This window comes from Ananas comosus, linkage group 10 (assembly GCF_001540865.1).
Source record: "Ananas comosus cultivar F153 linkage group 10, ASM154086v1, whole genome shotgun sequence".
NCBI lineage: Eukaryota > Viridiplantae > Streptophyta > Magnoliopsida > Poales > Bromeliaceae > Ananas > Ananas comosus.
Window position 1 is genome coordinate 9,367,623 of NC_033630.1, and position 63,094 is coordinate 9,430,716.

The following is a 63,094-nucleotide window of genomic DNA, read 5'->3' on the forward strand; positions in this document are numbered from 1 at the left end:
TGGCACTCAAATTCTTTCCCATCGTGTGGGTCTTACCAAATACTTCTTCTGGTTGACCTGTACAATGACAATAATGGCGCATTTGGTTCAAGAGGAGAAATCAAAATTAGAATTGAAATGAAAATGGGTCGAAATCGAAGACGGAATGATGAAAATAATAATTTGTTTGGTTCATAAGAGAAATCAGAATCATGTCCAAATTGAAATTCGGAATAAATTAAATTTTTATTAGAAATTTAAAATTTGTTACTCAATTTTTTAATCAAGTCAGAATATGAATTTGAACTTATTATTTGAACTTAAAATTTTAATTTACAATTCAAATTAAAGGTCAAAGTCAAAAGTCCAATTTAGAAGTATTAAATTAAAAGTGAAAAAATTAAAATTTGAATTGTAAATTTATATTTAAAATTTGAATTTGCAATTCAAATTAAAGGCCAAAGTCAAAATTTAAATTTAGAACTATTAAATTAAAATTAAAATTTTATATTTTATATTTTATATTCAAATTTGAAATTATGATTTAATTTAATGAATTTATATGATTGATATTTGNATTAAATTAAAAGTGAAAAAATTAAAATTTGAATTGTAAATTTATATTTAAAATTTGAATTTGCAATTCAAATTAAAGGCCAAAGTCAAAATTTAAATTTAGAACTATTAAATTAAAATTAAAATTTTATATTTTATATTTTATATTCAAATTTGAAATTATGATTTAATTTAATGAATTTATATGATTGATATTTGAATTCAAATAATTATTAGTAGAAAAATATATTTTTTCTCAATCACTCCGGAATCACAGTCGACTCCCATCATGGAGGTGGGAGTCACTTTTGAGGGATTCAAATCCCTTCGGAACCGGCATCGGATTGCCAATCTTTTAATCCAAACACTAACCATCAGAATAACTTAATTATTTCGACTCTTATTCCAAGTTAAAAGTTAAAAATACTTCAAACCAAATATGCCCTAAGGCCCCGTTTGGATACCCCTAAAAACGTAGTATAGTTAAACTATACTATGCTGGAAGGAAAATAATCCTATGAAGCGTTTGTGTCACGCCCCGGATTACTCGTTCCCCGGGAGCGCCGACAAATCCGACGTATACAAAGGAATTTCCCCTGTATACGAAGCGATAGCTGTACCTATAGATCATACAAAACTACAAACAGTAGTATAGAGCTGCTAGAAGAACCAGTAATAAAAACAAACCGAGTTCCATATACATACGCCAAAACCAAGATATAAAACTACTCGCACTGGCGAGTTAAATATATATATGTACATGAACTCCAACAAAACAACTACCTGCAGTAGGGGCACCTCTATCTCGGCTCGTTGGGTAGAGTTCTAACTCGCGACGCCCTTGCCTCGATCCTGATCAGCAACAGCAGCAGCCGAAGACGATGGCTCTGCAAAGAAAAACGGGGTAACAACAGGGCGTGAGAACTACTGTAAAACAAGTAGTCCTCAGTGGGTGCCGCCCTCAACAACATCGGTCCACCCACTAAGTCTACAGAAGGGAGCAAAGGTAGTAATAAATATTGGAATGAAATCTACAGCTACTATTTAATACACTATCATGCTCTAACTGACCTACTGTAGTAATGTCAATCCTGACCCAATCTCTTTAGGGACTGTAAACATACCCGTCCCAGGGACTGTGAACACATCCGTCCCGCCCAGTTGAGACTATCCAGCTACCTCCACACTATCCAGTCCGTGGAGAGTAAGTCTAACCGACATGAACGACACCAACGCGAAAGCACAACGCCCGTCTCCGGAGTGGCACTCGTGGGAGCTACCCAACCGAGTATACAGCGTATCTCTGTCGAGCTCAATCAGGCTCCAACTAGCCAAAGTCATGTAAACAGGGTCAAAACAGGTCTACAAACAAAACCCACGTGCCCTCGGCACAATCTGGAACCAAATAAGAATCTGGGTCCACCGCCAATCCGGACGGCACTCAACGACCCGAAACAACCTAGACTCTGTTGAAAAATAAGCTCGGCACCCCAGCACGAGCGTAAATGCCTTCTAAACTACCTTAGATATCCATCGCACTGATACTGCAACGATACAGTCGAACCACGGCTCCTAGAGCTAAATCTGGTAGTTCAAGCATATAACGGGTCAAAACGCAGGTTTTCTCCTAAGTGAAATTCCAAGTCCAACATGTATATTTATCATTTATTTAGCACGTTTAAATTCAGATTACAGCCACTGCTAATCAATGAATTTAATCTAATCATATTGTAGATCAAACAATAAGCATGCATGTCGACTATACATCTACTCATTTACTAAGGAGTAATCCGATGAAAACCCATCTCAAAGGCAATTTCTCTGGCAACAACACGGTTTCGGATCACAAGAACACAGCTGGGAAACACCTCCAAACCAGCAACAATCCCTTCAAAATCTGGACATTACAATTCACTCAAAATCCATTAAAATTCATCAATTTCAGCACCTAAGCTTAGGATTTATCCAATTCCAATATCAAAACTCACCTAACAATCTCCAAATCAGGTGAAGACGGTCCCAATTCTAGTACTGGTTGATAGGGGATGTGACTCAACTCCACAAAGCCCCTGCTTCCAAAGTTCACCCCAAGAAAACTCAAAAACTTGCAATTCTGTCCATAGCAACAGTAGCAGAGGAAAACCTGAGTTCGACTAAGCTAACCTTCACCAAATTCTGCAAATCAAGGCTTCATGGATTCCTCTAAAAGTCTAGAATCTAGCAAACCAAGTTTCGTCGAAATCTGATATCCCTACGTCGCGCACGAGCCAAAATACTGAAGGTCGTCACTGAAAAATTACAGAATCAGCACCTTGCAATTCTTGGAGATGTGAAATCTTGATGCAAATTGAAAAGATTGGAGGAAGTAAGGAGCAAAATCTAAGTTCTCTATGAAGAACAGGTAAAAAGAGCTCAAAGGGGACGTATACCAGATATTTATAGAGTGCTGGAGTAACAAAATAAGCCCCAAGAGAAACAGCTGAAATCTGGTGTCCCTGCAAAAACGGGTGTTTTTGGGCGCCCGAAACCATGTTCTGGGCGACCGAAACATCCGGGCTGCACAAATCATGCTCCTCGGACTCTCTGCTCGCGGTGTGCTGCGCCCGTAAACGGCTCCGGTGGAACTCACCTACCACCCTGCCACGCGTCGAAGCAAACGATATAAACGATGTAGAATTTCCGGACCACTTCTCGGCGCCTGGAACATAGGATCCGAATTGGCTTCCAGTTTCAGTTGAATTCAACACTCGGTTCTGGGCGACCTAAACCATGTTCTGGGCGCCCGAATCTGGCAAAACTCTAGTTTTGCTTATTTGAGTGCGCCGAGTCCAATTCTGCATCCAATTCGTGCAAAATTGACTCCGACTCAATCCGACACTCTTCAGAGATGTCGACCAGTCACTAATACTGAAGCCAATCCTATCCAAAGCTCAGGAACACTATATCCTCCCCCACTACAAAAAGTTTCGTCCACGAAACTAAAAACATACCTCAATCCAGAGCCTCAAATAGGTAGGGGTAGGACTCCTTCATCACCGTCTCCGGCTCCCAAGTTGCCTCCCGCTCCTCGTGATTACTCCACTGCAACTTTACAAAGGGTATGACCTAGTTGTGCAATTCCCTCGACTCACGAGCCATAATCGGCACCGGTCGCTCCTCATAACTCAGGTCCTCGCCAATCTCAAGCGGAGTGAAGTCAATCACGTGGGAGGGGTCGAACACATATTTTCTCAAAGCCGAGACGTGGAAGACATCGTGAATGCTGGCTAGTCGTGGTGGTAGAGCAATCCTATAAGCAACTGGCCCGACTCGCTCTAACACCTCAAAAGGGCCAACGAAACGTGGACTGAGCTTTCCACGTACTCCAAATCCGCGAATCCCTCTGGACGGCGAGACTTTAAGAAAAACATGATCTCCTACCTGGAACTCCAAGTCTCGTCTCCGGGTATCAGCATAGCTCCTCTGTCAACTCTGGGCTGCTAACATGTACCGTAGCGCCTCCTTTACCTTTTTATCAGCCTCAATCAGAATCTCAGACCCAAGCGTCCTCCTCTCACCCACATCACTCCAAAATAAAGGGGATCGACATCTGCGTCCATACAACGCCTCAAATGGAGCCATTTGGATGCTCGCTTGATAGCTGTTGTTGTACGTAAACTCAACCAGTCTCAAATGCCGATACCACCCTCCTCCAAAGTCCAGGACACATGCCCTCAGCATGTCCTCTAGAGTCTGAATGGTCCGCTCTGACTGACCATCTGTTTGTGGGTGAAACACTGTACTGAATTGCAACTGAGTGTGCAAGGCCGTCTGAAGACTCCTCCAAAAGTGTGATACGAACCTCGGGTCCCGGTCGGATACTATCGAAGTAGGCACGCCATGCAACCTCACTATCTCATCCAAGTACAACTGAGCGAGTCTCTCTCTGGACCAAGTGGTCTGCACTGGTAGGAAGTGAGCAGACTTGGTTAGTCTGTCCACTATCACCCAAATCGCATCAAAACCACCATGTGCTCTCGGCAATCCGACGACAAAGTCCATCGTGATCTGCTCCCATTTCCACTTGGGCACTGGCAGACTCTGAAGCTTGCCAGTATGTACCTGATGCTCGGCCTTTACCTATTGACAAGTCAGGCACTGGGCCACAAATCTGCCAATGTTCCTCTTCATTCCATTCCACCAAAACTGAGCCTTTAAATCCTTATACATCTTGGTTCCACCGGGGTGAACCTTATAAGGTGAACAGTGAGCATCTCTTAAAATGTCCTCTTCGATCTCTGAATCCATAGGTACACACAGTCGGTCCCTGTACCGCAGTACTTCCGAATTGTCCACAACAAAGCCCTCGGCCTGTCTCCTCTCAAGCTGCTCTCGAATCCTCGACAAGTGCGGGTCTCCACTCTGTTTCTCTCGAATCCTGTCCAACAGAGTGGGCTGCAAGATTATAGACATCAGTCTCGCAGTAAATCTAGGGAACACTACCTCGAGCCTCAGCCGCCGCAGCTCCTCGAGTAACGGTCTCTGCCGAGTGATCAACATGCTCAAGCTCTGCACTGCCTTCTTGCTCAACGCATCTGCCACCACATTCGCCTTGCCGGGATGATACTGAATATTAATATCATAGTCCTTCAACAACTCCAACCACCGGCGCTGCCTCAGATTCAATTCCTTTTGGGTGAACAGATACTTGAGACTTTTATGATCAGTAAAAACCTCGCAGTGCTCGCCGTACAGGTAATGCCGCCACAACTTCAAAGCAAAGACTATCGCGGCAAGCTCCAAGTCATGCGTAAGGTAATTCTTCTCATAATTCTTTAACTGCCGTGAAGCATAAGTAATTACCCTACCATGCTGCATCAGCACACAACCCAGTCCACTGTGCGATGCATCACTGTAGATCACGAATCCTTCCTCCATCACAGGAAGGGCAAGGATAGGAGCTGACATCAACCTCTGTCTCAACTCATCAAAGTTCCTCTGGCAATCCTCACTCCAGATGAATCTAATCCCCTTTCGCGTCAAACGAGTGAGGGGTGTGGAAAGCTTCGCAAAGCCTTCCACAAACCGACGGTAATGCCCTACTAGTCCAAGGAAACTCCTCACCTCTGTCACCGTCGTCGGTCTGGGCCAATCCCGAATAGCATCAATCTTCTTCGGGTCAACCGCTACTCCCTCTGCTGATATCACGTGGCCCAAGAAAGCAACCTCCGGCAATCAGAACTCGCACTTCTTTAACTTGGCTTACAACTTCTTCTCTCGCAGAAGCTGTAGCACAGTCCTCAAGTGCTCCTCATGCTCGGCATCGCTCCGGAAGTATATCAAGATATCATCAATGAAGACTACCACAAACCTGTCCAAGAACGGCTTGAACACTCTGTTCATCAAATCTATGAATGCGGCAGGGGCATTCGTCAATCCAAACGGCATCATCGTAAACTCATAATGCCCGTACCGAGTCCGAAAAACCGTCTTGGGAACATCCTCGGCCCTCACCCTCAACTGGTGGTAACCTGACTGGAGGTCAATCTTCGAGAAGACATAAGATCCTTGCAGCTGATCAAACAGATCATCAATGCGCGGCAAAAGATACTTATTCTTGATGGTCACCTTATTCAGCTCCCGGTAATCAACACACAACCTGAGCGAACCATCTTTTTTCTTTACAAACAGCACTAGCGCTCCCCAAGGTGACACACTGGGTCTCACATACCCCTTATCCATCAAATCCTGAAGCTGCGCCTTTAGCTCTCTCAGCTCTGCTGGTGCCATCCGATAAGGTGCCTTCGAGATTGGTGCAGTTTCAGGAACTACATCAATCACAAACTCTATCTCCCTCTCAGGCTGCATCGTGATCAACTAAGGGGGAAACACATCCGGAAACTCGCGGACTATAGGAATATCCTCGAGTCCCGGCGCCGCCGTAGGCACCTCTGTCACAGTCGCCAGAAAAGCAACGCATCCTCTACTCATCAGCTGTCGAGCCCTCGCCGAAGATATCCAGGTGGCAAACAAAGTACTCCTGCAGCCTTTGAAGGTGAACTCCTCCTGGCCTGGCTAGGGGAACGTCACAATCCTCGCTCCACAGTCGATAGTAGCATAGTACCGTGCCAGCCAATCCATACCGAGCACTACATCAAAGTCCTGCAGCTGCCCTAACACCAACAGGTCTGCGAGCATGATCCAAGAATCCAACTGCACCGGACATGACCAACAACGCTCTGTAACCTGTAAGACATGGTCAGGGATCTGCACCTCTCGTGTCTGTGACAATGACCCTAACTCTAGACCATGCAACAATGCAAATGCTCGGCTAACAAAAGAATGCGTGGCACTAGTATCAAAAGGAGCGCGAGTACGAATGCCTGAAATTAAAATGATACCTGCCACCACTCGGTCGGCTGCTACAGAATCCTCCACCTGAGCTGCGTAAACTCTGCCACTCGGAGCCTGCTGTCGTCGCTCGCCCTGACGCGGCATAGACGATCTATCCTCCTGGTGGAAACTCGGTGCTGCTCCAAAGGATGGCTGAGATGCCGGCTGCGCTGATGCAGTGGATGGCGCTGATGATGCTGCACCGGGACAAGCTGACCTCACATGCCCGGGCTGACCGCAAGAGTAGCAACAGCCCTCTCTCTGCTCGCACTGCCAGGGCCAGTGTGGTCCCCCACAGATCACACACTACGGTGTCCTCTGAGTCTGCCCCTATTGACGAGATCCCCTGGAACGCTGACGTCCCGAAGACCTACGACCCTGAGAGCGTGATCGTGGAGGCCTCGGCGGACGCCTGCTGTTCGACTGTCCAGCATCATCTGAAAAGGAGCGCTTCCTGTCCTGACTCTGCCCAACGGTCGGAGTCCTCTCCTGTAGCGACACCTCACCTCTCTCCACCCACAAGGCCTACTCTATGGACGCATCCAAAGTCCTCAATCTCTACGTCCGCGCCAACCTGAAGATGTCGGGTCTCAGCCCCTGCTCAAACAGATAGACCCTGTGAGCCTCATCCCTGGCCACAAATGGCACACAGTTCAGGAGTCGAGTAAACTCTCGAACATACTCTTGCACTGGACGGTCCCCCTGCTGGATCCTCTTCAAATCCTCCTCGAGCTTCTGTTTCACACTGTTCGAAAAGAATATCCCAAACAGCATTCCACAGAACCCATCCCATCTCAGCTGCAACGCTACCAGTCCCTGCTCTCTCCTCATTCTCCTCCACAAGGCGTGGGCATCACCTGCCAAGCAATGGACTCCAAAAGACACCTGCTCCCCTTCAGGAATGAACAGATCCTCAAATAGCTTCTCCATCGCACTGACCCATCCCTCAACAACCCATGCCTCAGTGCAACTGCCATCAAAAATCGGTGGATCAAAACGGCGAAAACGAGCCAACCTCTCTGTCCACCACTCCTGCTCGGCCTCTGTCAACTGTACTGGCCCCCCAGCAAGCGCAACTGGTGCTACTGGGACGGCTGCTGGCGGAGGGACTGCTGCAGCTGGTGCTGTCACTGGAGTACTCGGAGGTGGAACAGACGACTCTGGTGCCCTCGGTGCTGAACTCTGGGGGGAAGCTAACCTCTCGTACATTCTCTCCAACAACTCCCCCTGCCGCCTCGTCACCTCTGTCAGAGCGGCTAACTGTGCACTTAAATTCGGGGATGCACTCGCCTCCGGTCGGGCCCTTTGCTCTACAACTGGGGGTGCACTCACCTCAGGTGGTGCACTCGGCTCTGCCTGCTCAGGCATCTCGGGCGGGGCGGCATGATCTCTTAGCGACGGTCTACCTTGGCGACGATACATAGCTGTAAAGAACAAAACAGAAGTCAGATACAACAAAACACTCTCGACCCAATCAAACGAAAGTCTAGAAGGCGGCCCCTGTTTCTCCTCAAAATTATGTCGTCTACAGCCAACATAATTTTTCAGGACAAAACAGGAACTCCTCCAATCACTCACTCCACTCTAGGAGGAGTTAGAACAACAAATCATTGACTTTCACGAAATCATTGACTTTCACGATAAAGCACGCCTCTCACGTCTTGCCCTCCTAAGGTTTGCCAAACTTAGGGTTTCTAGGTCCTAACGACCTACAACTAAGCTCTGATACCAACTTAAACTGTCACGCCCCGGATTACTCGTTTTTCGGGCGCGCCGACAAATCCGCCGTATACAAAAAAAATTTTCCTGTATACAAAGCGATAGCTGTACCTGTAGATCATACAAAACTACAAACAGTAGTATAGAGCTGCTAGAAGAACCAGTAATAAAAACAAACCGAGTTCCATATACATACGCCAAAACCAAGATACAAAACTACTCGCACTGGCGAGTTAATTATATATATGTACATGAACTCCAACAAAACAACTACCTGCAGTAGGGGCACCTCTAGCTCCGCTCGTCGGGTAGAGCTCTGACTCGCGGCGCCCTTGCCTCGATCCTGATCAGCAACAGCAGCAGCCGAAGACGATGACTCTGCAAAGAAAAACGGGGTAACAACAGGGCGTGAGAACTACTGTAAAACAAGTAGTCCTCAGTGGATGCCGCCCTCAACAACATCGGTCTACCCACTAAGTCTACAGAAGGGAACAAAGATAGTAATAAATGTTGGAATGAAATCTACAGCTACTATTTATTACACTATCATGCTCTAACTGACCTACTATAGTAATGTCAATCCTGACCCAATCTCTTTAGGGACTGTAAACATATCCGTCCCAGGGACTGTGAACACACCCGTCCCGCCCAGTTGAGACTATCCAGCTACCTCCACACTATCCAGTTCGTGGAGAGCAAGTCTAACCGGCATGAACGATACCAATGCGAAAGCACAACGCCGGCCTCCAGAGTGGCACTCGTGGGAGCTACCCAACCGAGTATGCAACGTATCTCTGTCGAGCTCAATCAGGCTCCAACTAGCCAAAGTTATATAAACAGGGTCAAAACAGGTCTACAAACTAAACCCACGTGCCCTCGGCACAATCTGGAACCAAAACAAAAATCTGGGTCCACCGCCAACCCGGACGGCACCCAATGACCCGAAACAGCCTAGACTCTGCTGAAAATTAAGCTCAGCACCCCAGCACGAGCGTAAATGCCTTCTAAACTACCCCAGGTATCCATCGCACTGATACTGCAACGATACAGTCGAACCACGGTTCCTAGAGCTAAATCTGGTAGTTCAAGCATATGATGGGTCAAAACGCAGGTTTTTTCCTCAGTCAAATTCCAAGTCCAACATGTATATTTATCATTTATTTAGCATGTTTAAATTTAGATTACAGCCACTGCGAATCAATGAATTTAATCTAATCATATTGTAGATCAAATAATAAGCATACATGTCGATTATACATCTACTCATTTACTTAGGAGTAATCCGATGAAAACCCACCTCAAAGGCGATTTCTCTGGCAACAACACGGTCTCGGATCACAAGAACATAGCTGGGAAACACCTCCAAACCAGCAACAATCCCCTCAAAATCTGGACATTACAATTTACTCAAAATCCATTAAAATTCATCAATTTCAGCACCTAAGCTTAGGATTTATCCCATTTCAATATCGAAACTTACCTAACAATCTCCAAATCTGGTGAAGATGGTCTCAATTCCAGTACCGGTTGATAGGGGATGTGACTCAACTCCACAAAGCCCCTACTTCCAAAGTTCACCCCAAGAAAACTCAAAAACTTGCAATTCTGTCCATAACAACAGGAGCAGAGGAAAATCTGAGTTCGACTAAGCTAACCTTCACCAAATTCTGCAAATTAGGGCTTCGTGGATTCCTCTGGAAGTCAAGAATCCAGCAAACCAAGTTTCGTCGAAATCCGATATCCCTACGTCGCGTACGAGCCAAAACACTGAAGGTCATCGCTGAAAAATTACAGAATCAGCACCTTGCAACTCTTGGAGATGTGAAATCTTGATGCAAATTGGAAAGATTGAAGGAATTAAGGAGCAAAATCTAAGTTCTTTGTGAAGAACAAGTAAAAAGAGCTCAAATGGGATGTATACCAGGTATTTATATAGTGCTGGAGTGATAAAATAAGCCCCAAGAGAAACAGCTGCAATCTGGTGTCCCTGCAGAAACCGGCGTTTCTGGGCGCCCGGAACCATGTTCTGGGCGACCGAAACATCCAGGCTGCACAAATCATGCTCCTCGGACTCTCCGCTCGCGGTGTGCTGCGCCCGTAAACGGTTCCGGCGGAACTCACCTACCACCCCGCCACACGTCGAAGCAAACGATATTCACGATGTAGAATTTTCGGACCCACTTCTCGGCGCCCGGAATATAGGATCCGAATTGGCTTCCAGTTTTAGCTGAATTCAACACTCGGTTCTGGGCGACCTAAACCATGTTCTGGGCGCCCGAATCTGGCAAAACTCCAGTTTTGCTTATTTGAGTGCGCCAAGTCCAATTCTGCATCCAATTCGTGCAGAATTGACTCTGACTCAGTCCGACACTCTCCAGAGATGTCGACCAGTCACTAATACTGAAGTCAATCCTATCCAAAGCTCAGGAACACTACAGTTTGGAAGAAAAAAAATAACATAATTTTTGGAGTATAGTTATACTATACTCCAAAAAATGAAGTAAACTTACAATCCACTTTAACTAAAGGAAAAAAAATTCCACCATTTTGGGCTCCCAAAGATATATCAATTTCTAAATTTTAAATTTCAACATAAAATTTTAAATTTCAAAATTTTAAATTTTAAAATTCAATTTTAATTTTGATTTTAAATTTCAAATTTCAAATTTCAATTTCAAAAAGTTCAAATATCAAATTTCAAATTTCAAATTTCAAATTTCAAAAAGTTCTAATTTCAAATTTCAAACTTCAAATTTCAAATTTCAACTTTCAAATTTCAACTTTCAAATTTCAACTTTCAAATTTCAAATTTTAAAGTTCATTCAAATTTCAAATTCATTTCAATCATTTAACACCTCTGTCAATTTAATAACTTTCATTAATAAAGTTCAAATTTAAATCTTCAAATTTCAGACTTTCAAATTTCAAATTTAAAAGTTCAACATTCAACTTTCAAATTTCACTTTCAAATTTTGCAAATTTCAAAGTTCAATTTCAAATTTCAAATATTTCAAAAGTTCAATTTTAAAAAGTACATAATTTCAAATTCAAATTCAAAAAGTTCAAATTTTCAAACTTCAAATTTCAAATTTCAAATTTCAAATTTTTAATTTAATTTTATTTTTATTTTCAATTTAAATTAAATTAAAATTAAATTTTTAAATTTTTAAATTGATAAATATTAATTATATAAATTATTAAATTTAAAATTTTAAAATTTTAATTAATAGATTTTTAAATTTCAAATTTTACATTTTAATGGGTATACTTTAAATTTTTAAATTAAAAGTTTCAAATTTCAATATTTAAATTTCAATTCAATATTTCAAATTTCAAATTTAAAACATAAAATCTAATTTAATTTTTTAATTTTAAATTTTAAATTTTAATTTTATATTTTGAATTTTGAATTTTAATTTTTAAAATTTTATTTTTAAATTTTAAATTTTGAATTTTAAAATTTTAGAAATTTAATTGTTATAAATACTGTGGAATTGTATGATCTGTATCCAAACAGCTTAAAAATAAAGCTGTGGAATTTTTTTATAGTTACAGGATTCCGTATTTCATTTAGACCAAAGTATAGAATAAAAATTTCATGAAGTTTTTTAACTATGCATCCAAACAGGGCCTAAATGTAGTAGTTACTAGTTACCGTCAAACCACTCTTCCTAAAGCTTTTCAATTTTTCTATCATACTTTTTTCACCATATATAACGCAATCTCTCCGCAATTTCAAACATACCCAAGTAGACCTGCTTTCGAGTAGGGATGCTAATAGATCATATTTGGGGCAGATTTTCAAATGCACGTGCTCGAATCCAACAATCAAACTAAAATTCGAACCCAGACCCAAATCCGACGGGTTTTGAAAATCCATGTCCAAAACTGAACCCCTCCAAAAATCTGAAATCCGAACTCTAATCCGAAAACTTAAACTTGAAACAATCGTTTCTTTATATCATACTTCAAAATGTATTATATTAAAATTTAAATTCTAAAATACAAATTTAATATAACATCAAATATTTATAAATAAAAATAACATAAAATCTATTCGGATGCGGGTTCGGATCAGATACAGACCAAATCCATACCTAAACCCTAATCAAAATTGGTTAGTTTTTTACTTTTTTATACCCATGTTCGAAATAACATTTGTTTTAATATCAGGCAAACCCACTATGTTCGGATTTGGGTTGTGCAAAATTTAGAGTATCCAAATCCATTGGCAAAAATAATTTTCTGTGAAAAAATTTTTTGGTGGAAAATAGTTTTACGTTTTGTAGTATTTGGTTTGTAGGAAAAAAAATATTTTTTCATCATTATTTGTTTGATTGAAAGGAAAAAAAAAAAGAAGCAACATTTATTTGGTTCGGCGAAAAAAAAAAAACGAAAATAGTTTTACTTAGCTTGAGTTTTCATTTTCTGCTGAAAAATAGTGAAAAATAAAAACTTCGATTTTTTTCAAATTCGTAAAAATAATTTTTTATACCAAAAAGATTTTTTCTGTTCATTTTATGCGGAACAAAATGCCCCTTAAATTTTCGTGAAAAAAAGTTTTACGACTTAATTGTACTGTTTGATTATAGAAAAAAAAGTTTTTTTTCATTAATATTAGTTTGTTTGAAGGGAAAAAAAAAATTTTATTTAGTTCGGTGGAGTGGAAAAAAAATAAACGAAAATAGTTTTACTAAGCTAGTTTTCATTTTTCGCCAGAAAACATAAAAAAGTAAAAACTTTAATCTTTTTAAATCCGTAAAAATATTTTTTCATATCAAAAATAATTTTTTGGTTTATTTTTTTTCCATTTCTTAACACAACCGCGTTGTCGCTGGAGTGGAAAAAAAATAAACGAAAATAGTTTTACTAAGCTAGTTTTCATTTTTCGCCAGAAAACATAAAAAAGTAAAAACTTTAATCTTTTTAAATCNTTTCATTTTTCGCCAGAAAACATAAAAAAGTAAAAACTTTAATCTTTTTAAATCCGTAAAAATATTTTTTCATATCAAAAATAATTTTTTGGTTTATTTTACTAAGTTTTCTTAACACAACCGCGTTGTCGCTTTCATTGAATTTTCTAGAGTGTCTTGAAATGTTAACACCATCTCTTAAACTCTCTTTTATGAAAATATACTTAGTGTGATGTCATTTGAGAAAATGTCTCCTAATTAATGCAACCATTTGAATATGTCAGAGAATGTTACCTGGTCGGCTTCAGAGTAGTTTTTGTAAAAACCAAATTTGAAGTCAAATAAAAAAAAAAATCCAAAATTGGAAACAGTAAGTTTTCCTATAAAAAATTCAAAATTCGAAATCGTACCTGAATATATAGAGAAAAGCTAGAATACTTTTAATAGTAAAGAAATGATATTTATTATTTAATTGAGCTAGAATACATTTAGAAGCACCAACCTCTTGGTGTTTCTAAGTTTCTAGCTCTTGAATCTACTCCTTGATTACTAATAGCCCTTGGATCAAATACTATTCGGCCACCTGCCACCACCTATCACCATCATCTCAACCTCACATCATCTCTCCATCCAATGACTAAAATTCAAAAGCACGACCTTTATGGTGCTTTTGAGAGTATTCTAGCTCAACTCTTTATTATTTACTTTGTAGTCTTTAAATGTCTAGAATTTAGTGGTGGTACGAGAAATAGTACTGAGCCAGGGGCTAAAAAGTCGATAGTAAACATTGTTTATTTACTATCAATAGTATTTCAGATGAACTCTATACATATATATGAATAGTATTTAATATCAGCTTTTTAGTACTTAAATTTATATTGTTCCACCTACCACCACAAAACTCTATGCATCTACGGGATAAAAAAACTAGTAGCTAACGCTATTACTTTACTAGCATAGGCTAGAATACTATCAGTAGGGCAATATTTATGCTAGTATATTTTCGATGATCAATTTTGTTAGACATGATCTATATCGTTAGAAGTATTTTGAAGAATACTATCGGTAGCACAATCTCCGTGCTATCAAATGTTTTTTCTATGATGAGACAATGGAATCGACGATTGGCTTCGTTTAGATATGATCTACGCTATTAGAAGTATCTAGAAACAAATGTTTATGATTTTCTAATATTATATACGTTTAAAAAGATGAAAAGACAAATGAGTCATTAAGTAGAATTAACGACCACTTTTACTAGTAAACTAAGAAAATTAAGGTTATATTTGAAAAAAAGTTGAGGCTTCAAAAATATAGATTTTAGGGTAAATATAAAAGTTGCGTACATTTGAGGGATGAGTAGATAGGCAAGTGCCTATAAAATTTAAGAATCAAAATGTCACACTTCTCATAGTTTGAGTACATAAGATGCAATTTAGCTGAAAATATTCCTACTTATTTTTGTTCTCTCCTTTTTTTTTTTATTTAAAAGCCTTATGTGGATGTAAGGATATCTTGTTCCGCAAATTATGTTGATTTATTCAAAAAATTTGTAATCTTTTACAGATGAAAAATATGATCAAACGTCTAGCATGACATACTAGTTTCGACTATCTAAATGTATTTTTCTACCAAATAATAGATGTTATTTCAAACAGTAAAATCAAACTCCTATTTGCTGATGATACAAAAATATTTGCTAAGCATCCAAACATTATTATATATGTTTTGTTTTCACTTTTTTAAAATATTTATTTTATAAGATTGAACTGAAAGTATGTGATACTTCAAGATATAGTTATGACTAGACGTGAAAATGTATAAGTCTGAATAAGATAGACACAGTAATTTGATTATAATATTTTGAGATAGTAAATTGGACCTAATAAATTATTAAAATTAATTAATCGAGCGGCCTGCTAATAAATTATTAAAATTTTAATAACTTATTAAAATTAATGACTCATTTGAAAGCAAGTTGTAACTGATTATTCCAATAAGCCATGACACCAAATTATCCACAGAACCAAATTATTCAACCGTCTAAGTTCAATGTGACCACTTCTCTTTTTCTTTTCGGGTAATTGCACGGCTAGTTTCTGAACTTTGGGTACGTTTCAAATTGGTCATTAAACTTTTGATTTCAACATTTTGAAGAACTATTAATAAAACTTTAACTTATTATAAATAGTTTTTCATTTTAGTCCTTAATTTAGGTTAAAAATTATCATGTGCACCAAGTTTGTCTATACTATATTGTTATTTATTATATTTTTCTATATTGTACTTTTTTTTCAAAGACATTTATAGTATTATTATTATATTTTATTAATCTCTATATTGTATTTTAGATTTATTTTCAAGTTTTATCGTATACTATTTTCTTTTCTTGTAGATAAATATATATTTTTTTTCTCACCAATCTCTGCACTAGTATTGACCATTCTATTGTTTAAATAAAATCTAACAATTTTATTAAGAAAATACTGGTTAAATAGTAGAATATAAAATGAATCTCTATGATAGGCTTATTAAAAACTTCTAACAAATTACCTCTTACCTCAATTGAATTTATAAATTGTACAGTTCTTTTGGTTGATGTTATGCATATTATCTAATAAAACTTCAAAATACAAAAAAAAAAAAATTTCTCACATTCACAAAAAGTAACAAAAATTAAAGTTAGGTTCGCCTTACTCTTCAATTATGCATAATTATCAAATTAGGAAATTTTTTTTTATATACTTTGTAGTCTTACAAGATTATTTGCATGACAGTGATCAAAATGACGGTATAATTAATAACTATGTTGATGACCGAAGCTTATTAAACTATTTGGTAAAGTTTAGAAAATTTGATTGTCAAAATTTAAAGTTTAGATGTCTATTTATAAAAGACCTAAAGTTTACCAGCGCTCTACATAATTTATTTTCTTCTTATTTTTAATTATTTTTAATTTTTGTATATTTTTTTGTTATTTTACATGCCAAAATGAGCCAAATATATGATATACCAATTTTAACCGGTGTTTTTAACAGATTTTATAAAAATTATAGTTGTATTGCTTATAATGTATAAATTGAAAAAAAGAAAAAAAAGGTAAGTGGTGCCTATGAAAAATAATTGGTACACTATAGTAAATTAAAAGAAATAAATTTATGAAGATACCTTGTAGTGTAGTGTAATTATGCCTTACTATAACATGCTATTAGTTGTCAAAATTAAATGGATTATACTCAAGATAAATTTCTGTTTGGCCCCTCCAAGAATTGAATTTTTCTCTTTTATTTTTATCCATCTCATATTTTTATTTCGGAGGTCCTGGAAATTTTATATAATAAAAAAAAAATAAAGAATTACTCATTTAAATGTAGGACAAACTTTAAATATCACCCCTATAGTTTCGAACTTTCTCATTTTAGTATTCTGTAATTTAAAGTGTATCAATTTAGTATCCTGTGGTTTTATTTTTATCTTTTTAGTATCGATCTCATTAAATTATTTTTATTAAATCAGTAACAAAGTTAAAACTAAAGGGCATTAAAGTAAATATTTGATAAACCTAAACCTATGTAGAATATCTGAAATTTTTTATATATAATTTAACGAAATATTAATGAAAAAGCTGACGAAAAGATAAAAATGAAACCATCCTGATACACTTTAAACCATAGGATACTAAAGTGAGAAAGTGTGAAACCACAGGGGTGGTATTCGAAGTTTACCCTTTAATATTTAATAATTTTTTTAGAAATAGTTGAATGCGGTGAAAATTGAGTTCGATGCTCTAGAGAAAAAGTTTACACCCAAGGGCAAAATTAAAGATTTGAAGACTGAGATAAAATCGTTGAAAGTTGGGAGGACCGGTCTCCTTCTCCTACGCCGATCGAGGCTTCTTATAGCAGATGTGGCACCGGCCCGAGAACTCTCCCTACCCTTACCCTACTCCCAAAAAAAGAGAGAGAGAGAAAAAAAAAAAAGGGTAAAAAGAAGAAGTTGTGATCATCGATCGAAGATCCTATTCTATCCCCGCGAGCGCGCACGCACGCACCGAGTCGTGTATGCGGGCCCCCGCATCGGCGTCGATGCGGGGCGGCGCATGGTGGCGGCTGTGCGGGTGCTGGGCGGGGGGAGGGGGAGGGGGAGGAGTCGGCGACGAGAAGCGGGAGGGGACGGAGTCGGCGCCGACTTCGTGGAATCTGTTTATCGAGCTCGGCACGCTCGAAGTCGCCACCGACAACTTCTCCGACGCCAACCTCCTCGGCCGCGGCGGATTCGGCCCCGTCTACAAGGTATAAATAAATTAACTAAACCCTACCCTTGTACTTGTATCAACACCCCCCTCAACTATCCCCTCCCTTGAAATCGCCCCCTCATTATTTTATGCTCTTTTTTTTTTTTTTAATGAGATTCACTTATCATATTGGGGTGCTTAGTTCTTTGAATTGAAAAGTATTTCAGTTTTCTGGCTGAATTTTTTTTTCTTTTTTTTTTGTTTAATCTGTTTTGTTCTGGAAAAGAAAAAATAAAAAAAAAATTATTTTTTTTCAGATTTTATAAAATACTAGCATTTTTTTAAAAAAAAATTATCCGAAAAATAAACACGTTTGGGAAAATGGTGTTTTTTTATGATTAACTTTTTCAGGAAAAAAGTTTTTCAGGGTTTTTCGAAAAATTGTATTTTTGGAAAATATTTTAGAAAGAGCAATGCTAATTATATTTTTTTACCTCCGAAACGTTTCAAGATGTTGCATTTAGTCTCCCTCTGTCCGGATTTTATCACTATTCTATCCATTTTTTATAATTTATACAAAAAATATCCTTCAAAGTGACAGAAATATATTAAAACATTATTTTTTTTATAGAAAAAGTAAGAATAATTTAGTTATTTTGCCCTCTCCCTTGACGCCGTACTCCTTGAAAACATTTTTTTAATTCTAAAGGGCCAAAATGTAAATTTTTGAAAGTCAGATATGAAAAATAGAAAAGTGGGTATTTGCAGGATAATTTTCTATAATTTAGCTTTAAAATTTTTGTTAAATTTAATGTCTCAATTATAGCTATAATCTAGTTTTGTTTTTTAACTAGGCAGTTAAAATTATTAAATTTAATGAAATTATCAAATATTTTGATAAAGTTGTAATCACTTCATTCTGAAAAAAAGAGAGAAAACTAATTTGGGGAGCTACTTCAGAATGGCTTATTGGTAAGGGGTTTCCCTACAATTTTATCTATTTTGCTCTTTTTATTTTCTCCTTATTCGAATTCGGCTGTTCGATGTTAATCAGACGGTGACCAAAGCGCCTTGCTGGTTTGTCCAACTACTAGCAGTGGAAAGCCAGAAGATCAAAATAAAGCAAGGACCCAAACTTTTTTAAATTTATAATTTTATTATTTGAATTTAAAATATTTTTATTTATTATCTGTGCAATGATTCTGTTGCAATCCATCGCATGAGCCTCATTTTTTTTTTTTTCTCAAATCGATGTTTTTGAGATCAAATGGTGAATTGCAAATTAGGTAAATTTTAGGGGCTAAATTATAAAAAGCCCTCTTGCACTTCAGCGCTTGTATTAATTATCCTTCTGCATAAAAGTTTTATCAATTGTCTTTCTACACTTTATCATTATTTCAAATAGGTCCAGCTATTTGAGATAATTGTTGAATTCAACTATAAAGCTCTGCAAAAATAAATTTTTAGTTGAAGTTATCTATGAGTAAGGCAATAAAAATCATAAAAATTGAATAAATTGTTTAATAAACTATCAATTTTGATAGTATTACCAAAATAGGAAATTTTCTTTATCTATTATTTTTATATATTTTTTGAGCTACAAATTAGATAGTGTTAAGATATGGAGCAATGTGATATGCCCATTCATTTTATAAAGTTTTACAGCCTAATTTGCCATTTTTTAAAGTTTTTTCGATCTATCTTAGATGATATGACAAAGTGTAGGTCGGTAACCAATGCAATTTTTAATGCATGGGGGTAAGTGAGACTGCCGCTGAAGTGTAAGAGGGCTCTTTGTAATTTAACCTCTTTTTTAGTGCAATGCTATCGGTATATCTTACATCCTTTCCATCCAAAGATTATCATTTACTACTCGACACATTAGTTTCTCTTTATTTTTTACTAAAACCCAGTTGAGTTTTTGTGAATTCTAGGATGGAGGGTATTAGATCTGTATCCCTTTTGGGGTGTACAAGTAGAATTTTTCTTTTTCTTTTTTTTAAGTTGCCTTTTTGTTTTTTTATTATTATTTTTTCTTTTTCAAGTCAAAAGTTTAGGTAGTGACATGATGACTCTTGGGTCAATTGGGTTGACCCTGTTGGCATATCAAATTGAGCACTATATATCTCTTTTGTGGCCCTCCTTTCTTGTAGTAGAAGCTTGAGAATTTAGTACTAAAAAGGGAAATTGCTTAGAACTACATGATTGTGCAAGTCATAATTTTATACTTGGATAACCAAAAGACTTAATTACACTTACATCATGTTGAATTCTATGGTTGTTTTCGTTTTCTACACCTCATTTTGGCATTCTTTATATAATTTGTTTTTATTTTTTTTAACAGTAATTCTATATAATTTATATACTGGTGGAAGAACTTTCCTCCTATTGTCGTTGATAGTTAGCTTACGATGCATTCTAGCGAAGTGATGAATGACAACAACTTTAAGAAAGATAGAAGAAAAAAAAAAGTTGCTGACGAGTTTTTATTTATTTTTGCCAAACAAATACTTCAAATGTAACCATTGCAAGCAATCCATCATTCCCTTCGATAATATTTCATTTAGAACTTTTATTAAAAAAAAAAAAACAGAAAAAGGGCAACGGTGAGCCCTTAATATCTCGTGTTTTGTACTTTACCTCTCTCGATTTTTATAATATACAGAAACCCGCCCTCATTTTCTGTGTTTGCTATCACTTGACTCCCCTCCGCAATTTCATCCTTTATAAATTACTGGAAAATATTAAAAATATAATTCTAGTTACCAACTAACAACTATTGATGTTGTATGGTAAACAAGTAGTATCTGAATATTTCTCGTTAACGCAATTTACAGTTATCTTGTCCTTTTTATGTTCAGAAAATACTAATTGCTAAAAATCAATTGTAAGAGAGTTAGAAAGGGCAGGAAATGATATCCGAACATCCCTTTCTTATCGTACAACGTATATAGCTGGTATTGAAATTGTATTTTAATTATTTTTCGAATTTAGGGGATGATAAAATTACGGAAGGGGGTTAAGTAATTACATCTCAAAGATTGAGGGGAGCTTTCTACATAATTCAAAAATCAATGACGGAGAAGTGCAAAACCCAATATATTAGATTTTTTTTTTTATTCTGCAATTTAATCTAATTCTTTTTCCTTTTTTACCACAATCTCCTTTCGACTTTACATTTCATAGCTATCCTTACACTTCACTAACAGATGGTAGCTGACATTGAGTATGGTTAATAGCGATTTGCATATTTATCTTCTAGATTTATGTTTAACCTTTCTTTCAAACAACAAATGTTGTCCATTATTAGTAGCTGCTTCGCGAAAAAGTCTAAAAAATTCTTGATTTGTTTTGGGAAACTTCGAGATTTCAAACTCTTGTATAGTCAACCTTGGCGGCAAAACTATAGAAGAGAGTGGTGTTCGCAAAATAATGTATGAATTTTCATACTATTTGTTTAGCGCTACCACTTCTTTCCATTTTTCCTCAAATCAACAATGCCTTAGGATAGATTACATATCAAACTAGGTATTTTGTAAGTTTACAATGGATCAGGGAAGCTGTAAGTAAGGACTGCGCTTGGTTTTATTCAAAACCTTGAGTGTAGGAATTATTAGATTTGACACAAATTTTGTCTCACAAAACTGTCCCAAGTTGTCAGGGGTTCCTCATTTTCAGCCTAAACCAGAGGTAAACTTCAAGGGAATATTTGGATTTTAGATCAAGTGTTATGGTGATTATTCATGTTGGATGCGGCTTTCTTCTTCTAGTTATTATTGTATTTAGGTTTTGCTTTAGGCAGTGGTTAAGTTCTAGCAATTCTAAAAATTTTCGGACGGTAGAGTTCATTTATTATATGATTTGCTATAAGCTGAAACGATAATATACTTAATCCTTCTTACTTGCTACCCAACTAGCGAGCTCTCATGAAAGAAAGACTCTAGAAATGATATTTTAGAACTTACTAAGGCAGTCAACTAACTTCAGTGTCGCAGCAGTTAAAGTACATTTTTGAATTGGTTACATGTCTATGAAGTTGGATTTTTCCAACGTAATGCCAGGAGCATGACCTGAATTTGTTCCATTTTTCCCTTCTTCCTCATTTCACTACTGCCTCGTATGAATCAATCCTGTTTTGTTGGACCACTATTATTTGCGCTCTGTTGTTACTTATTAGGCCGTAGATGTATGCAAAGAGCAGCTCTGTGACAACAGAAATATTGCCTCTCTTGGACCCCCTAAAGCTGCGGAGTTTCTCAAGAAGCCGCTCTTCTTGTTGGAAATGTAGAACCAACTTAGAAACATTCTGCTGAAGCTCGAAGCAGAAGCTTTAAGCTATTTCTGTCCAGAAGCTCATCTCACTTTCCAGATTTAGCTAGAAGCTCTAGTTCTTTCTTTGTGAATGCCTGAGTTTTGCTTTTTGACTAGAGAAGACAATCTGGATTCCACAAAAAAATATGCACTGTATCTAGATATTTAATTAGTTGCTTACCAAGCTGAGAATAGGGTCACTAGGTTGATGCGAAGCAAATTTGCAAAAGAGCAACTTTTGCAAAATGTTGCATTTACCACATTGCCGATATAAATGTGAGAAGACTTTTATGTTCTCCCCTTCAATCTGATGAGAAACATCAATATCCTAAGAACTAGTTCATGCCGTTCCCTTTGAGATGATACAATTGAATGTTTATCATATTTACCCGTTTAGTGTTGCTTAGATAATGTCTCAGCATGGACAAAGATGTAATAAAAAGCAAGCAGTGCATTTGATATATGTATTTTTAAGCTTCGTAATAATTTGGCTTTTGTTGCTGTAAAATGTGGATGGACCAAAACCAATTTAGGCTTCAACTGATATGAATGAACTTGGTTTTGTATTCATGCAGGGTGTATTGGAAAATGGGGAAGCGATAGCAGTGAAGAAGCTATCGCTAGAGTCGCGACAGGGGGTGAAGGAGTTCATCAATGAGGTCAGGCTTCTGCTTAAAATCCAACACCGTAATTTGGTCTCGCTGCTCGGCTGTTGTGCCTCCTCCGGACAAAAGATGCTCGTCTATCCTTACTTCCCCAACCGCAGCCTCGACCACTTCCTCTTCGGTTCTCTCTCTCTCTCTCTCTCTCTCTCTCTCTCTCGCCCACCCACCATGTAGCGCCATCCATTATTAGCACTTGATTTTCGGTAAAAAGTTCCACATTGAGGTCTTTATAGGATTACCATTTGTTTTGATTGTACCACCACAACCGAGGCTTTCAATGATTCAATCCAACCATCTTATTTAAACGAAAAAAAAAAACCTGAAATAGGTACAAAATGTGATCATTTAAGAATGAAAAGGAGTACCACTCTGCATGCATCACGTGAACTCTCACGGTGATTCTACGAGTTTCTTGAAGCACTTTAGGTCTCTCGTTTTTTTTTTTTTCTGTCTATTTTTGGTATCTAGGATTGCAAAGGTGTTGTGCAGTGTTATGTCTTATATGTCTCAATCATAAGATGCAACTCTCTGTTGTTATCGGGCACTCTAGACTTAACCCTTTATGTGAAGCCTCCTTTAATTCAATGAGTTCTGGATATGAATGCCAATGCCAATTAGCAAAATGATCATATCAAAATACATGATTGGCATGGATGCTTTCAAACCTCATAATATATGCTTGCCCAGTGATCTTCAGCAAAAATGGTTTTAATGTAAAGAAGAAAAATTAAAAGAAACTGAAAATAGATTTTGACTCTAGATATAGTGAAGTCTTTTGCCCCGCTTTTACTTGGTCGTTTAGTGACCGTCACTTTTAAACTCAGTAGAAGAGTCAGAATGGGCATTAAGGAATTTCGTAACATCACTGTCAGAGCCGTTTCCTTGAAGTTTCTCATTCTAATTAAATATATCTAGGTCGTCTCTAGGTTTCGTCAATAATATGGACTAATTTTAAAAGTTATGCATGTGGACTAATTTCTATTACAATGGCCTAAATAGTTAAATCAGATAGGGTGGTAGTTGGTTATTGTTTTATTTGTTTATTTCTCATGATTTTGTTGCTATTCGTGTCCTTAAACTGACCATTTCTGATTTCACTTTCTCAGATGAAGATGAGTTTGTTAATCCTTTTCTTAATATCACCATCATATCTGTTTACTTGGAAATTTCTTGGCCTAGTTAATTCGTATCTGGGTTATCGCTAGTCTTTGTCGACAATATGGCCTGAGTTTGAAGGTTATGCAAGTGGATATTGTTTAATACAACAACCTGAAATAGTTGCATCTAATTGGGTCGGAATCGGTCATTGCCTCATTTATTTATTAGTCAATGAGTTTGGTTTAGTTGACACTGAACTGATCTTTCCAGATTTGACTGCATCTGTTGAGCAGGTGGGTATTGTTTAGTACAGCAACCTAAAATAGTTGCATCTAATTGGATTTGAATCGGTCATTGCCTCGTTTATTTATTTGTCAACATATTTGGTATACTTGACGTTCAACTGATCTTTCTTGATTTGACTGCATCTTTTGACCTGTGGATGAATTAACTATCAGTACCAATAGCTCTCTGGAAACTTGAAACTCTAGTCAACTTTATTACAGTATCATTTCCTCATTACTTCCGAATAAATATATCAGGAAAGCCATGTTCTCTTTGGAATTAAGACATCTTCATTCAACAACCATTATTAAACTGTAATGAAGTTGTTTATTGGACTACTACTGTAATATATTCCCCATGATAATGTTTCATAAAAGTTTTCTACAAATTATCCAACAAGTATAAGAAAGAGAGAAAAATAATTCCATAGAGCTACAATACGTGAGAAACCATATTGAATACTCCTTTTTCTTTTTTGTTTTTAACCATTTTGTATGCTACCATTTAAAAACTCCAAGTCCTCGAAGTAACATAGAATACCACACATAAGTTGCAAAATAGAAGGCAGAATGCTGTAACCGAAATAAATAATCAGGTTTAATACATGGATAGTCATTGAACTTGCCACGAATTGCCGATCTGGTCCTTTTTTTTCCTTTTCACTCAAACAAGTTGGTCCCTGTTAGTACCTTAATTTAGCAATGTTACTTCCTAACACATTTCCAGATCAAAACTCCCTAAAATGGCAGGTATCATGTGTGACGTGACTATTGTCATGCTCATCATTCCTTTACTTCAAACAGAACCTGCAGTGTACAGTGGGTAAAACTATAAACTTTGTTTCTCATATCAGAATTGATTGCATGCATTCTAGCAGAATAATGATAGAGAATTAATCTAGAAATGTCATCCGGAATAATTGGGTAAGATCAAGAACCTAAGTGAAGTAATTACGGGCCAGATCATAATTAGTTAAAAGTTTCAGAAACTATCAACATTCAAATCTAGTATTCTTTGTCACATCACAGCCTACCTGAGTGAACATCTGCTGCGAAATGCCACTAACTTGAATCAAATATCTTCATCAGTTATTGACCATGTTATTCTCGAAAAAGAAAATTTGATAGCATCTTACTTGTTGGGCTTTCTTTTTTGATTTCCAGATAAGAAGAAGAGTGTATTGTTAGATTGGTCAAAGCGTTTTGAGATAATAGTTGGAGTGGCAAAGGGTCTGCTTTACCTTCATGAAGAATCTCCAGTGAAGATCATCCATAGAGACATAAAGGCAAGTAATATCTTGCTTGATGACCAATTAAATCCGAAGATCTCTGACTTTGGCATGGCAAGGCTTTTCCTTGAGGATGATACCCATGTCAATACATTTAGGATTTCCGGCACCTAGTGAGTTTTCCCTCATTCAATTATAGTTTTCCGTTCGTCGTATTTTGATCACATATAGGAAAATTCAGTGTTATTGGAGTGATTTTGAGGAGAGAAATATATGGTGCTTTGCAGTGGTTATATGGCTCCGGAATATGCCATGAATGGTTACTTGTCAGCAAAGACGGATGTTTTCAGTTTCGGCATGTTGGTGTTGGAGATTGTGAGCGGGAGGAAGAATATTGACCGGCATTTGGATGAAGAGAAGATTGACCTTTTGAACTACGTAAGCTGCGATATTCTAATCTGCTAATTTACTTCGAACTTTCTGAATGATGTTTACAGTATATTTGAAGATACTTTTCTCTTGTTTGTTTTCCTTTAGATAGTAACTTCATGCAAGCATAGTAGCAAACTTAGCCACATATCAAATGACTTAATGAATTAACTAATGTGTCTTGGATCAACGCAAATTTTTGATGGTACCAATGTAACTTTTCTCCCGGACATGCGGCAATGCCATCTGTTTTTCAGACTTTGCCCGCATAATTTTAAGACGGTAACTGGAGATGGAAATGGTTGCCTAAACTTAGAATTTGTTTCACAAACTAGTAAGAAATTAAACTGAGTTACATTATATGAAGCAAGATGACACATGACACATAATAAAGCACCTGGTTGAATTTCCTATTCACACATGCAAGACATTAGTTTATTTTGCACCTGAAATTATGTTAGTATGTGTAAAGTTGCAGTTTTCATTTACCGCCCCTAGGAAATATGTATATATAGAGCTAGGCTCCTATAATATCTATAGTACTGGGGTTTCGTTAATATAATCTCGTTTTCAACCTTAAAATACTCAAATCAACGATCCATATCGTTAAAACTAATTTAGGGTATTTGAGGTTTTTAGGAATAAAATTTTATATATTTTTTTCAACATTGTTTACTTTATGATCAAATAATTTCAAAATTGTCAATTTTCAATGGCTACTATAATAAGTTTGTAGTTTAATGGTGTAAACCTAACTTTATTCAAATTTTGATAGAATATTTTATACTATCTAGATTAAGGATAGCATTCTTAATCTTGAATTCAAAAGTCCTATCCTCAAATTGTAAAGATTGTTCAATTTCCACCGTTCATTTTTACATGAGTTACTTATTAAATAAAGGAAAAACTTCAAAAACCCCCCCTGTGGTTTCCAACTTTTTCACTTTAGTACCCTGTGGTTTAAAGTGTATCAATTTGCCCCCCTGTGATTTCGTTTTTCTCTTTTTTTTATCAATTTTTTTTTTTTTTCTCAAATCAGTAACAAAATTAAAATTAAAGGGTACTAAAATAAATATTCGGTAAATCTAGATGGATATCTGATGTTTTTTTGCATATAATTTAACGAAATATTAAGAAAAAAGCTATAGAAAAAATAAAAACAAAACCACAGGGGGGCAAATTGATACACTTTAAACCACAGGGTACTAAAGTGAGAAAGTTGGAAACCACAGGGGGGGTTTTTGAAGTTTTCCCTTAAATAAACGATGTGGAAAAAAATTAAAATTTTATTTCTAAAAACTTCATATATCTTAGATTATATTTAACAGTGTGGATCGTTGATTTGAACATCCTAAGATCGAAAACGAGACTATAGTACTGGAACTCCTGTACTATAGATAGTATAGTAGCCTCGTTCTATATGTATATAGAAGATTGTTAGCTCCATTTTTTCAAATTACACGCATTAGATGCATTTCAACATGCATACATTTTTACAAACAACATATAACTTTGCCAGTAGTCTTAACAGTTGATCCTTATATTTTTCATAGACATGGAAATTATCAGAAGAGGGAAGAGCTTCCGAGATCATGGACCCGACTCTCTCGGAATGTGACGCCGACGAAGTTTTGTTGTGCATCCAAATTGGCTTGCTATGTTGTCAAGCCATAGTCTCCGATCGGCCTGATATGAACAGCGTCCATCTGATGCTCTGCAGTGGCTCTTTCACGTTGCCGAAGCCCGGTAGGCCCGCAATCCACGGCCGGGTCGGACGATGGAGCACCACCAGTTCCACCGCAATGAGCTCTAACACCAACAACACGAATAGCACTTTTGGTACCACCGACACAACGAAAGCCTCTAATTTGTTTAGTGTAGCCGAAGAATACTCCAGGAATTCTATATCTGTTTCATTTACATCAGAAGGCCGGTAAATTAATACATGTATATATACAAATGTACACTAAGATTCTTCTCTCTTTCTTTCCTTTTTGTTTGTAAGTAATTTTTCACTGTTGGATTTGAGTATTTATGTACTAGTTGAGTTAAAATTCGTTTGGTGAGAGTATTTTTTCCCACCAACGTAGTGATAGATATTAGTGTAAGAAAAATTTCAAAATAATATAGTATTTAGTTTGTTCTTTGACTCTTAGTGAATGGATGTAATTTTTATTGAATGGATATAACTTTAATCAAAAGGTGTGATTCTTAGTAAATGAATATAAAAGAATGTGACTTTTGGTGAGCGGATTAGATATGAAAAAATACGATTTTATAATGTCTTCTTTCGTGCATATATCCATTGAAATTAATTTTTACATATATTGAATTTGACTCGTATGCATTGGTAAAACCATCAACAATGTATTAGTAACTAATTGATAGTTATTATCAAATAAAAACAATCATAAATTAAAAAGTCACTTTTTGAAATACTTATTTATAAATTATCACTTCATAAAGTACACCATTCGTGGTTTTTACAAGTCCATAATATTGATCGCTGAAGCATAAATGAAAAGTTCAACTTTTTGTTCATAATAACTTTTTTTTTTGTTACTTATATTTGTTTCTTTCTAACAACTTAATCAAGTAAGTGTTTAAAGGCCCGACTTCATATGTACAAATGCAATTGGGACAGGTGCTTTATTATATTTTCGGATGCTATTTGTTGATCCAGTGCACTCTAATTTTCTTAAACAATAGCGACGGATTAAGCCTTAAAAAGAATGGCTTTGCTACACGCCTTAAGCCTTTTTTTATCTTTCTATCTCATATACTTTTTACTTTTTGATGTACAATCTTAAGGCTTAAATCCGAAGATGTCAACTACTACTCTATGAGAGATGGCGATAAAGTTTGTATAACTAGAAAGATTCGACAGCATGGACTTCAAGCGTTGGTAGAATAAATTATTTTTTATTCCGTTGGCTTTCAATGTTGCTCACGTCCTCGTTATTTCGAGATCGGAAGAAAATAATGGTAAGCCTATTGCACAAACTTGTGCAAGACAAAAATAGAATGAAGATGACAATATATGCCGAAGCAACATTCTAAACACTACGTCAGATGCACTTTCCAACGTCTACTAAAATGTGAAAACAACTAAAGAACTATGAAAAGGTTTTGAAAAAAAATACAAATCTCAGAATGCCACAAGAAGTTTTTTGTTAACAAATTTAATAACATAAAATGGATGATAGTAGATTTGTTCTCGATTAGTTGCGTGAAGTTCAACATATTCTTAATCAATTTACTAAAAATAGTGTGAATATGGATGAATGTATAATTGTGACTTTAATTATTGATAAACTTCTTCCATCATAGAAAGACTTTAAGAAATATTGTAAGTATAGAAAGAAAGAAATTACTTTTAAAGATTTGGTCAATCATCTTTGCATAGAAGAAGAATATTATATGAAAGATAACAAAAAAGAACAAGGTGCTCAAAATGCCAAAGATCATGAGATAGAGGATGAAGATAATAAGACCCATCAATTTACAAAAAAAAAATCAAAAGAGAGCTAAACATTCGATCAACCACAACAAAACAAATAAGAAAAAATTGTGCATGCTTTTATCGTGGTAAACTGGGCCATCATAAGAAAGAATGCTAGTTTCTTAAAAGGAAAAATACACCAGATTACAAAAAAAAAATTTGTGGCTATGATATCCGAGGCTAATGTTCTCGAAGCTGATGAAGCTTGGTGGATTGATCCGGATTCTAGAAGACATGTGCGCAAGTATGGAATTGGAAGTTTATTCAAAACTTATGATGCATTGGAAGATAAAAATGTTCTCTACATGACCAAGTCTTCAACAATGCAAATCAAAGGAAAAGACAAGGTGGAACTCAAGTTCACATCAGAAAAAACTCTCACTCTCACTGATGTATATCATGTACCTTGAGGTTAGGAATAACCTTAGTTCATGGAGTTTCTTAATAAATTTGAGTTCAAACTTATATTTGAAGCCGACAAATTTATTTTGTCGAAGGGTGGAATTTTTATGAAAAAAGAATATTCATACGAGGGCGCTTTCAAATTCAATCTTACTAATAACATGAAGGGATAATTGCCTATATACCCCTGAAAACTTCAGAAATATCTCATTTATCTTTATTTTTTTTCTTTCCAATATACCATTCATATGCTCCTCTGTTATTTAAAAATACCCTTATAGTTATCACTTGTTAAGTTAACTTGGGTTAAACGTGAGTTAAATATCTACTAGAGTTAAAAAAAATCAAAATACCACTTTTGCCCTCAACTTAAGGGCAACTGAGAAATATTGGTGATGGTAGAAGGATATATTTGAAAAGACCAAAAATCAAAATACTTTTTATACCCCTAAATTAAGGGCAAATAAGAAAAGTCGGTGATGATGAAAGTGTATATTTGAAAGGGCAAAATAGTAAATTTATACAGATAACAGCTATTGTTAACGGTTCATTAATAGAATTTAACTCTAGCTAGGAGTATATTAGAAATAGGTTGGAACGAAGAAAATGTATTTTCAATATTAACCTTTCTACGAGGGGTAAATCAGAAAGTCGGAAACTTTTCAGGGGTATATACCTATCATGAATATTTTGTGCCTATTTGTTGATTCTTCTTATTTATGGCTTAGTTGTTTAGGACATATTAATTATAGAAAATTACATGATATGGCTAAGTAAGAATTAATTTCTTATTTTGATAATAAATTAGAAAGATGTAAAACTTGCATGCTTACTAAAATTACTAAAAAGTCTTTTTCTAAAATTGATAGATATTTTATTGTACTTGAATTGTTGCATAGTGATGTTTGTGAATTGAATGGTTTTTCTTCTCTTGGTGAAAAGAAATATTTTCTTATATTTATCAATAATTTTTTTTTAGATATTGTTATGTTTATTTTTGTATTCTAAAAAGGAAGTGTTAGATAAATTTAAAATTTTTAAATATAAAGTTGAGTTGGAATGTAAGAAAATGATTAAATGCCTAAGATGAGATAGAGAAAGAGAATACGATGATCATTCCTTCTTTGAGTCAATTGGTGTTATACATGAAACCTTTGAACCTTATACTCCACTACAAAATTGTAAAAAAAAACATTAATGAAAATGATCAATGCTATGCTTTCTAACTCTTGGTTAGGGTACATATTTTCGAGCGAAGCTTTATTAATAGCTTACCATTTACTAAACATAATCTTAAAAAAGAAAAGTAATAAAATTCCTTATGAATTATTTAAGATAAAAAATCCTACAAATAATTTTTACCGAATTTTGAACCCACCGGGAATGCCACACATCCCGAAAACCAACCAAGTATTCGGTGCTTTTACCGAATTTCAAACCCATCGAGAATGCCCGGCAACACACTGGACTCTACCCAAACCCATAAAGTGTCTCGGAGTGTGACAAAACTCACCAAATATCATTCGCTGCCCCGAGACGCACCTATTTGGGTGTTCGAGCAGTGACACACAAAAACGATGCAATCACGTATCTAAATATTAACTAAACTGTGGTGGGTTTTCGGAAAATGCTAATTCAGCTCTGGAACCCACCGTCAACCCTCCAACTATCGCCAAATATACGAGACAGCAAGGGTGACCCAAAAATAAGGCCCAAATATTCTGGCAAACAGCTGTACCACGCAATTCGTGATTCTACACCCGAATCACTCGCTTACTCGCATTTTGGGGTCCGATTTGGCCCCGGAGTAACCCGAAGCACAACAAACTGCTCCCAATCATCCCATGTGTCCCAGGACTCTCACTTTTAAGTATCGAGACAACCGCCCAAAATTAGCGTGATTCGAGGGTAAAAACTCCATAACTAGCCGTACCGAGTTCCCAAAGAGTGCCTTTTTGGCTTCGGAACCCACGATATGGTTACTTGCTAGTTCGAGCTTCATAATCAAGTCTCCAACCAGTAAACAATGCTCATTTACCACTGAAACCAGCAACAACACTCATAATGCGAAAGCGGGGCCAAAAGTATACTAAAATGCGTATACAGTGCCATTCGTGAGATGATCGCTTCTAGGTTCGAACAAAGATATCCCAGGGCTTCATACAACATGTACGTACGCTCTAAAGTTGAGCTCATGCTGTTCGAGGCATCTATGATGCTAGAGTACCAAAACCTACCAATTAATCCACATCCGATCGGCGAATTTTCACCGAGTGACACCGTGGGCTATGCTTGCAACTTCGTAATAGCTCCTGAACCTTTGACGATCAGTCAAGAGGTTGCTAACAGTGACTTCACATTGTTCGGGGCAGTACATAGTGTTCCCAAAGTATAAAACATGCAAATAACTCATAATAACACTAAATACTATACAATTAATGCATAAAAAACGAGTTTAGAGGTCGTTATCTTGATCTGTGTCGGAATGGATCCAACCAACCAGTCGATTTGGATCGACTCAAAGCAAGGATGCCCGTGTTCACTGTCTGGAGCGAAAACAGTGGCTGGAGGGTCGCGAAACAGCGAAAAAGACCACCAGAAACTTGATCCCGAAAGCGGCCACATCTATTGCGCACATGAAGCTTCACCGATTGCAGCGAAGGTGAGCACAACACTCCACAGGACCCTAGGAGTGTAGTGGTCACGCTTCAGAGACTCACTAAAGTCTCCGGCGGCCAAAAATGAAGACCGGCCCCAAAGCAACCTCGGGTATGCAACAGGGTTGAGCTAGCGCATTAACCAAGAGGGTGCTAGCGGCATGGCAGCACGAGCTCCAGCCGGGGGATGGTCACCGCACCCAGAGGGAAGGGTCGGCGGCCCTAGCCGGCAGCTGGAAGTAGCGGCGGCGCGGCGTGGCGGCGGTGCCCCAAAACAGCCTCGCGGCTAGGGCATCATGGGGCCGCGCAATGGCAGCTTGGGGATAGCTGGGGCGGCGCTGATGCCGTCCCTGGGGCCAACGGCGACGGTCAGAGGTGGCGGGGCTTGGCGACAGCGGCCGAGTGGCTCCCTACGACCGCACGGGATCCTGCGGCCTCTCCCCTAGCCGCGGCGGCTCCCTAAGGCACAGTGGCGCCGAGGGTTGCACAGGGGTGGTCGCCACGGTCCCAGGATGCAGCGGCGGCGGTCCCTGCCGGCGGCGGTCCCCGCTAGTGGCGACGTAGAAAGGAACGCTCGGGTCTATTGGCTTAAATGGGCTAGCATCTTGCCTTGTGGCGAGAGGCTATGTTGGGCCAAGTCATGTTCGAAATGGCATGAGGCTAGGTGGGCCGAGTCATGTTCAAAGTGGCGTGAGGCTGTGTGCGAGTCACAATCAAAACCCGTTGGCACTGTACCTATACGTTTTAAGTGAATTGGTTGCGTATTTCTAACAGCTCGAGCTTTTGGGATTACTGGTTAGCGCCAACGATCTGACAAGTAGTATCAGAGCCAGTGGACATGGGTTCGATTCTCGCATGCTGCAAATGTGTGCAGGTGTTGAAGGTGGGATTGTTGGTTTAAATAGGCCAGCATCCTGCCTTGTGGAGAGAGACTATGTTGGGCCGAGTCATATTCGAAATGGCGTGAGGCTAGATGGGCCGAGTCATGTTCGAAGTGGCGTGAGGCTGGGTGGGCCGAGTCACAATCGAGATCCGTCGGCGATGTACCTATACGCTTTAAGGGGCTGTTTGGTTGGATGTAGTTGCAAAAACAGTGTAGTTGGAAACACATGCAGTTGCAAATGCTGCAGTTGTAACTACACCTAGTCTGTTTGGTTTTACGCAGTTGCAACTGCTGCAGTTACATTTCTTCTGTTTGGTAATGAAGCTGATAGTTGTATTTGTGAATTTTGTCACCTTTTCAGATAGAGTGGTGAGATTACCTTCATTAAACATAAAATAATTGTATAAGTTTATTAATCATTTAAATTTACTATTTATAAATAAATAAGTAGATATATATAATATTTTTCAACTTATTAATCGACACATTTAAAATTTTTAATTTATTTAATTTTAATATGTAAATCAAACTTTAAAATTTAAACGATTCTCTCATTTTTTTATCAAATTTAATAATTATAATTAATTAAAACTTATTAAATTAACATACACGATCACATTCTATAAATCCTTTTTAAAAAACTATATTATATTTTAATAAAATAAATTTAAAAAATTAATTTTTTGCACAAAGCTTGTATTGTCTAAAAATTATTAGTATGAGTTTATTTAACAAGTATTTTTATTTACTATATAACATATATTATTTATTTATTTAGCTATTTATTTATTTATTTATTATTGTTAATTAGTGGGTGATCCTATCCCTCACCAACTGCAGTTGGAAGCTAACGGCCAATTTGGACTGGTAGTTCCAACTGCAGCCATATTGGACCCTTCTTGTGTAGTTGGAACTGGCAGCAGTTGAACTCAACTACACTAACAAACAAAACAAAAGGATCGAGGCTGACGATTTAGCAATGCATGCGCTTGCAATGGTTGCAACAAACAGCCCCTAACGTGAATTGGGTTGCGTAATTTCTAATAGCTTCACTTTTGGATTAATAGTTAGCGCCAATGATCCGACAGGGTCCCTCCCACCATCATCAAACCCAATACAAGAGGGTGGGGGGAGAAGAGAGAGAGAGAACAGAGAGAGAGAGAGAAAAGAGAGATGGGGCATCTCCCGCGGTACGGCGTGGGACGGCAGTCGTCAACGGCGCGAGCGCTCTCAGGAGAATCAGAAAGGGGGGGAAAGGGTGCTAGGGCGGTAGGGTTAAAGGACCTTATCGCTATATATACTATAGACTAACCTAAACTACTATAGCCATACCTACTATATTACTAATCATCGCTATAAATACAATAACTATATATATAAAACACAAGGTAATTACCCTCAAATCCTCCCAATTAGTAAAAATGCGGCTCAAGTCCCTCTCCACTAACCTACTCTCATAGAAAAGTCCCTGCCCGTGGGTTTCCTCGCAAAACGGGTAGTTTTGAAAAGCAAAAACACAAGGTATAAATTGCCCCATTTGCGATAAAATCAACATATCTTGAAAATCGTATGTCAAACACAAAATCCGTCACTGCCATTGGCTTCGGCATAGTCGGACCATCGAAAATGAGCTATTAGATCACCTGGGTCGGAGTTCGGTACGCAGCAGAAGTCAACCTCTCTCCTCGGTCATCGCTGAAAACGCGTATTACTATTCTGTTCACTTTAAGTGAAAAGTAATAATCGCATAAAATTTTTATTTTAAATCATTTTTTGCTGAAATTTGACGGACAGTTTTAAAATTAAAATACACATGATAACATTTAAAAAGATAACAAATATACATTGGGAAAAATCTCAATCCTCATAGTGCCGACGGAGGAGATTCAAGAATTCCGAGGGAGTTGTATTCCTAGAGCGAATCGGTGCGTAGCCTCACCGTGGAGGGGCAATTTCGTCTTTAGGACAGTGCTTTGTGCACCCGTCATCCCAGGCCAGCCCGATTTTAATTATTTCTTACATAATCTTATTATATACTTATATAAATATTTATTTATTTACTTATAAATATCTATATTTATATCTATATCTATACTTCTTATAAAAGAGGGAGTTTTAAAATTTTTTTCTTTCCCAAAATGCCAGTACCTATTAATATAATTTCAATCACATACTAACAATATCATTCATTCATCTTTAATGAAGTAAATAATAGTCATACAATTTTTATTTTATTTTTAAATTATTATAAAATATATTAATTATTAGTCATTGGATTTAATTCAATTGCTGACGAATTAAGTATCTGTCACTTTTTTTTACCGAAATTGTCCTCAAATAGTACGTATCAAATTTTACTTTTATATGCATACACTATCTCTTAATAACCGCCGCGCACATAATATCGTATTTTATCACAAATAATATTTACAATGTACGCTTTTTTAAAATATTTTATTTCTTACACGTAATACCGCCACGTATATAATATTCAATCACTTTTTTAAAGATGAATATATAAAAATTATCTCAGTTTAGTTTTACCTAAAAATATTTAAAATATGAGATATTTCCAATAAAATATTTTAAATTTGTAGATAAATGTGATTCACAAATTTATATTAATTTGACATAATTATTAAAATAGTTGTTAACAGACCTTTTTTTAGTAGGAAAAAATTTTGCATTCCATTTGCGAGAACAGAAAAAAATTCACACTTATCCAAATTTCTGTCAACCGAAAGATATCTGTTGTAGAATATTTTTCATAAGCACCCCCATAAAAGAAAATTCTATACTCATAAAAAAGACGAAAATCTCTATACAACACACATTGAAAATACTTAGCATCCATTATCTCTCAATTAACTAACTAAAAAGAAATTAGGTTTGAAAAATAGAATAATTTAAAAAAGCTTATCAAATCAAATTTAAATTTTAAATTTGGTTCATAATTTCAAATAAAAAATAAATAATTAATATAAATATATATCAAAATTTGAAAAATAGATAGGATGACAAATAAATCAATATCTCTAATAACTATTTATATTCAAATTATGGATTCAAAATTAACTTCAAATTTTGAGTTTTATTCAGAAACTTAAATCTCAATTTATTAATTTAAAATTTAGAATTACTTCAAACTTTTAAAATGTGGATACGCATTAAAAAATTATAGTTAGAAAAAAATTAATTGATAAATAGACTTGTGCCATCAATAATTATTTAAATTTAAAATATAAATATAAATATAATTTAGTAATTAAATGTAATGTGTATCCCACGTGCACTATAACTAGTATTTATTTATTTACAACATGAATAGCATTGCTCAAATTTGAAAGGTGGCGCTTTTTTATGGAGAGCTACATGAATTAACCTTTGGAAATATAAGTTCAATGCGTTATACGATCGGATTTCCGCTCGATCAGTTACCCTCGTCGCTCGTCGGCTCGTCTCTCTTTGGTTCGGCGCCCCCAAATCTCCCCGCACTTCTCCTCGCACCTCTCGCATCTCGCCCACCTCTTACCTCGTCTTTCATAAGGAAGTCTCCATACCATACCCTACCTTCGCTTCTCTCACCTTTTTCCTCGTCTTAGGGCTTTTTTTATTGATCGTTTTTCGGGTTCGTTCTATGCTTATGCTCTCGGTAGTAATATTAGGGTTCTCATGATATGAAGTTTGGTTTGTTTCGATTTCGTGCTTATTTGTTTGATTTATTTGTGTGTTTGTTTTGATTTGCTTCCATTTGATATTAATCTATAATAGATTGAGAAATAAATAGTTTAGAAACCATTAATCTAACTCAATCCTGTCTGTGGTATACTCGGAACCTGTTGGAATCCGGTTTAGTACCGGAACTGGACAGCCGCGTTCTGATTAGAACCAGCTCCGGGACCGGTTTAGGTTTAGGTTTTTGCTGATTCGAGTAAAACAGTTTTGGGGCAAATAAGGGGGGAAAAAATCCTTAACCCTGGTCCAGTAAATTTTTGTCTGAGATTTCATTTCGCTCTCGAGCTTTGGAATTACACTTTCAAGATCATGAACTTTTCAACACTGTTTTATCTCATCTGTAGAGTAGCTTCCGCTTGCACTTGGTTGATCTGTCTGTCCGTACACTACGAATTCTCAGTCGGTCAGTCCTCTATTCACAGTGGAGATCCACTTCCCTTGGAATACTTTGTGCTTATCGGGAATCGAAACTTAGGTTGACACGAGCCTGAAGGGCAAGAGGTGTTTCAATAATTTAGCCTATTTACTTGGGGCGAACATGCTATGTGGTAGACGCTGATTGTAGGAGTTATGAGATTGTATAAGTTTCTTCGCCCTAACCCTTCTTTTTCTTCATTATTTATCTTATTTAGGGTTGGCGAGAGGAGCCCATGGATACGTTGGAGGTTGGATGGAGTCTTCCTTTGAAGAGAGCGGCACCGACTGCCAAGGAAGACGTAGAACAGTTTTTCAAGAAACCCAAGGTGGAGACACAGCTTGTTCAGCCCAAATCCAAATATAAACCCATTTCCCTAGATGATGTACGTGATAGGCTGATAGCACTATGTTTCTTCACTTAACCCTAATATTTTTCTTCACAATATGTATGTTTTATCTATTTTTCAATCTCTTTCCCCTTCAGTTTGATACTTGCCTCCGCAATATTGAAGAATGGCTCCCCGAAGACGTGTCCTTGGCTATGGAATTAGAGAGGGGTTGTAATGATGCGTATCAGCTTCTACGTATTAGGGGTCAGGTATATACAATGGTTAGCCCTGATCAAGTTAAATTATTCATGTGAATTCTTAAGATCCATGATTGTGCATTCAATTTGATCTTTGTTGTTATCTTCGGTGATCGCATTGCTTTTATCTTTCTTGTCTTTTTTCATTATAGTATTGGTGTTCGAAATGGTGATGTATGTGATGAGATTGCGTATGCATTTGTGTGATGTCTTTCCAAGCTCTGTGATGTCTCCATTCCTCCCTAGGCACTAACAACTCTCATGTAATCTGGTTTATAACAATGCGATATTGGTTTCATATTTTAGTATATATTACTTATTTGATTATTTCCTAAGTTGTAGTGTTGTGTATCTTATGCTGTTCGAGTGTCACTTTTAATAGATCTCTGTATATAGTAAGTTTGTAATGTGGTGGATTTTGGCATTACATTCAATTCAACACAAGGGAATTATAGAAAGATCTATATGAGCCTACCATAGTATATGATTTTATTCACATAGAGCATTGCTAACACTTGCAGCCATGTAGGTTATAACTATTCTCTGCCATCTAAGGCTGCATCATTTTAGAAAGAGGGTTTTAGAAGGCTCCCTTGCTGCTTAGAGCTTTCTAGGTCCTCTTTAAAAGAAAATCTAGTTTAGAGAGATAAAACATGTACGAATCAATATAGTCTTAGGTAAGTTGTCACGCCCCGAACTCGCTACCAATTTGGTACGGTTCGGGCGCGTCGAACAGACGCCAGACGGACAGAACCTCCCCTGTCCGCCTAAGGCTAAACGACAAGATTGTGTGCAACAAGAGCCCCGGAAAACAATTTGAATACATACACAATCAAACGACGTAGCGAGAGCACAATCGGTGCTAGACAACCAAGAGCAAGCATCACGAGTAACAACAAGGGAAAGAAAGAGAGATACTAATCTATTACATCCATTCAAACGTTTAATACATTTGATTAACTTTGCTTCTTCCAAAAGTATAACACAAGGATTTACATTTCTTTCCAAAACATCCTCACACCCTATACATAATCTACTCTCAAGTACATAGGGTAACTCTAATGCAAATATGCAAATAGAAAGAGAGCTACTACAACTGTCAGGGCGCCAAGCCCTTACCACGATCCTGGACTGGCGCCCTCGTACTCGGACCTGTAATAAAGTGAGGTGAGAACTATCTTCCATAGTTCCCAGTGGGTTCGGCTGCCGACTCCGCCGATCTCTCCACTGGTCCAAGGAGGCATGGAAAGACAGATAGATAGATAGGTATGTATGAAAACAACAACGATACTGTAAATGAAGTTGCAAGCATCCTACTATGCCTCGATCCAACGTAATGAATGCATGAACTTCATAGAAAAAGGCTAGCTATCATACTACATGTCCAACAATGATGCTATTCATTAATTTACCCAATCACTCGGCTAGCCCGACGGCTTGCTCTCAATCTCATGTCTCCAATCTCGTAGGGGAGGAGTCTTTAAACGCTCAACCCTCTAGAGACCGCTTGCGGACAGCTAGCTACTGTTCGGGTAGCTAGCGGTTGCCTCTCGTGTAACAAATACTCCGGAGTGCACGGCTTGTGGGGAGCTACCACGACAAGTTTAGTACAGGCTACGTGAGCACGATCCAATCCTCGTCAACGGAGGATATCCTATCGACTAGGGTTATCATTATCATGAAATCAATGCGTTCTTATGCTCAACCTCCTAGTGTTTAAGCTACACTAAGGTTTTCATATGCCACCCTTTCTTGTGTTCACATTAACTATATGCCACTCGTTATCATTTAAGTGTTCTTGATACACTACTTGTACCCAATCACTAGGTTGTCATTTACCTAGGTTCCAAACCACATATATCATCTCATTATAGGGTTACAAATCACTATGTCCCGATACCATGCATACTAGGTTCAAGCGCCATACGAGCAACTCTAAGCTACCACTAGCATGCAATAACATGTAAAATCATCTAGGCACCCTATAATGCAAATGCTCAATATGAAACTTGATCAACACTATACTCAGACATAGGGAGCAGTTCAACTGCTTCGGAATGGCACCACCCACCTTTGGCGATGATACAAAGTAAGAAGCCCAAATCTTGCAATCACCCGTCGCCGCTTCGACCTCTCGAGCGGAAACGAAGCCGTTAGCCTTTCGCTTGGCGATATCTCCGCACCGACTCGACGAATCGTCGAACCGTCGCCGCCAACGCGTTTAAACACCTATCAATTAGGTTAACAACCAACTAAAGGAGATCAAAACTCATGATCTATCAAAAACCCACTTTGGAGCCCTAGGTTTCTACAAATGGAAATTACTCCAATAGAAACCCTAGATACATGCATTTAGTATCTATTTAACATCACTAGGCTCCATCAAAACCATTTCTAGAGTATTAGAATCTAAGCTCTAGAAATGCCATTAAAAGGTTTGGAGCTTTACCTCAAACCACTCCTCCAAGCTTGGAGAAGAAGATGGAGAAGATGATCTCCAAGTCTATAGCTTCAATCCCTACTAAATCTCCTCCCTTTCCTCCTTCCTTGAGAGAGAGAGCAAGAGAGCTTAGAGAGAGAGAGAAGTTTTGGTTTTAGGTTGAGAAGAAATGAGGGGGAAAGAGAAAGGGATCCTCTACTTAACCCCTCACATGCAACATTTACAAGAAAACCCCTCAACTTTGCCCCTATGTGATAGCCCCTCTCTGGGCATTTTCGGGCACGGGCACGGGGACCGGTCCCTCTATGGGAGGACCGGTCCCCGAGAGCATTTCCCTGGGGTTACGCGTACGGGAACCGATCCCCCCACACAGAGAGACCGGTCCCCGAGAGCAGTTTGCCCAGATTACACGCACGGGGACCGGTCCCTCCCTCCCCGAGAGCAAAAACCCTCTGCAGCAACCAGCTGCCAAATTCCATACCTACGGGAACCGGTCCCCGCCATCAGGGACTGGTCCCCGAGAGCAAAACTCTATATGCAGAGCTCCTCTGCCATTCTCCACGCGTACGGGGACCGGTCCCTTACTCCAGGGACCGGTCCCCGAGAGCAGAATCTGCAACTTGTGCAGATTTGCACAGCTCGCTCTCGGGACCAACCTATAATGCACTTTATGTATTTTTGTTCGCCTTCGGACTTTCCGAAGCATACTAAATCGACAATTAGTCGATTTTAAACGAAGTCTAACTCTCGGATTTTGAGAATTCATTTCCTTACATAAGTTCTCCTCTCTGAATATTCAAGAATTCATATACTACCCCAAGTAAGTTTTGCAAACCACTATTTCCGTAGCATCCTTCACTTGGTTAGTTGGTTTAAGGTTTCGAATGTCCGCTTGTTGATTCAAGTGTCCATGTTGGTGAAATGAAGGTGTTTGTCTATGGCCGGTGCATTGGATTCGCGCATGGTACTCCAAATGTAGGGGGGAAATACAAAGATCTTAAGGAACAAGATGGTGAGCCTAGAGGCGTGTCTATAAACTGTTTTTCTATATGCTTCAACACCATGTATTCGTCGTTTTCTCTTGTCGTGCTGGGCTGTTATGATTTTTTTCGAAAATTCCACATCAAGTCTATACTGGCTGATTTATTTCTTCCAGCATTTATGACTTCTTGGCTCATTTTTTTGTATGATTGGCAATTATCTCGATTGCTTGAGTTTCGATAATTTTGGCCTCCCAATCTTTAGAATGCTGTTTGCCTTTTTTAAGCGGCCATAACTTATTCACGCTCTTTAGTCTTTGATTTTTAATGTTGTAATTTGGTAAGATTTTGTCTAGAAGAAAAATGTTGCATAGGATGTGTCTTATTAGGGGACGACTCCTTAAAAGCAGCTACATGATGTTGTGTTGAGTTTGGAACTACGCGTCTATTTCAAGGACGTCCGATTCGCAATGTGATGTTGCATGAGACTTATCCCACCCTGTAAGTGTGGGATGCGCCTTACAAATATATATATATATATATATATATATATATATATATATATATATATGTATTTCAGTCTATAGAAGTTTACAATTTGTACCAAAGTGGGTCTTAGCTGATGGCCTTCACTTGCACTTCATTGTTTTCGAAAGATAGATTATGCAACTAAATGGAGCTTGATGACTACTTGGTAATGCCAATTAGGCATAAGAAAAGGCAATATGCACATGTGTCTCTTTTTTTTTTTTATAACATGCATTCTGGTCCACTCTAGGAACCTCAGCAGAAGCATGTAGTAATGCTGCTGATGGGATTAGTACAAACGGACCAAAAAGGAAAGGTTTTTGGTTGCATTTAATAGTAGAAGGCTGGTAGGCATATATGATACATCATACATGATGAGTTCAGACACTTAACTAGTTATTGGTTTGCTAGCAAAGCATTGGATTAGATATTATCAGCTAGGGCAATTCAGTAAAATTTGCAAAACAAGAAGTGCTCACCGAAAATTTGAGAACTTCGAAAAAGGTAAGAACATGAAAGCTCGTCAGAGTTTCATGCCAAGATAAATGATTTTATCATAGGAGAGAGTATTCCTGACAATGTTACTATGAATGTTACCTTTAGTTTTTTCAGTCTTATACTATTGCACTAAGGAGATTAAGGAAGTGGAGATCATTTATATTGCTATATGTTCACTTCTCTCTTTTGAGTCAAAGGGCAAGGGCCTTTCTCTACTCTAGCTCACCTCCAATATAGATCTAACTAGCCTTTTTCTAACGAGCTATTATCTTTTCTAAATATGAACCTAGTACCAAAAGGACCCATTAAGGTAGCTATAGAGTATAATAATGAAGAACCATAAGTCCAACATTACAGGATAATAAAGCACTTGCACATTGCTTTCGAGTCTATGCGAGGAGTATGTCATAAGCTTAATATAGGATGCTTTGGATGATGAGCCATGAGAATGACGTTTTGGATGACTCTTTTGAAGATGAGTCGATATTTGAATTTGGAGATAGGGGCTTCGATGTACATATACAATTAAATGTTAAACCTACTCTTGACTTGTTTTGATCTGCTCAACAAAATATGGACCACTTTTGTTGATGTTTGGTAAGTCTTGGCTGGTTCGGTCTATGTGAATTTTTGAGTCATTGTTTGAGCCTTGCACATTTGGCGCTTATAAATTCTGGTTTTTTAAAAATTTCAAATTCATTAGTTCTTATTGTATAGTATTGCTTTAAGTTTTTATTGACGATATTCATGAATGTCATATGATGTAACAAACACGAAGATCTTTTTGTCAATTCATCAATCTTCATCTATATTATCAAATCTATATTCATCTATAACGAAATACCATCTTTCTTTCTCAACTTAAATTTTCTTCTCAGCTCTTCATTTTTTTTTCTTTTTGTCCCCTCATATATCTTTCTCTTTAACTAGCGTAGAACATTTCCTATCATAAAATGTTGAAGTTTGATCTGAAACTTCTAATTTTTTTTTCCTTTTTTAATATCATTTTTAATTCATTAAAGGACCTCAAAATGAATAATGGAAATTGAACAACCGTATAAAAAAGAATCTTACAAAATTTTATCTAATTTGGAATCTTCTACACTGCTAAGCAAACAAACGGCTCATACAAGCCATTCAAAAAGTGTTAGTTATTAGGCCTTTTGATCCTTATGTAGATGATTTTAAAATACATGAAATTTGGTACCTAGAAACTTCAAATGTTCTAGATCAAGTGGTCCATAAATTTGGTCCTTGGACGCTATTAATTCACTAGATACCAAAATCGAGCATCATCTAAAGTGGTCTAAAAGTGAATTCCTGGGTAAATGATATTTTGAAAATCATTTGAAATTCATTTCAAGCGTTTTGTCCACTTTTAACACCACTTGATTACTAGGTACATGATGTCAATAATCACGGGGTTTTGAGAAAGATCTAATACCTTAGATTTTGATTGATGGCCTTGATCGTTGATTTAGATCCTGCATCATAGAAGATGAAGTGAAAGTATAGAAGGCTTAGGTCTTCTAAAAGTGTTCCAGCTCAGTTCTTTGTATATATTAAAGACTACAGTGGGTTCTCGAAGCATTGCCCATGTGTATAATTTTATTTCATTTAGACTTGCCATGTTTTCGGCATGAAGTGCTTATGTTTATTGTCCATTTGTTGGCAATGGGGCTGTCCATCTAATAAGATTGCTACTTGATAATTAAAGCTTGTAATTGTGTGGGCTAGGATCCATCTCTAATAAAGCTGTCCGAAATATCTGATATACCAATAAAGCTGTCCGAAATATCTGATATACCGTACCTGACCCGAACCTGAATTAGATCCGATAAAAAATGAATAGTATACGAGTAAAAAAAAAAAAATCCATTGAAGTTTCGGGTATGGGTCCGAATATTTTATACCCATACCTGATTTGGACCCGACCTGATGTCATGCCCCGACACCCGCCACTTTGGTCGGATTTGGGCGCGCCGACAAACCGCCGAATAGACAGGGTTTTTCCTGCCCGCCTAAGGCGTCACGATCAGTACAAGTCAAGTGGTTCCAAACATGAACAAAATTCATACACCGATTGCATAAGGAAGGCATCAAACATGATTACTAAGCTATTACAAGCATTCGTCATATTTCACATTACATTTACATTCTTTTTGCTTCCAAATACAATCAACTTTATTACAATTTTGTTTCTTTCTTTCCTTTCTATACCCTAACCTACGCTGACCCAGGGTACATCTATTTTTGGTCTTAAGTGGTGGGGCGCTATCTATCGAGTTACGCCCTTTCATCGCGCCGTCGCGTTGCTCACGTGTGGATCTGAAAAACATGGGGTTGAGAACTATAAACATAGTTCCCAGTAGGTACCTCCACCCAAGGGAAGAGCTCGACCCACCAGGTTCAAAGGAGGCATAATAAGCAAGATAGTCCAACAAATAAATATATAATTTTATGTAAGAGATAAACATCATGCTTATGCCTCAACCAAATGCAATAATGAAATCAATGCAAGTCGGTATCCTCTTCAACTTTCTATTTCACTATCCATATTATTTACAATCCACTCCTAAGGCTTCTCTTACCTTTGCCAAGCTATTTCATTCGATTCGGTCTTAGGTCAATCATTCACAGCTTACCGTCTCATTGACTTAGCCATCCAGCGGCGAAATCGCCGCACACGCCAGACAATGGTTCAAGTCGCCGAGCTGTGTAATCCTTTACTTAGCCATCCGGCAGCAAAATCCCTGCATACGCCAGAAAATGGCTTAAGTTACTGGGTAATGAAATTGTCGCATGCATTGCCCCTTGGTATCAAGCCCGGCGGCGAAATCGCCGCACACGCTGAAGCTCTGATACCAAGGTAACCAAGATCACTGGATGTGCACATCCGTCCATTTCCAAGTTAACCTCTCTAGGTTTATGTTCTCATGTCCAAGTGGTCATCCTATCACTATGCCTTATAATCTAGGTTCATTAACACTAGGTCCTATGTTCTTCCCGCCTAGGTTTGCTCGACTCTAGGTTTAATGACATTTCTATACAAGTGGTCTTCCTACCACTACATTGTCCAACCTATGTTCAATGTCACTAGGTTCAATGTCACTACGTTCAATGTTCAATTATGTTCTTTCTCTATTCTAGTTGTCCACACCTAGGATTCATAATTCCATGACATCTAGTCCCTGATTTCACACATGTCGAGTTCTCTAATTTTTCTAGGCTGCGTTTGGTTCGGGTATAAGTAAGAACTGCTAGTTCCAGGGATAGGTACAAGTTCAGGTATAAGCAGGAACTAGACCAATTTTGCGTTTGGATGAAAATTGAGTTATTCCTAGGAATAAGGTAAATAGGTTTAATGACATTTCTATACAAGTGGTCTTCCTACCACTACATTGTCCAACCTATGTTCAATGTCACTAGGTTCAATGTCACTACGTTCAATGTTCAATTATGTTCTTTCTCTATTCTAGTTGTCCACACCTAGGATTCATAATTCCATGACATCTAGTCCCTGATTTCACACATGTCGAGTTCGAATAAGGTAAATAGTGTTTGGATGGTTAGATTGAAACAAAAGGAATAAAAGTTATAATTTGAAATTAAAATTATATTATGTAATTAATTAACATCAAAATAATACTTAAAATAAATAATAAATTAATTATAAATAATAATAATTATTTATAATTATTAATAATTAATTATACATAATAATTAATTATAAATAATATATTAATAATAATATCGATTATCTAATTTTTATTAATAATAATATCGATTATCTAATTTTTATTAATAATAATATCGATTATCTAATTTTTATTAATAATAATATCGATTATCTAATTTTTATTAATAATAATATCGATTATCTAATTTTTATTAATAATAATATCGATTATCTAATTTTTATTAATAATAATATCGATTATCTAATTTTTATTAATAATAATATCGATTATCTAATTTTTATTAATAATAATATCGATTATTAATTTTTATTAATAATAATATCGATTATCTAATTTTTATTAATAATAATATCGATTATCTAATTTTTATTAATAATAATATCGATTATCTAATTTTTATTAATAATAATATCGATTATCTAATTTTTATTAATAATAATATCGATTATCTAATTTTAATAATTAATTATAAATAATAAATTAATAATAATAGTTATCTAATTATTATTATTAATTATTAATTATAAATTAATAATAATCTCGATTATCTAATTTTAATAATTATTAATTAATACTGATTAAGAAATAATAATAATTATTACTAATTATTAATAATTAATTATAAATAATAAATTAATTATAATAATTATCTAATTATTATTAATTAAATAATAAATTAATCAATTATTTAATTATTAAAGCAATAAATTATAATTTAAATATATTAATTAGATTAATTAATAATTTACTGTCTTTAAAATTAAATTTAGATTTTAATTAACCTTGTTCTCATCAAGGAACAAGCTTGTTTCAGGAAAAGGGTGGAACAACAGTTCCAGCCTTATACCAGCTTGTTTTTGAAACCCTGGAACTACTCTTCCCGGGTACCAAACATTACGTTTGGGTACAAAGGGGGGAACAAGGGCTTATTACCCCCCTTATTCCCGAACCAAACGCTACCCTAGAGTTCATCGACCTATGTTCAATGTCCACACCTAGGCATACATATATATCCTATATGTTCCACCTGTCTATGTTCTTGTCCAATGGTAGATAATTTAATATAGCAACATATGATTCATATACTTTGTTTATCAATTAATTTACCATTACATGCATGCATCAATAATAATATCATACTTTACTTTTTGACATGGAAGCGACCTAGTCACTTCGATAAAGCGCAACCCACCTTACAAGCTTCCTAATTACTTGTAGACACTTGCAATTAGGCCAACCTATTGGATCTCCAAGCTTGTTCCCAAGCTTTCCTTGCCCTATACAAGAGACCCATTCGTTACCACTTTCGATCCACTAAATGATTTTTCTTCTTGAAATCAAGTGGCCTCACATGATTTCCTAACCCTCAACTAGGGTTTTAGAGGGTTAAAACATTTTTTAGAATCCTCTACAAGCAAACCTCTCTTTCAACCTAGGGTTTTCCCAAAACTAGAGGAGAAACTCAAATCTCGTGGTAAATCCCACTATTTGTGGTCTAGATTTATCTAGGGTTTACCAAAATCTTAAATTCAAGGATCAAACACAAAACTCTAATCTTACATTCCAAAAACGAACTCGAGTCGGAAGCGCTCCGAACTACCAAGTGCACGAGAGCTCGATTCACCGCTCCTCCAAGCTTCCTGAGTTCGATCTCCACCAAGATCTCCAAATCGGAGAGGAGAAAGAAGAGAGAGATGAGCTCCTCTCTCCCTCTCTATACGCGCGCGTGTGTTTTCTGTAGAGAAGGGGATGGGGACCCCTATATGTAAGCCCCCAATGAAATTACCTATTTACCCCTCAAAAACTGCATTCTATAAGGCTGGGTACCGGTACTCGGGTTCGCGTACCGGTACTCGGGCATCCAGTATCTGTACCTAATTTTCAGTACCTCAATTCGAACGTTGGATTCCCGATTTTCTACCGCGTACCGGTACTCGATTTTCAGTATCTATACTCAATTAAAATTCAGTACCAGTATTCAGGTTTGATTCCTCAAAATTCGAGTGCTCATTTTCCTCATTTTGTATTGCGTACCGGTACTCAAATTCCAGTACCGATACTCAATACAAAATCTGCAACTTAGGCATATTTCAACTTTTGGAGCCCGTTTTTGCGCTCGATTTGCGCCGAAAACACTCAAATGCTTCCCAAACTTCACCGGGACTATTTTAATAGCTTTTTAAGCTAGTTCCCACCAAAACTTCATGATTGTAGAAGTTTGGTATATTACACTCCCCCACTCAAAAAGAGTTTCGTCCGCAAAATTCAAATCACATCTCAATTCGACTTGTCGAATAAATGAGGGTATCAACACATTCTCTCACTCCAAAGCGGCTTTATGTTTTTTTTTTTATGGTTGCTCAAGCGGCTCATAATGAAGGACGTGGGTCCAATCACGAACTTGCTCGCGAAATATGATACATGAAACATTTTATGAATTTCCGCAAGTCTCGGTGGCAGTGTGTGTCGATATTCAACGACTCTACACGCTCCAACATTTCTCACAGTTCGACATACGAGGGTCTTACCATGTCTTGTACGCCAATTCATCTTACCCCTTTCTCGAGTGGCATTTCCTAGGAATGGCAACCATTTACTGCCCCTTCCCATATATCCGACAACAGCCCGCATACACTGCTTATTAGGCCCGCGTCGTCACCAACCGTCATTAATAGGCGACAAATTTTATTAATGACACTGGATGCTACTTTCTTCGAGATCGGGACTACACGAATGCACCAACTAGTCGAATGGTCCACTACCACTGCGTACTACATACGGGTAGACCCCCTCGATTCACACAAGAGTCCGCAAGGAGGCACTACCATCCTGGCCAATCGAGAGTTTACGTTACTATGTACGACTCTTCTTTGCATTTACTATTCCACTATGAAACTCACTCTGATTCGATCACCGGCATTGCTTAGAAGCAATATCACGGTGCATCGCTCAATCACGAGTGCTCGAATCGCACATGGACTTCTAGCTTCACGGCGAGATGGCACACTTCGACGCATCCTCAAATTTCAATTCACCTAAGAGCATAGTCCCCAAACCTCACGTGGCTTTCACTAGTTCATTGTCTCATAAAGAGCACTTTACTTTACTTCCATCAACCACGAGTCACCATCATGTCGTTCTCGCGACGAGTCCACACGAACACTCCGTTCGTGAATCCGATTAGGCGAGCGGTATGACCAAGCCTACGCTCCTATGGTCACTACCCTCAGTCCACCTGGATATGATCAACACTCTCCTATTACCAGAGCAATCGGCCAAACCGCTTATCTTAGTTATCACGGGTGGTCCACAGGGCACCAATCCTCCGTAGGCCTACTGCCTCAACCTGTCTCGATAACGTGCAATGTATCCCGATCGCAAGTGCAGACCCAATCATCACTAGGCGGAGTCCTCACTTGGGACTTCACACACACACTCCAACCAGGAGCAACCAAGACCCCAAACCTTTACAAGTCCTCAGGTTGGGTCATATCTACACTCTCGGTGTACTATCGGTCACACAATCTCACACGACACGCTCTATCGAGCAACACACATCTCTATCGGCTCCTAAGCACCTAGTGCGATCCATCAGCCTTACAAGCAGTCCATGGCCCTTTTTACACTTAGTAATACTCAAGTGCTACTGCAAACAAACCCTCTTGCTGCATGCAAACCCCTTGGTATCAAGCCCGGCGGTGAAATCTCCGCACACGACGAAGCTCTGATACCAAGGTCACCAAGATAACTGGATGTACACATCCGTCCATTTCTAAGTCAACCTTTCTAGGTTTATGTTCTCATGTCCAAATGGTCATCGTACCACTATGCCTCCTAACCTAAGTTCAATAACACTAGGTTTTATGTTCTTCCCACCTAGGTTTAGTCAACTAAGTTTAATGACATTTCTATACAAGTGGTCTCTTTCTACCACTACATTGTCCAATCTATGTTCAATGTCACTAGGTTCAATGATCAATCATGTTCTTTCTCTATTCTAGTTGTCCACACTTAGGATTCATAATTCCATGACATCTAGTCCTTGATTTCACACCTGTCGAGTTCTGTCACGCTTGGGCTCCAGCGGAAGCCTGCCCGGTGCGTGCCCAGACCCGCCATATGCTAACAACATATAAGACGTCTACAACAATACGATAAATAACACAAGCATGTAACAATATCTAGTATGATATCAGAGCATAAGTACAACTAATCTCTAGAGACAAGTAGGAAAGTAAAGCTAAACAACTATAATTATCCATAAAGTAATACATACAATCTGGGAACCATATAAGATACAACCAGATACAAAAATGGTGGTTTCTATACATCTGGTACAACACATCCCTCTCCAACAAGGACAAAAGGAGAGATGACCACCTAGCAGATACTCCAAGCTAGTCTAGTTGTCACGCCCCGAGCCCGCCTCTTTGGTCGGATTTGGGCACGCCAACAGACCGCCGAACGGACAGGGTTTTTCTTGTACCGTGGACAGAGTCTCCCCTGTACGTCCAAGGCGTCACAATCCATACAAAGCAATACACAAGGTTCCAACCAGGAACGGTATTCAAACAAGGATTGCATAAGGAAGTATCAAAAACATAAATACAACTATGCTTTTACAAGCATTCAACTCACATATTACACTTTACATCACATTTTACAATCTTTGATTATTACATTAGCTTTCACTTAACTTCCAAATACAATCCGATTTAACAAGATTATTACAACTTGATTCTTTTCATTCTTTACATCCCTAAGTAAAGCCGACTCAGGGAACCGCTATCTCTGGTCTCGGTGGTAGGGCGCTAACTATTGAGCTACGCCCTCGCCTCGCGCCGCCGCGCCGCTCACGTGTGAACCTGTACCCCCAAAAACAACACGGGGGGTGAGAACTATTGTCCATAGTTCCCAGTGGGTACGACCACTCAAGGGAAAAGCTCGATCCACCAGGTCCAAAGTAGGCACTGCAAACATGTTAGTCCAACAGATATCCACAAATATTTAATGCAAATATTAAATACATGTTTATGCCTCAAGACATGCAATATGTAATGTATGCAACAATGCAAGTAGATCATCTGATTCTACTCTCTATCCCGCTATCCATAGCTTTTCCACAATTTATACATCTTGTCATTTTACATTATTCGTTATTTGCTCCTAAGGTTTTCCTCTACCTTAACCAAGCTAACCACCCGACTCGGCCTCGAGTCAATCATCTGCGGATTACCGTATACAACCAGGCTCGAAGTGATGGACATCTCACATACACCCCAACCCTAAATCTACTCGACTAGGATACCAATTCCATAGCTCATAATGCATGCTTTTCTACATTCAGTTTGGCTTTTACCCAATCATACCGGTTAACCTTGTTAACCTCAAAACTCACAACCCAAAATCCCTTAATAACGGGACTCTCGAATCACCCTAGGGACCGTCTGCTGAACAAGTACGTTAGTCCAACGTGTGACAACTCCGGAGTGCACTGCTTGGGTGGAGCGACCACTGCCAATCTAAAAATAGACTATGTGAGTATGATCCAATCCTCTAGCTTGAGGATACCCTACCAACTAGTGGTAATCAAACCGGGATAACACCATTCCGAAACCTCATATATTGAGTAATCACATTGTCTCTAGCTAATGCCACAATGTCTCTAAATTTTTATTGTTATGTCAAATGCCACAAGGTCTCTAAGTTCTCATTGTATGTCAAATACCACAATGTCTCTAAGTTCTCATTATTATGTCAAATGCCACAATGTCTCTATGCATATTCCATTTATCACATTCCATATACATATACCAATTATCACATTCCATATACATATACCAACTAGCATAATTCTAATAATATCAACATTCATATGTTCTTTAGTATTTCATGTACATGCATACTTTAGCATTTAGATCATATTCCATTTATCACATTCTATATACATATACCAACTAGCATATTTCTAATAATATCAACATTCATATGTTCTTTAGCATTTCATGCACATGCATACTTTAGCATCTAGATCATATTCCATTTATCACATTCCATATACATATACCAACTAGCATATTTCTAATAATATCAACATTCATATGTTCTTTAGCATTTTCATGCACATGCATACTTTAGTATCTAGATCATTCATTCTCTTAGCATATAGCTTATGCATTCTTTATTGGCATCACAATCATGCATTCTTGTACTAGCATACATCTTATGCATTTACAATTAGAATATGATTCATGCATCAAGCTCATATTATTTAGCATTTGTCTCATGCATTCATTCACTTTGCAATTAACTACTAATTAGAATCTAACTCATGCATCAATAATGACACACTATACTTTGGCATGGAAGCGACCTAATCGCTTCGGTAAGCACAACCCACCTCGAATCGCTTTCCGATTGCTTGTAGTCACTTGCAATCGGCCTCCCGCGGCACCTGTAATCCGGTTCGGCCCAAACTCTTGCGCGACCACCGGAACGGCCTCCAATCCACGATTCGGAAATTAAAGGTCCGCAGTTAGTTGTCACGAGCTCACGATTCCGTTTTCATGATTTTCGGACGTCGCCTCGGCCTTCCAGGCAGAAACGAAGCTTTAACGGTCCGTTTCTTCAATAACTTCGCATAGGCTCAACGAATCGCCGAACCGACTTCACCAACGCATTCGTATACCTAGCAATTAGGTTTACATAGGGTTAAATTAGATCAAACCCTTACATTTTGCAAAACTCCATTTGGAGCCCTAGCTTATTAATATAGCAAGAAATCACCATTTCGCCTTATAATTTAAGCATTGGTCCTCTATCTAGCATCTAGGAGTTCCAATAAATCTATTTTTAGAGCATATAAATGAAGCCCTAAAGATCTACCATGGATGTTCTAAGAAGCTTACCACAAAGCTTGCTCCAAACAAAGGAGAAGATGAAGAAGATGAAGATGATTCACTTCGAAGCTTCAATCTCCACCAAATTCTTCAATTTTGGGAGAGATCTGGAGAGAGAAAGGGAGGTTTCTCTCTCTCCCTCACCGTGTGTGTATGCGGGTGGTGTGTGTGTGTGCTGCACGGTTGAGGAGGAGAAGAAAGGGATTGTCCTTTTTACAAATTAGCCCCTCAACACTATTCACTTCAGTTTGTACCTCAGGTACAGATATTTTTCGCCTGTCTTTCTGAATGTCCGTTTGAGCTCAAATTTGACAGTCAGGCTCGGTTTTACTTAACAAGAAAAATTTTAATCTTTCAGTTTCGACCCCGTTTGGTCACCGAAAGCCCTACCGAACTGTAGTCTCTATCAGATAGCCGTCGGATTTTATTTCTCACTTTTCGGGTGTCAGAATGGCATGAAACTTTAAATCTAGCCTCATAAAAATAATTTTAACATATTCTCCAGTTTTCATAATTTTCTGATACTGTATTTTCTGCTAATTTATTTGTCCCGTTTCACACAGAAAATTCTAAATCTTCTGTTTTCATTCCGATTTCAGCACAAGTCATTTCTGACTTATATTTTACTTCTATAAATCCAATAAAAATAGTATCTCACACTATTTTTATTTATTTTTATTTTTATACCAAAATCTGGTATGTTACACTAGCTAGATGCGACCTCCTTGCCGCGGTCCTAGCTTTTCCTGGCATGGATGGCTTTGTAAACAAAAATATCAACAAAAATGGGAATGAGAACTATTAGTCAATAGTTCCTAGTGGGTAAGTTGCTGACATTAGCGAAATACACCACTAGGTCATGGTGGCATGAGTAGTAGTATATAAGCATCAGAATAAACAACATGAATGTTGAGCAAGTAATAAATGTACTAAGCTACTATGCCTCTAATTAGCATGATGTTCAACAAGTAATAAGACTATTCTATCATGAATGAGCATGTCCAACTAGTATACACTATCTAGTAGTGATGTCCACATTACACCTTCAACTGTCATTGTTCAATTCAACGGGGACCTACACAAGTGTAGTCAAGCTTGCACCGTGCTTAATGGCCCCGTAGTAGTAAACATTCCCCCTCTAGGAATGAGACTCTCCCAAGGCATTCCATTTCGGCGCCCAATTCTGCACGGGCGAGCATGTGTCACGTAGGCTAACTCCGGAGTGCCAGCTTGTAGGGAGCGATCCTGACAAGCATGTGCGGATGAGCACAATGGTAAGCAAGCTTGATCATCCATATCAAGTCCTCGGTCATCATGTCTAAAGCATGGTACAAGTACTAGCGATCCAACGGTCGATCTTTATGTTATAATGTGAAGGTTTAATCATTTACTAAGTAAAGTGTCACTTCATGACGTTCGTGTTCACTATGTCAAGCGTAAGTCATTCGTCCATGATCATGTAAAGCTTGTCATTTCATTATTCATAGCATGATTTCTAACATGGCATGAAGGTTGTTCTTTCATATGCAAGTTCCATATACAACTATCAGTCTACTACATAGAGGAGCTAAAGTATGACATATGACATGCATCTTAGGCATTCAAAAATTCATTTATGCTCTATCTAGCATGAATATATATGATTTCCTATTTTACAACTTAGATAATGACATAGGAGTTCACCTATTTCGGTGAGGTCAAACCCACCGGATACCCCTCAAACCCCTTTGTTTGCGCGAACGAGATTGTCCACTAACCTTCTAGCTCCCTAACAAAAATTTCAAGAATGTTAGGGGCTTCGAACGAACACCCCACTAAATTTCTGAAAATCAACCCATAAATAGGTAGAAAATACCTTAAATAAGGAAAAACCCTTCCAAACTCGCAAATGAGGTTAGGATGCTTCAATTCCAACCTAAAAGGAAGCATTGAAACCAACAATTTAGCCTCAAAGGCTCTACCAAGAAAAAACCCAAATAAAATCCTAGTTTCCAAAAAACTAGGTTAAACTCCAAAAACTCTCCAAAATCACAATCCAGAGCAATAAATGCTACTAACCTCTTATACAGCTCCAAACCAAGCTAAGTTGGTGCTAAGGTGGGAGATAATTCCTCAACCAAGCTCAAGTCTTCAAATCCCAAGCTTCTCCAAGGTCTAAGGTCCATCATCAAGCAAAGAAGAGAATAAGTTAGAGATCAATCCTCAAAAATCCACAAATTTGAGTGGAGAAATTTAGAGAGGAAGAGGGGAGGCTCACCTTCTTCTCTGGTTCATAGTCCAAAAGAGCCATCATGGGGGTGTAGGGGTATATATAGAGGTGTACAATCCCTAAAAAGCCCCTAAAAAACAACCAGTCTGTAGATTACACTACATATCGGTACTCGGGGAGGAGTATCGGTACCCGACAACCAATCCTGCGCAACCCGAGCCTCTATCAAGCGGGCAGCTTGCGGTGTACCGATACTTGCTCAATGCAGTACCGGTACCCGGCCCTGGTACTGGTACCCGGCCCTGGTACTGGTACCCGGCCAAGTCTGTACCGGTACTCAGCCTTCTAGAGCTCAAACCCGAGAGCACCCCTCTCGGTCGCGCGATGGGATTCCGGTACCCCACTGTGGTACTGCTACCCAACACCCTAAAACCTGCAGTTTGCAGATTTTGGTGTTAAGTACAACCTTTCGCTTCTCAAGACGCAAGTAATAGGTCAGAACACATCCCCGACCCTCGAACACACCTAGAATAGTATCAAACACTATTCGAACACTGGAATCTTGCTATTTGCTAAAGTTCAGTGTGCTACAAGTTCTCTAATTTTTTTAGAGTTCATTGACCTATGTTCAATGTCCACACCTAGGCATACATATATATCTTATATGTTCCACCTGCCTATGTTCTTGTCCAATGGTAGATAGTTTAATGTAGCAACATACGATTCATACACTTTGTTTATCAATTAATCTACCATTACATGCATGCATCAATAATAATATCATACTTTACTTTTTGACATGGAAGCGATCTAGTCACTTCGGTGAAGCACAACCCACCTAGTCACTTCCAAAAACGAATCTCGAGTCGGAAGTGCTTCGAACCACCAAGTGCACGAGAGCTCGATTCTCCGCAACTCCAAGCTTCCCAGTTTGATCTCCACCAAGATCTCCAAATAGGAGATGAGGAAGAAGAGAGTGAGAGAGATGAGCTACTCTCTCCCTCTCTATATGCGTGTGTGTTTTCTGTAGAGAAGGGGATAGGGATCCCTATGCATAAACCCCCAATGAAATTATCTATTTACTCCTCAAAAACTGCATTATGCAAGGTTGAGTATCGGTAATCGGGTTGGCGTACCGGTACTCGGGCATCCAGTACCGATACCTAATTTCCAGTACTTCAAAACCCAAACGTTGGATTCTCGATTTTCTACTACGTTTCGGTACTTGATTTTTAGTACTGATACCCAACCCAAATTCAGTACCGGTACGCAGGTTTGATTCCTCAAAACCTGAGAGTTCATTTTCCTAATTTTGTATTGCGTATCGGTGCTCAGATTCCAGTACTGGGACTCAATACAAAATATGCAACTTATGGAATCAAACCTGAGAGTTCATTTTCGTAATTTTGTATTGCGTACCGGTGCTCAGATTCCAGTACTGTGACTCAATACAAAATATGCAACTTAGGTAAATTTCAGATTTTGGAGTCCGTTTTTGCGCCCGATTTGCACCGAAAATACTCAAATGCTCCCCAAACTTCACCGGAATATTTTAATAGCTTTTTAAGCTAGTTCCTACCAAAATTTCATGATTGTAGTAGTTCGGTATATTACACCTGAGCCCAACTGTTAAATGGGTAGAGCCCGGAATAGTTTTCAAATATGGACCCTTTCTCGGACCTGATGAAATATCGGATAGTAAATAAAAAATATTTGAACTGTTGAAGTTGAGGAATCAATTTTAATAGGACTTATAGATGAGGGGTCTCTAAGTCTTTTCATTCTAGTGAAACACTGAAACTCTAGCCGCTCATTTATTCTTTTTTTTTTCTAATTTTTTTATTCTTTGTTTTTTACTCTTTATTTATTTTTTTTGTTTCATTTCCGACTCAGAGTTTTTTATGAAACAATATTTTCATTGTTGTCCGCATCAAGGATATTAATCCTCTATAGGCGTGGTACGAGTGAGTATTTTCCAAATCCCTTCTCCAATCATAGTTGACAACCTAGCTTTTTTTTAATGAATATTCTATTTAGTAAATTTTCTTATTTCTTTTTATTTTTTTCCTTTTTTTTGAATGTTAGTATAGTATATAATATTAGTTACTAGAACTTATATTCTCTTTATCTGTAATATAGTATCGTAATTTTTTTATTTTTGTGTGTTTACATGTGAAATTGGTTTGAATTTTAGGTTTTTAATCAGTCAATATAATGACCGAAACAAGTTCTGCCTAAAAAATTTAATAAAGTCTATAAAAAACATATATGTATACAGGTACCCGTATTCGATTTAGCTCCGCCCCGTATCCGGTCTTGAACGGGTAGTATACGGGTAGTCACTATCTAGACCCGCTTAAATAGACCTGATGGGTATATTAATAACTTAAGTATCCAGACTCGGACCCGACCCGAAGTTAAATGGGTAGGGTGTTTTTTTTCCTAACCATTTTTTTTAGGGTACGGGTGTAGTATATCAACTACCTCGATCCGACTCGGTCCACGGACACCTTTAATCTCTAATTTAGATGCAGGTCTGATCTGTTAATTTTCTCTCTTTGTGCTTTCTTTAGATTTTGATCAAATGTTCTCTCATAGTAATGTTTTCTTATTGTATCTCGATTTTGTTTTGATCTAAATGTTATGATTGTGCTTATGCATATTTTGATTCCTGTGAGCTCTCTTTGAATACAGTTCTCTTCATTCATTGATCAATGTCTTAAATTGATTTTTTTAGTGTTTACAATATTACATCACTCTCTCTTTTTAATTTATGACAGTTGGACTTACAATTCTGTAATGGCTTCAAGTTTGTCTTCATTATAACTACTTTATTTTATAAGATTTTCAATTAAATATAATTTTTGCAAACTCGTAATTTTTTTTCAAAATAGTTAGCTCAAATTATTTTATATTATAATTTCATTATAATGTTAGAAATTAATATTACTCCTATCCGGCACCTAATTTTATATGTTTGGATAGAGTATATTTTTTTTTAAAAAAATGTTATTGTCCTATTATAAATTATTTTCAGGTGCCCAAATCTCTGTAATCTTTAGATTTTTTTTGAATATTAATTATTATATAAACTCTACTCTTATTTGTGTAAAAAAAATTTTTTGGTCAAAAGAAGGAAACGTCAAGCGGTGACTACTTTTTTAAGTGAGAGAGGAACGCCAAGGAGCCAATAGCAAGCCTAAGTGATCCTATTGTGAATTGGATCGAACTTTCTCATTGTAGGACTTGGTTCTAGTTTGTGTTTATCCTTTATAATAGTTTTCCGGGTTAGATTTGGTTTTTAGGTCTTATCTTACTGGCAATTAATATGTCGAAACAAATTATAAGGTAACGTGAAGGATAATTTCCATGATGAGTCTATTTTGGGTTTATCTGTAATGACAGGTTTTAGGGCTAGTTTAAGCTTTTTTAGGTCTTATCTTGTTAGCAATTAATTTGTCAAAGTAAATTCTAAGGTTACAAAGTGGTCATTTCTTATCCTTAAAGAATCACTCATCACTCCCTTCTTTGCGCCAGTCGTCCTTTCTTTCTCACTTCTTCTCCCGATTGTGCCATTTGCCGTTTCTACCCTCTGGGCTGTTCGCTTATCGACTCTCACCTTCCTCCGTCATTCTTGGCCCAAAAGCTATAAACTTAGTTGAGAGCAGATGGAAAATTTTCCTTTGCTCTCTCTCAAACAATAGTTGAGAGTTGAGGATTCAAAGTCTAGGCTAGCTAGTCTGTTCAGTTGTATGATTAACGGGTAGATTAGGTTTATGTAGGACCAAAAAGTCAAACTCAAGCTAGATCCCTTATCGTGCACATATTGAAGCTGTATCCAGCATGCTTCTAGTGGAATCGCCAGAGTATCTAGATTTCTTTATTTACTCTTAGAAAATCAGTTATGCTTCTGAACCGTCCGATACGAGTAGGTTGTACATCAGTATTGATGTGTATCAGACACTGCATGGCACACAAATTTAAGCATTGATGTGTATCAGACACTGCATGGCACACAAATTTAAGTATCCGCGCATTGTCTTGTGCGGGTTATATTGTTGACTTCTTATTCGTTTTCCATTATCAGTTCATTAGGCATCATTTCTTTTTTGTACCATTCTATGTAACATGCCTTGGCTTTCTCATCATTCTCTCTTTGTCGTGCAGAACTTATGGAATACGGATTATTTTGAAAGAATGCTGCAAAATTGTGAAGAACAGAAAAATTATGAAGAACAGCGGTTGTATCTTAAATTTTACGTACAACTCTCCAAAGAAGTAAAGGTGCACTTAGATGTTGTTCAAAGTTGCTTGCAGATGATCATTAGTAATTGAAAATATTGTTGTTGACTGGTTAATGTATGTCGTAATATGCTGTATCGTTTGATCTTCTTTGGTTCAGGAGGGTGAAAGCTGGAAAGATGTCTGTAAACGGCTAGCAGTGGGAGTGGAGGGAGATTTGTCTAAATTAAAAAAAGAAATGGCGATAGTCGTAAGATTCTTGCTGTTGAATCCTGACAATCACTTCAATTGCAGTAGACAATGGGTGCTGACCTCAGTCATTGCAGGATTATTTTGCGAATCGAATTGAAGAAGTCAGAGTGAAGGAAAGATATGAACTGTTTTGTCATATTTTAGATGAGGTCATCATGAACAAGGTACATTTTTTAAAATTCTTCTGATGTTTGAAAGTTTGTTTCTTTGGTTGTATTCATAATTCTTCCTTTAACTGCTGTTGCTGAAGGATTTTGCTACTGTGGTTGCTAAAATCATAGAGGACAACCTGTATCCTGACCTTCATGATGAAATCAGAAAATGCCAAAAAAAATCGTTTGTATGTCCGCTCTTTGTGCTTTGGTCTGCTGCTACTTTTATCGACCATTTCTATGGTCATTTACAAGTTGTTCGACTAACATGAATGCCTGTTTGGTTTTCTTTAGGTCATGGACCTTAAAGAGCACTGTCAATATGGGGTGAGTTCATAAATAAAGTTTGCATTTGTTGAAATTTGTTATGATTCATCATATGTAATTGTTCCACTCTGTCTGCCCTCAAAAAAATCCCTGCTTATACTAATAACAATTCTTTGGTTGTTATTAACCTTTGATGACCTTGACAGATGCACATCGATGAGGCGCGCGAGCACATTAAGACGGCTTTCTTCGAAACGGTAATTTTATTTTGAGCTGTTTTGAAATCACACTGGTAATATGTTTATTTCGTGTCTCTATCGCTTCCTAACTCTGGTGTATTTTCAGTGGAAAATTAACGTACAACAGCGATGGCTAGGTTTTCATGCTTAAGATGCTGTAGCAGACAACTCCGATTCTTCCCGAGTAAGGTTTTTATGTCGTAAGACTGAATACTTAAGAATATTTGGATCTTCCAACTTCTCAAAATGAGGTTCTTAATTGATGATCAGACATAATTTGATACTATTAGGTAAAGAGGCTATATACTTCTGTGCTATTTCCGTCATGGGGCATCCAAGTTGACGATCGAATATATTAAATATAATGTGGGTATTTGAGTTTTTATATTTTACGTTTTGTAAATTTTTGATATCATTTGCTAGTCTTCAAGTTTTCAAAAATTGACAAATTTTTAATGAGTAATATAAGATGACGTTGATACGCTTGATACTTGGTAAATGATACCTACAAATGCTGAAATTTGGTTTGAGATATTTAAATATCTTATGATCTTTCCTAATGGAGTGATCGAAACATAGACATATCTATCGTCGGAAAAGAACATGGAAAGTCAAACGGTCCGTTTATTTCTAAGGGGACTCTCGCTCTCTTCTCGTATATGCTGGAGATAAAGAGATAATAGACTACTACATAAACTTATGATGTTAGGAAATTTGCGTACTTGAATAAGTTGTTTTTGATTATAACAGTTCAAATCAACGATCATACCGTTAAACCCGATTTAGAGCATTTTAATTTTTTGAAAAATGAATTTCGTAATTTTTCGAAACTATAATAAAGTCCATCCAGAGAACATAAAGATGGATGGCTCCAAAAACAAATGATCTCTCTATTTGATCTTTCACATGTTAACTCATACGGCCATTAGAAAATGCCAATTACTGAGATCTTTGATGCAAAGCGTAAATAATATTGTCAAAATTATGAAATTGGTTTCTAAAAGTTTTGAAATGCTTCGTAAATCATGTTTAATGTATAATCGTCGGTTCGGAACTCTATCTTAGAAAATAATTTACGAGTACGAAGGCGAATTATACCTCATAGGAGTATAGTAGCTAGATATATATAACATACACACGCACACACATCACATATTATATTATATACTATAGTCAGGCTGCAGTACTATTGATAGCAAAAGCGTTCTTTTTTGCTTATCAATTTTTAACCATTAGATGAGAAATTGTTAGATTAGGATGTATTAGTTTCTTAGGGTTGAGTGGTCTCCACTGAGTTATAATATTTAATTCAATGATTAGAAATGATGAAAGATGATCCAAAAGTTAAAAACTTGATAGCAAAAAAGGCCTTTTGCCATCAATAGTATTCTAGCCCACCTCTCTCTCTCTCTCTCTCTCTCTCTCTCTCTCTCTCTCTCTCTATATATATATATATATATAAATATAGAGTTCGGCTTGTATGCTTTTAAAAGCATAATGGCCTTCCTGTTATCCAGTCGTTTGTGATGCTAGGGCTTCCTGTTATCAAGAGTATTTATAGTATTTTTCTACTTGGTTGATCATAGTTATATGAGATTCTGACTAAATTTCTTCTTAATTCTAGGTGCTACAAGGTTTACCAGAAGAGTTGAACTTTACCCTGGAGAATGTCAGCCACATCTGAGAAGAATATAGCTTTTTCCATTGTTAGTGCTTGTCCAACTTAGATGGCATTAAATATATGACCACAGAATGGTCTTTTGTTGCAGAAGCCAGTGGTAGTTTTATGTTGCTCGCTCTTTAATGGCAATGTGATTACTCCAGTTATCTAGTCCTTATTTTTTACTTGTACTGTTTGTTTGGTGGGTTGTATGAGCATATTTGAACATTCTTGATAATCTGCATTTGCATGGCTGGTTAGGTTATGTGGGAAAAATACTGGGATGGAGTTATCAATATCAATCAATACATCAATCAATACATCTATATATAAATTGAATCGAGAGTTTTACTGTGGTCGACATGGCCGCTTCTCCGCACTCGCGAGGAAGAGAGGAAGAGAGAAAAGGAGAGAAAGAGAGAGAGGGGGGGCCTGCGTGCAGGTGACCCGCGCCCGCAGCACGCGCTGGGGAGAGAGAGGGAGAGAGAGAGAGAGAGAGAGCAGAGGGAGAGAGAGAGAGCAGACGGCGCCCTCCCCGCGTTTGGGGGGGGTCCGGTGGGGTCCACCGGTGAGAGAGGGAGAGAAAGAGAGAGAGAGAAAGAGAGAGAGAGGGCAGAAGGAGAGAGGGGGTGACAGAGAGAAAGAGAGAGAGAGCAGAGGGAGAGGGGGAGAGAGAGAGAAGGAGAGATCGAGAGAGAGGGCAGAAGGAGAGAGGGGGCAAGAGAGAGAGAGAGAGAGAGAGAGCAGACAGAGAGAGTGGAGAGAGACCCTCGGCGCGCGCGGGGGGTGCGGGCCTCCCGCACATGCCCCTGCCCCCCCCTCTCCCCTGGTTCTCTCTCACTCTCTCTCTCCCTTTCTCTCTCTTCCCCACGTGCGCGCGACCCGCGCTCGGCGGGTGCAGGCTGCCCGGGGGGGTCCCGGCCCGCGCCCCCCGCGCGCGCTCTTCCCCCTTCCTCCTCTTTACCTCTCCCTCCCCCCCACGGCTCTCTTCTTCTTTCTCTCCCCTCTTTTCTTCCCCTTATTTTCCTTCCCCTCGGCTCTCATCTCTCTCTCGTCA

The 63,094-nt window shown here is 37.6% G+C and overlaps 2 protein-coding genes across 2 annotated transcripts; both read left to right on the forward strand.

The window, feature by feature from the left end:
• Positions 17,392-27,943, forward strand: LOC109716800 (putative receptor-like protein kinase At4g00960). Its single transcript, XM_020242378.1, has 5 exons — positions 17,392-17,830; positions 22,659-22,869; positions 25,295-25,532; positions 25,647-25,797; positions 27,342-27,943. Exons 1-5 carry the CDS (start codon positions 17,600-17,602, stop codon positions 27,723-27,725), a joined length of 1,215 nt encoding a protein of 404 aa, XP_020097967.1. The 5' UTR covers positions 17,392-17,599; the 3' UTR covers positions 27,726-27,943.
• On the forward strand, positions 36,601-60,528 carry LOC109716220. The gene is made up of 10 exons (XM_020241552.1): positions 36,601-36,779; positions 37,600-37,767; positions 37,869-37,982; positions 59,393-59,509; positions 59,628-59,717; positions 59,794-59,883; positions 59,970-60,059; positions 60,166-60,198; positions 60,345-60,395; positions 60,484-60,528. Exons 2-10 carry the CDS (start codon positions 37,618-37,620, stop codon positions 60,526-60,528), a joined length of 780 nt encoding a protein of 259 aa, XP_020097141.1. The 5' UTR covers positions 36,601-36,779; positions 37,600-37,617.

Excerpts from the sequence above, each read along its gene's own strand:
- LOC109716800 (XM_020242378.1), top strand. The coding sequence starts at position 17,600 with ATGCGGGCCCCCGCATCGGCGTCGATGCGGGGCGGCGCATGGTGGCGG. Across the intron at positions 17,831-22,658 it reads GATTCGGCCCCGTCTACAAG|GGTGTATTGGAAAATGGGGA; the intron begins GTATAAATAAAT and ends GTATTCATGCAG. Across the intron at positions 22,870-25,294 it reads CCTCGACCACTTCCTCTTCG|ATAAGAAGAAGAGTGTATTG; the intron begins GTTCTCTCTCTC and ends TTTGATTTCCAG.
- LOC109716220 (XM_020241552.1), top strand. The coding sequence starts at position 37,618 with ATGGATACGTTGGAGGTTGGATGGAGTCTTCCTTTGAAGAGAGCGGCA. Across the intron at positions 37,768-37,868 it reads AACCCATTTCCCTAGATGAT|TTTGATACTTGCCTCCGCAA; the intron begins GTACGTGATAGG and ends TTTCCCCTTCAG. Across the intron at positions 59,718-59,793 it reads AAAAAGAAATGGCGATAGTC|GATTATTTTGCGAATCGAAT; the intron begins GTAAGATTCTTG and ends CAGTCATTGCAG.